Source organism: Glossina fuscipes, unplaced genomic scaffold, assembly GCF_014805625.2.
Source record: "Glossina fuscipes isolate IAEA_lab_2018 unplaced genomic scaffold, Yale_Gfus_2 43, whole genome shotgun sequence".
In the NCBI taxonomy this organism is placed as follows: domain Eukaryota; kingdom Metazoa; phylum Arthropoda; class Insecta; order Diptera; family Glossinidae; genus Glossina; species Glossina fuscipes.
Window position 1 is genome coordinate 2543523 of NW_023998427.1, and position 72089 is coordinate 2615611.

The 72089-nt window shown below is 34.2% G+C and overlaps 2 protein-coding genes across 3 annotated transcripts in view; one reads left to right on the forward strand and one right to left on the reverse strand.

The window, feature by feature from the left end:
• Nucleotides 1–3299, forward strand: part of LOC119637174 (gamma-butyrobetaine dioxygenase) — a 3826-nt gene extending 527 nt beyond the window's left edge. Inside the window, exons 2-5 of the mRNA XM_038033027.1 lie at nucleotides 1–199; nucleotides 804–930; nucleotides 1017–1325; nucleotides 2846–3299. The exon at nucleotides 1–199 is cut by the window's left edge and continues 18 nt beyond it. Coding sequence (XP_037888955.1) covers nucleotides 1–199; nucleotides 804–930; nucleotides 1017–1325; nucleotides 2846–3158 — 948 coding nt within the window. The 3' untranslated portion in view covers nucleotides 3159–3299. The remainder of the gene's footprint in view (nucleotides 200–803; nucleotides 931–1016; nucleotides 1326–2845) is intronic.
• A 14263-nt stretch (nucleotides 3300–17562) lies between these two features.
• LOC119637064 (netrin-B) lies at nucleotides 17563–58869 on the reverse strand. Of its 2 annotated transcripts, XM_038032884.1 has the most exons (8): nucleotides 57954–58869; nucleotides 55779–57878; nucleotides 24561–24749; nucleotides 19043–19192; nucleotides 18624–18713; nucleotides 18401–18466; nucleotides 17985–18216; nucleotides 17701–17842 (listed from the first exon to the last, which is right to left on the reverse strand). In XM_038032884.1, the coding sequence occupies exons 2-8, from the start codon at nucleotides 57418–57420 to the stop codon at nucleotides 17701–17703; spliced, it is 2511 nt and encodes an 836-aa protein (XP_037888812.1). In that variant the 5' UTR covers nucleotides 57421–57878; nucleotides 57954–58869. The 2 variants fall into 2 exon arrangements, with proteins under 2 accessions (XP_037888813.1, XP_037888812.1); XM_038032885.1 differs by having other exon boundaries at nucleotides 17563–17842; nucleotides 55779–58869.
• Between the last annotated feature and the right edge of the window lie 13220 nt (nucleotides 58870–72089).

A 72089-nucleotide genomic window follows, 5' to 3' on the forward strand; every position in this document is an offset into this window, starting at 1 on the left:
CAAATTATTATCGATTGGAGCGATAAACATCATTCGGTCTACGATTTAAAATGGTTAAAAGAACGGGCATTCAATGAAAAATATCGACAAGATTATCTTAAACACTTTTATAGACCAAAGACCCAACATTGGCCAGGAAGCGATTTTAAGAGAGTCGCTCAATTATTTAATTTTAATAGCATTATGAATGACAATAATGGTAAGTTAAATAAAAGTAAATAAAAAATTTTTAGAGTGGACGGCAGCCCACCATTAAATATCTTACACAACTCCGTTTAATACAGTTGTTCATATAATGCCGTTTTAAAATCAAACGTTTTATGAGAAGTGATCGAAAAGGTGGTCCGAGCAAAACCATCTCTAATAATGCACGTTTTTGATCCAAGACACACCGATATAAAAAATTTCAACAAAATATCTCAGAAATTGCAGCCTGTAAATTCAAAAATATACAAGAGGGACAGATGGACAGATAAGCTTCTGTATAATAAAAAGTGGGTCTATCTCAAGTCCTTCTGGTTATTATTTACACCAAAAGTGGTGGTGTGGGATATAAAAAACGAAAAACTAAAAAAAATTGAAACGAAAGTAAAAACACCAAAGATGCACCAAAGATGCTAATAATTGTGCCACAAAGGGAATTTACGAAATTTCATGCATATCAAGCTAAGAAAAATATTGAAAATGCATGTAACATTTGCCAAGGTTGTGTGAGTTAGCGCGCACAATGTCAAGATGTTTATTTAACAGGAGATCAATTTGAAGTGTTTAACTCTTATTTGTTATTATATTTTTTTGATTAGTTCTTAGATTATGGCTGGAATGTTTGGCTACTTACGGTGTGGCCATTATAAAGGAGGCGCCCATTGAAAAGTCAGTGGTAAGACAACTGGGCAATCGTGTTGGCTTCTTAAAAAGCACAACTTATGGGTAAATCAAATTAAGTTAAAAATCGTGACAGATAAAAAAAATCGTGTAATAAAGAGAGAATTTTTTTTATCTGTATTTTATAATAGAGAAGAATTTATTGTACAAGCCAAGGCAGATGCTAAAAACGTAGCTTATCTTTCGGATCCTTTGCCGCCACACACAGATTTACCATATTATGAATACAAGCCTGGTTGCAATCTACTGCACTGTATGGTGCAATCAAAGTCTAAGGGTGGCTATAACTTACTCGTCGATGCCTTTCATATAGCTGATCGTATGAAAGCCGAACATACGAAGGATTATAAGATTTTGCTAAGTACTCTGGTCGATTGGAATGACATTGGTAGCGAAAACGATCGAGTTTTTCATAATATTTGGAGAGCGCCAGTTATAGTGTAAGTGAAAAGCAAACTACAAATATCTCCTAATTGAGCAAATGAAATGAAAGAATAAGATGCATGTAAATACTTGATAGCTTTTAGAAAATGTGAAGCGAAATGTGCGTAGCATAGCGAATTGTATTTCTAGCTTTCGTTCCATCAACCATAAATGAACCTTCAATCTAAATGCGTATTAGAAGAAAACAAAGCCCATATACAGATTGTCAGAGAGTGAGGAATATTAAGTTTGTTTTTGATATTATCGTATTTCGAAAGGGGGGGCTCAAAACCCATATAAAGCATGTGTGGCTTTCAATGATAATGTAATGCAGGTTAAGTCAAAACATTATATGCGGTCATGGCTCACTATTAAATATTATACTTTCCGTACAGTGCCTTATTTTGAAAAGTCGTTATGTAGGAAGCGATTCATTCTGAACCGATTTGACCAGCATTCACCTTTAGGCAAAAAAGCACTAGTATACCAAATTTCATCAAAATACCTCATAAATTGTGATATATAGGTTAAACGCAAGAAAATAAGATGGACAGACAGGCGCACGTGTTTAAATCAAATCAGAAAGTGATTCTGAATCGATCAGTTTAATAAAAAGGGATCCATTTCAAGCCCTTCCACGTGTTAGATACATCCGCAAAACCTAAATGTACCCTTGCACCGCAACGGATGTAGAGTATAAAAATGAGTTGGCCTTTGCGTCTTCTAAAACCAGAAGTATTTTAAATGCAGATGAATTACCCATGAGTAGTCGAATAGGTAAAAATCACGACTACCAAGTCAGTGTTCGTGAGTTCAAGTCTCAAATGCTGCACAGTGAGCGCTTAGTTGGCAAAGGAATAACACTTATCGGTCGTTTCCTTTCCTCATTTATTTCTAACCCCTCGTCCTGGTACACGAATACCGCACGCTCCACAAACGATTCAACGAAAAAGCGAGGACTAAGTTTACAATTTATGCAAAGGAAGCAATTGGAAAGGTGGTTTTTTTAATATTTACCCTTATGGACTAAATCGATAACGAGTCTCGCGCAAAATTATGTTAATATCTCGACATAAAAACTTTCGCTGGACCATCTGATATATCCAAGAATTAATAAGGCATTAAAAGTTTTTAATATCCGTGGAAGGAGGGGGGAGGGGCTTATGAAAAAGACATATGAATTTATTTTGTGATTAATCGCTTCAGATTATTTGGACGGCAATAGTTAGTATTCTAGTATTATAAATATATAGTTTCGTCTCTTGATTTTTTTTTGTTTTTCAAGTTTAATTGTACATCAAAAATGAATAGTGAAAATTTGTTGGTAGTTTTGGAAATCTCACTAAGATTTGAAAGCGCGTTCTATGACGCTGGTCTTGCTCATTACCAAAGAAAGTTATTCATCTGTAAATGGTAGATAACTTGAATTTGTTTTTTCAACAGTTGCTCAGTGTCGTTAAATTAAAAAAAAACTAATTTTTTTTTTTTATTTCCTTATATTTCTCCTGCTACTTATTCTCTTCCTTTATTGCAACAGTTTAGACAACGAAGGAAATTACATGCGTATAAATCACAGTATACCGCAACGCGATAGTCACTTTTCAGTACCAATCGATAAAGTTCTGCCCTGGTATGAGGCATACACAAAGTTTGTACGTCTGGCACGTAACGATGCTATTACATTTAAAACGTCACCCGGCGATGTTTTAACATTTAATAATTTACGTGTGCTGCACGGCCGTACGGGTTACGATGACACAGACGAAAATGTGCGTTACATTGTCGGAGGCTATCTTGACTGGGATATTATTTACTCCAAGCTGAGAGTATTAAAAACCACCACTAGGTAAATGGTAGACTGAAACTCTTTTCATTTTCCTAACATGGATTTTGTCTTTATAAAGAATTCTTTTTTTTTTTTTTTTTTTTTTTTTTAAACAATAAAAGCCACTTTTCTACTTCCTCCGATCAGTGAGGAAGTAAATTATGAATATTATTTTTTAAATTTATTTATGTGATTCTTTTATGCTCACTAGGGGAAATATTGAAATGTATCAGGCAAGTATTGCTGTTCCATTCCTCAATTGTTTCACACATTTATTTATGATATATCTTAATTAATCGTAAGCTGGCAATTTTTTAATTTTCATTATTTTTGATATAGTATTCTGCCTAAACACTTTTTAGTGCCATTTCTAGGCACAGTGTGACTATGGCTTTGATTGGCCAAAGTGCACGGTTTTGAGGAAAAAAGATTTGCTAACGTGAGAAGAGTTTGACCGATTTTTTCCCATGACAAATATAATTTTGCCACTTACTGAAGGATTGCCAATTTTTAAAGTGCAGTTTCGGTTTCAACCGTATCTTGTTACTCAGCAACCACTTACTTGCTTTTCTCCTTTTTTTTTTGTCGTCAAACACATATTAACCATGACTTTTGTAAATTATAATATCAAACGCGAGGGAAATCATTACTTTTTTTCGGCTTATGTTTCATAAATAAATTTCAAAGTTAAAGTGCAGCAGGTTTCAGCAAAAATATATGACAATATTAAAGTAAGACGCTAAGTAAACAGGAGTCTTCTCTACCGTATCTGCAGCAGCATTCCGTATGTATATCTCCGGAAAGCACATATAACTATAACTTTAGATAAGAAAATCTAAACTCCAACCTAAACTGAACTCTTTGCGGAAACATAATCAAACCCAATACGCTAGCTAGCAACACATCCGTTTTCAAACTTTTAGTTCAGTTCTGTGCACTTGACAGCTTTTGTTTAGCATAAGGCATCGCGACAATACAGAATTAATTTAATTTTACCTTAAATTATGACAAATACATATACATTTTTTTTCGTAAAATGTTTATAAAATATTACGCTTAGTTGACCAGGCAAAGCATGACAGTTTATTTTGCTTGTAGAAAAAAAAAGAAGGTAACTCCGCCTTTAGTTACTTCAGGACAACGCATATTGGTTGGACTTGATTTGTTGTTTTAAAAACAAAGACAAGCAAAAACGCTATAATCGGGCAAGACCGACGATTAAATATACTACGTCTCATCGTCTAATCTTCAGTATTTGGTGACAAAAAATCCAAAATTAATGTCTTGTTTCTTTGCAAAAGCAAGCTTCCGATAGGAGCCCTTTAATCACGTGAGATCTAAAAAATAGAATTGCTTGCTTTAGAGGGTAGTTCCTAGGTCCATCTAATTATTATGATTATTATTAAATTAGCCAGAGAAATAAATTACAAGTCCGTAATCTTAATGCACTAGCATCTAAGGCGATCGGCTTTATTGAAAATTCCGCCGCACTTGGATTTGAACACATTATCATTGACTTGTTAGTCCAGATCCTTTGCCTATTCGTACAATCAGGCGCTTACGTAGGACAATTGTTTATATCCTACACTACGTCATTGAGTTTGAAATTATTTTCTGAATCGATCTAAGCCTGTCTGTCTGCCTGTCTCTGTGTCTCTCCGTCCGTCTAATGTCTATCCGCGTACAGTGGTATTTAAGCTGCAAGTCGGAATTTATGAGATATTTCGATGAAATTTGGTACATTGCCATGCTTTGACTCAAGGACGAACGCTATTAAAAATGGTTTAGATCGTACCACATTTCCCATCACCCCCGTGTGACAACCTATTTCGAAAAGTCATAGTATGGAAAAGATTACGATTTTGAAAATTTTTGGACAAAACTCGCTAAGTAATAGTACTTCGACATATTAAATTGGTATGAAAAACTTGGTTCTGTTGGAGGAATTTCTTGAATATCCCTCTATACTACAGTTTCTACTAAAATTGAATTTTTATATGCTAACAATGTCCAAATTTCAATATTTCATGGTGAAAATAGTAAATTGATAAACAAATCAACCTCATCGAATTTGGACCATGTAGGTCCATTTTTTGGATAGGACCGCATATAAGGATTCCCCCAATATGCGGGATTTAATGGAAATTATGCTAATGTATAAAAATAATGTGTAACTTTTGGTGTATTATTATCGATACGAGTTAATAACCGTATTAGGCAAGGTTGTGCAGGGTATTCAGCTGTCGGCCTTGCCCGACTATCACGTCTTTACTTGTTCAATTTCAATTATTACTATATGTTCATCCTACGATATTAAAAATTAAAACTTACGTTTCATAACAATTCGTATATGGAATGGAGTGCAAGAAATTGGTGTACGTAGTCCATAATAATTATGTCCAATTCCTATTATGCAAAAACATTTCTTATGATATTAAAAACGAATTACTTTTGCTCTATAACGGTGCACTTTTCGTAGCAATTATTATATGAGTGATAGTTCGCAAAATTGGCCGATACGATGCAAACTTTTCAGGTCAATTTAGTACGCTGGTGTGCTATCACTCGGCGATTTTTGTCCAACAATTTAGAAAATTGCAATTTTCATTGCAATTGGTATAACGATTTTTTCAAGATAAACCGTTAATTGCGAATTGGTCGGAAAAGTGTTCCAATTCAAAATATGTTCCGAAGGGCTCGTCTTTGGGCCTAAACACGTCAACGTAGCAAATTTCCTTAACATATACACATAAATAGACATCTGACGGACCGTTGAACAAGCTTAGATTAATTTAGAAAATAATTCTGTGTTAAAGTTAGGTTTTTCCTTTTCCTTGGACGTTACATAGAGCTACGTTAATAAAATACACCAAAGTATATTTTTGCCGCTGCCAGCAAAAATGAAGCTATCGAACGCAGGTTGCTATTGAAAATGTACCAAAGCGGTTGAAGGACCCGCCTACAGTACTATGTAAAATGAGAACGTGAAAAAATTGACCTCGCCTACCCAATATTATCGTGTATCAAAACTTAATTTTTCTTTCAATGCCATTATAACGGGCAAAAATAAGCTTCAACAACACCATAAAGTATATACAGTTTTGGCCAGTTTCAAATTTGGAATCTATCGAAACACGCCCGTCTGTCCGTCTGTCCATCTGACCATCTGCCCAGTTGTGCCTCGCCTACAAATTTGCAAAAGAATTTTGCAGTGACTTAATTTTCAAATTTCCAACCCTTAGGAATTTGGGTTTTAACCCGATTGCCTCTCTTCTTCCGTATGAAAATAGGTTGCTTCGGCTATCCTTACCGTCACTTGACAAACATGGATTTGTTCTTGGGGCCCGCATTACTTGGTGAGATAAGCTTTCCTGTCCCTAACCGCTTCTCTAGTCGCTTTGTCTTAATTAAGCTTAGTCAATGTAAACACAATCATAAGCTGTTTAACCCGCTCAGAGTTGTTTGCAGAAACGTAAATGATGTCTATCACTTATTCTCGTTATCGGACTCTTTAAAGTCTATTAAAGCAATTTTGCTTAATATGCGCGATGCTATGTTGTACTTAAACTAACATTTCATTCTTAGTACCTCATTTTTTATTTAAAATAATATTGTGTTGTTAAAGTGTTGGTTGCCAAGTTTATGCATGTTTGCAATGGTTTAGGGGTTCACTTGCAACCTGGATCTGTTCTTGTTGCGGGTGTGCTTCTGTGCTAGCTGGGTACATGTTTTTTTTTTCTCCCTCTCTCTCTCTCTCTCTCTCTCTCTCTCTTTTATTTATTTATACATGAATTATCATTTTTAACTTTTTAATTTATTTTTAACTTAGTTTGTTATTATTATTCTTCCTTTTTTCTTCCTTTTTATTGTGTACTAGTTTTAAAACAATTAGTATAAGATTTTCTACTAAGATGCGCTGAATTTTCTTTAGTTGAATTTCATGTATAAATGTATAAAATAACAATAAATAAATAAATATAAATAAAATGAGACTCCTAAAAAGCTCACACGTCTATGTAAGTAAAACCATAAACACCTTTACTCTCCGTATTTTTGGCTTGTTGCTCGTAAAGTACAACACATACAACATAAAAATTTCCATTTTTAATCTGAAAGTAAAAAAAAACCGAATCCTCCCAATATTTTAGAATATGAAAATTCAGTTCTCTTACTCTTTTTAGGGTCATGGTGATGGGTATAAAAGATTCGTTTACCACCGACTCATGCCATATGGGGTCGAGTGTCTCTAATCAACGCTTGGAGTCTTCCGGCCACACATGCGAATGTAGACCATGTGTTTATACGGCTTTAAGACAAATGCGTTATATTCGCTTGCCCAATAGCTTATAACAATTAGAAAGCTACAGATGCAAGTACATCTTAAAGAGTTTTAATCTTCTAAACGTAACGTTGGCACATAGTGAAAAGAGAAATTGTACAAGGCGTATGAAGTCTTAATGTCAAGAAATGATGCGATACAAAACTTTCTTAGAATAGTAATATGGCTGCGTCTCGGTCTAAAGCCGAACAGAAGCTTGTTTAGTTGTGCAGTATTTAATACGGCGCTTGATTTATATGTATATATGTATGGAGTGCGCGCTCAAAAACCCTAGATAGGTACGGGACGATTTTCTATCATTATAAGCAAATCAATTTTGGTATCTTTACGCATCTTTGGACCCGGCCCTGTTGTCTTCTCTACATCCACTTTTCAAAGTTTAGAGGTTATACTCGTATGCTTCGGAACATAAAAGTTTCAAAGCAAAATCATCTTCGAAATCGACCGATATCCGATTACAGACAACGTCTCTGCTTTTAAATTTAAATGACACATGGGTATCTGATTATATATTAGTTTGGGGAAAAAGAAATCCATTATTTTTTCGGTAGATGGCTGCACTGATAGATTTCTCGTAAAGTATCGATCAAACAATTTCCGATACTGTACACTTACACACTGTACATTTCGCAGTAAAAAAAATTCTTTTGCTGTTTTTTGTTTGGTGCATTCAGTTGTGAGTTACAGCGTGTTAAAAATGGAAGTGAACAAAGAGAAAATTCGGTACATTTTACAGTTTTTCTTTGACAAAGGCGAAAATGCAAGCCAGGCGGCTAAAATTGTGAATGGTGTTTATGGTTCCGATACTGTAACAGCCAATTATGTGCAATTTTGGTTTCGTAGATTCCGTTCAGGAATTTTTGATGTTAAAGATGCACCTCGCACAGGTAGGCCGGTCGTCGAAAATGCCGATAAAATCGGAGAAATGATCGAAGTTGACCGGCATGTTAGCAGTCGTAACATCGCCCAGGAGCTAAAAATCGACCATAAAACAGTTTTAAACCATTTACACAAAGCTGGATTCAAAAAGGAGCTCGATGTTTGGGTGCCACGCCAGTTAACAGAAAAAAACATGATGGATCGAATTTCCATCTGCGAAGCCTTGGCCAAATGGAATGAGATAGACCCATTTCTTAAACGGACGGTGACTGGAGATGAGTAATGGATCACATACGATAACCCTGTGCGAAAACGATCGTGGTCAAAGAGCGGTGAAGCACCTCAAACGGCCAGGAAGGTTTTGCTATGCATTTGGTGGGACTGAAAGGGGATTATTTATTATGAGTTGCTTCCATATGGCCAAACGCTAAATTCTGATCTCTACTATCAACAACTGGACCGTTTGTAGATAGCGATTGACCAGAAACGGCCAGAATTGGCCAACAGGAGAGGTGTCGTGTTCCACCAGGACAACGCTAGGCCACACACATCTACAGTGACTCGCCAGAAACTTCGGGAGCTTGGTTGGGAAGTTTTAATGCATCCGCCATACAGTCCGGACTTGGCACCAAGCGATTATCATCTTTTTCTTGCATTGCAAAATTTCTTTAATGATAAAAAGTTGGAATCTAGGGAGGATTGTGAAAATCGACTAATAGAGTTTTTTGCAAATAGAGACCTGGACTTCTATGAGAGAGGCATTTTGAAGTTACCTTTAAAATGGCAACAAATCGTACAACGAAACCGTGCATATTTGACCCAAATCGGACAATCCGAAGCATGTTAAATAAAGTCCTGAAGTTCATATAAAAATAATGGATTTCTTTTTCCCCAACTTGTATATATTATCGTATACAAACTGTTTAGGTTAAAATTTTGGTCCATTTTTTTTGCTTTAAAACCTAATAAATATTCCTCTATTTAAATGTGAAGATCGTTTCCGACATATTGGCAAGCGTCTCGCTAGTCCTATATAGGGTATAGAGTACAGTATGAAAGACATCAACTTTTGAAGTGGATAAAAAGTTTTCCGATTTATCTCATAAATTCGTTATGCCATATATCTACTCGCCATTCTACAGTCATTTTAATGCTATTTTGTTAAGAAAGCAGCAAAGTCAGAAACAAAAAGAATCATCTTTTCAAAAAATAGAAAAAGTTTAACATTTTCTGCAGAGTGCGTGCAACAATCTCGTTCTCAATGCAGTTACTATTGTCTGTACGCGTAACTACCCTAAGTGCTTTCATAACTTTACCAACTCGAATAGAAAGATGAACGATAATAATATTGTTGCACTTTGGTAGTATACACGTAAATGTATATATATACGCACGTACACAGATATCAGGAATTTATAGCTGGAAGTAGAACACTTCATATCCTTAAACTTGAAATAAAATGTAAATAGTTTTCATTGTCTGGGAAAAGTTGCCCCTCGGCCCCGTCCGTCTGCAGTTTGAATTACTGAGCATCATTAAATTGTATGTTAATTTACAACTTAATTGCCATCCTCGATGACCGACACCGTTTTATTTTCCCTACCCAGTGTTTAAAGTGTGAAAAAGGTGTGAAACTTTGTACAATGTGGTTTGGTTTTGTTGATGTTCGTCAAAAGAAGAAGTTTTACTCAGCTCCGGTTTTTTATTTTTTAATTTCACGTCATGCTATGCCTTAAGTGACGTCCATCTCTTTGTACTTTAATATAAAGGCTGAAAGCAACAACTCCTCAACAATTGAATCCATATACAGTACAAGCACCAATGTCGGTCAAATCCTAGAAATATAAACGCATCAGATTCGGTTTATAAAGTAACCAATTATAAGGCAGCGAAATTGTTTGTATGCCTATTACATACATTCTTAACCAGTACCAGAAAAGTTTTAACTGTGTGTGTGTGTGTGTGTGTGTAGCGTCACAATCGAAAAATCATACGGATTCGTCAATAGTCATTCTACGTCTATATATCTGTACGTCGTCCTACGAAGTTATCAAGCGATGTATTGTATACACATGTGTTTAATTAGCTTAAAATTGCGAATTGATTCGGGCATATCGGCTTGTCTGGCTGTCGTTGCTCTACAGTTGTTGCAATCTAAGGATAGGAAACTAAAAAAAGTAGATACCCTTCAAAATTCGCTTGTACGTTGCAATTTGATGTTTAAAAGCAACTCTTGCAAGTGGGTTGATATTGATTCGCTCAAAGCCGGCGCGTCATGGTGGCGGAACGAATGTAGAGTTAGCGCGACAGCAGTGAGAAGGAAGCGAAGATCGCGATTTCTTTCATCAATTTTCTCTTTAGTTTTTCTCCTAACGTATCTTTTTTTAAGGTCCATCTTCTCGGTCGTGCCGTCCAGAATTAATGATGAGATACAAGTAGATTTAGGTGCCTCTGTAAATGGCAATAGCATTCCTCTCTTTAGTAATGGTATTCTAATTGGGATTTAAAAGATTTCGAATAGATTTTCCAACAGAACAGATTATTTGTGATAATAATCGTTGCGGGTTCGATTTTTCGGTTTATAGCTCTAGATTCGGTTTCAAATGTTGAGCACTTTCGTCCAAGATATGGTTGACCTGGAGATTTGCGCTATAGCATCTACCACTGCATAGACGGGGGAACAAATCGTTATTCTTAGCGCCGTTTGTAAACAACTTTCGGCAAATAAATTTCATCTGTTGATCTCCGATTGTTCACCTACCTAACGTCAGAAATGGCTAGAAGAAATGGTCATCCAACGAATCATATCACGATATGAATCTCAGTCACTTATCTTATTCATGGAACTAATTGAAATGTTATCATTTTTATTTATAATTTAAATCCATTTATTCATCCAAACGAATTTAATACCAACATAAAATATTACGCGCAGCCCATACATTTCTACATCCTTAATCACATGTTGTACATGGTGTATTAAGTTTGTGAGGATTTGTACAACACCCAGGACTTGAGGTAAACCCCTCTTTTATTGTACCCAAACGCTCAGAGTCACTTTCGAAATTAATCTGCTTGTTGCTAAGCTTGTCTGCCCGTCTGCCCATCTGCCTTGTGTTCCACCTACAAGACGGGAGAATTTTCACCAATGTTTTGTAAAATTTGATACATCGACGTGTCTTGGTTTTTTAACCAGGTATATGTGAGGTATAAGACTGCGGTTATTTTTCTAAAATGGTGAGCCCATTTTCTCAACCGACCTTTGTCCCAAATATTCTCCCCGATTGTGTCCTTCATATCCAAGATATGCGATTTTTTTTTTTGACTATATGCCTATGAACATCGTGATAAAATAACAGATTTTGTGAAACTGAGTTAATTTTGATATTCTGAATGACTCCAAAGTTGCAAATACTTTCATTGCTAAGTTAAAGCATAGCCAAAATGGAAATGCAATTATAAGAATGATTAGGTGCGCAATTCAACTGAGCCCCAGAGACACATCATGCTTGAATTAGAGTTAAAAGAAAGCGAGATGCTTTAACGAGCAGAATATACTCACTTGTATATATGAAATTCGTAGCCATTGATCAAACCAATTTTACCAATTAACATATCTCGTTAAATCAAGTCGTGTTTTATATGCCGTTTTAAGTGGGACGATAAAATTATTGCCTCTTAGCCCTTTAATGAAATGAGTACCAGAAAATATAATTCGCCAAATATGTATGTATATATATATATATATATATATATATGCATAAGTACAAACACTATAATGGGCAAAGGAAACCGTCAAATACTCTACTTCACTTTAGAAGTATTCATGCAGCGACTTTTCAAAATAAGGCGTTATGTGGGAAGGGAAATCGAGAAAGAGAATTCTAACCATTTTCAATAGCGATTGTCCTTGAGCTAAAAGCACGTTCGAGTGGATCAAAGCTGATCATAAAATGCCAAAAATTGTAACCTGTAGGTTAAACATAAGATAACAAGACAGGCAGAAGGACGCACGGACAGACAAATTTAAACAGATTTGCATAATGGCTCTCAATCGATGAATATAATAAACGGTTTGCCTTTCTCAAGTCCTTGCGGATGTTCAATAGATCCGCCTAAACTTATTATGTCTCTGTTGGACAAGTGGTGTCGGTGTGTGAAGAAAAAGCAACTTTTTCATCTTTTTCACGCTGATTACTTTATGCGAGAGTAAAACACATTACATCACTTTACATTGCAACGTAATAAAACAATTATTTAATTAATATAAAAAATTAATTAATATTGAATTGATAACCACACAGGCGGCATTAATGCGTGCGCTACATTAATTTCCATAAAAGCATAAAAAAGTTATGTAAAGCTTAGGTCGGATGGTATTGGTAGTCGCAACTTAAATGTGATCGTTTAACGTATGGATATGTTCCCCAATTCGGAAGTGATAATTTATAATTTTTCTTTTATATCGGCTGAGCTTAAGCGATTTCCTTAGCTATTCAACTTAACCGCGATTGATGCAATACCCAGCCAGCATTCCTAGCATTTTTCCATTTACTCTCACGTATTGTCGAATTTACATTAACGCTTGTGGTTGTAATTGTACATACATTAGTATTAAGCATTGTTTTTTTCCTCCAACATTTCACGCGGCTAATGTGTAATAAGAGATAATTTCCTCAAGTGTTTTTGGTTGTTGCAAGCTAGATGACAAAATCAATCGACGCTTTGTTTGTGGCCATAAAAATTTTATCACGTATATATATAGAAAAAAAAACAAGTTGATTACATGAAACATGTTAAAATGTTAACAAGGATACCATCATGTGATTTATGACATGATACGGCCGGTCACAGTCATTCGCAGACACAGTCATTTATGGGCATTTTGCCTGACGTACGTATGACGATATTTTAATTGCATTTATGAATTGGATAGTTTTATATATATAACAGATTTTATATAGATGAAGTGTGTGATAGGCCTATATATTGTAAATATTGACATATTTATGTAAAGGTGTGTATTTCACGTTCAGTCTCTCCTAAATCAACAATAAAACATAATATGAAATTTTTTGTTATGTTTTTTAAATATATATATATATATATATATACATAATGTCGTCATATAGCAATTTTCCGATATAACAATATAACCATCTCCCACATATTTAATAAAATTTATTAATTAAATTTTCAATAAATGTATCATCCGCATAAGATTACATGTAGGGAAGACTGCTTTGCCCTTTCATTTCGTAAAATTAATACGTGCGTAGGCGTCTTAATTGGAAATATATTTCTATAGATATTCATTTTATGAGATATGTGAAAGCAATACATATATATAGATTTCGTTGGTAAATGCATATAAGATTGAAGAAAAAAGAATTTATATTCGTCTTAGGCCGAATTTGTATGAGAATACTTACCGTTATTAGAGTTTGCATGGGAATGAGAAAAGTATTAAATAAATTATGATAGCTATTGAAAATCTCGTAGGATTTTTAAAAGAGAGTTCTGTGCTGGCTTATAGGATATGAGAGCGTTATCGCTTTAGACTGACTTTACGCTACAATGTGTATATATAAACTGGCCGAAATTAATGAAATTAACCTGTATTTCGAATAAATCGAATTTACGGTCAAAAAAACTAAATCGTTTGATATTTTAAGACTGACATTTTAATACGAAAGACAAGGCGTGTATAGGCGCTACAAGAATGTTTAAATAAAAAGCACGTGAATCACATGAATCTATGCGAAAGGCAAAAAAAACACATAAGAAAGTAATTGTAAGTTTTGCAAACATCGACCATTGCATTTAAACTTGAGGAAGTTCTCTAAACTTTTCTTTTCTTCCGCAAATTTTTATTTCAGGCACAAGAAAGATAAGCTTTTTGTACGATATCGTGAGAGAAAGATGACGACAACAGGATACATCACCAGCGACAGGTAACAAAAGCTACAATGATGATAAGCAATAATCCGCAACGATGAAAATCGAAGCGCAGTCGGGGCGAACGATTACCATTTCTGACAAAAACGATCACTCTTGACTTTAATTTCATAACAACCTTCATTTCATACCATATGTGTACTTTATTACGGTTATCTCCAACGGATCATATTAGAGAACTTTAGAAACAATCATTAAAAGCAAAATCGTCACAATGTGTTAAAAGACACGGTAGTTTTCTTTTCAGTAAGACAGAGCTCGGATACATATTTTGAAATGATTCCAAGAAACGTTAAAAATAACCCTAACCAGATATATTATACTTTTTGGTTATCGAATGTTTCAATTAAAGACATGGAGCTGCCCTATTTGAAGAATTCTGTAAGTTCGCTTTCCTGAATGGCTCGACACGAAATTCACGGGAAATAGACGGGAACGTGGCCAACTATGGGCACTATGCCAATATTCCGAAAATCGTAAACGGTTTTCTCACCTAAAATTTGCTTTAAAATTAATATGTTCATCCGATATATTCTGTAATTCTATAACGTATCTTCTTGTACATTATATATACATATACAGATACGCTGCCAAACCTCACATATCCATGAGCGGAATTGCAATTAACAATAAACTCTCTCTGCTCTGTGTTTTGTTTTTTTTTTTTACTGGCAAGAGCTACGTTGCCTTAGTTAGGAAGGGTTTAGAATACCCCATCGACGTGGCAAAAGCTCATTTCCCGTACTTAAGTATTGAAAAATCAACGATGGTACGATGAGGACAGGGGAGGTGATAAATAAGTGGCTTTAGCGAATAAAAATCTCGCAAATATAGGCTTCTGACCTCTTCACCTTCTAGAAAATTCATGAAACTCCGACCGTTAGTTTACACGAGGCAGTTGTTTTAGTGACGGCACATACGAAATTTAGATATTTTTTCACTACAATCTGAAAATCGTAGGGATTCGTCAACAGTGACGGCATCTATATATCATCCTAGGAACTTAGGAAGTGCTATATTATTTCTTACAGCAGCTCGTACGTCGAGCTACAGTCAACACTATGTTATTTGAAATTGCTAAGGAAAGAGTTAATAATTAGCAAAACGGGAAAAATTAGGAAGGCAACCTCTTCTACTTTCCTCTCAACAGAAAAAAGACTTAATTATCAAAAATTGGCATTAAATTTTAAAAAGGGCAACTGCGTGTTCTACTGCTTCGCTGTTAAGTTCGTTTCTGTAAAGCGTTGTATGTATTGTATATATTGCGGCGCTTTACAATTTATACATATTTCGCAATGTTTTGCATTATTTTTTGGTGTTGCTTGATGTAGTTATTATTGTGAGTTACTCGTATACCTATGCAAATATTTGCAAGTTTGAAAAGCTCCACTAATCCAAATCTGTTTCTTTTGGTTGGTTATAAAAAAGAAAATCATAGGTTTATTAAATGAATGCAAAAAAAAAAAAAAAAAAAAAAATTCCATTTTCATGTACAACCCATACGAAAAATCCGAATTCAAAAATACATAATAGCTATTATCGATTCTTGGCATTCTCTTAAATATATTGCATATAATAGTCGTTTCACGATTTTTTAGTTTACACTACTTTCAGAATTTTGTTTAGCGTAGTTTAACGGGCATATTTTTGGTTTTATTATTTATTTATTATCGCCCATCACATTTACTTTTTACTTGGCCACTAAATAGCCTGCAGTACATCGCTTAATTGTTCATTTGTCCGGATAACGACTTTCCACCCTTCGTTGGCCAAAAGACGTAAGTGTATCAAATTTCATCAAAATGTCTGCAAAATTGCAATTGAGCGCAATAAGGCAAGTCGGGCAGACGAAGAGATGAATGGACACGCTTAAATCAAATTAGATAATGATTCTGAATCGGTCGTTATAATATAAGATACGTCTATCTGAAGTCCTTCTGCGTGTTGAATATATTCGCACATATTGAATATTCTCTTGTACCACAAGTGGTGTAGGATACAACCACAATGTTCAGAAAAAAGAAAAAAAAAATTCTAAATGTTGACTGTAACATTAGAGAACTTGGTTCATCCTCGAGCTTTCAAAAGTTTCCTATCTATTTGTCCGTAAAGCCAATTTTAAATATGTTTGACGGAAAATAGCTTACGATATTCAATCTCAATGCGAAGACTTAAACAAAATTAGTATGATATCTATACATCATACTATATAGTGCATATGATCTACGTGGAAACTTGCGGCATTCTTTTTACGTGTAGCTAAGAATGAATTTAAAATGCTCCATAATTGCAGTATTTAATTACATTACATTACATTACATTACATTACATTAAATGTTTTCGCGCACAAGTGTTCGTAGAAACATGCGTCCGCTCTTCACGGTCCACTCTAAAGTTTGTTTTATTAAAAGTAAATTTTCATTAAAAACAAAACTTTATTAAAAATTAAAAAGAGAATAAATAAATAATTTTAGTGCAATTATAAATAAAATTTAATAAAAAATCCTTTTAGCGTATATTCAATTAGCAACCACTTACGCAGGATTTCCAGTTAATCAATTTATATTAATTTTATCTGTTGCTATTATTTATGATTGTTACTGTTGTTTTTGTTGTTGTTTATATGTTATGTATGTATGTTTTGTAGATATATAAATATGCAGGGCCGAACCCAGCCTTTTGTGTGTGGTGTGATGTTACTTATCTGCTTAAACACTGAAGTTTTGTTTCGTGAGCATAAGCCGCTGCCTCTTTCTTGCTAGAGCCTAGCTGCGGCCCTGTAAGCATTATATATTGTGTGATACCTTTAGCTACGGCCCTGTAAGCATTATATGTTGTGTGATACCTTTACGTTTTGCTATTGTTTTACTATATACGTTGTATGAACATAATTAAGTAACTTGGCATGCGTTTTCTTTTTTTTTGTTGTTTTTTTCTTTTTTTTTTTTTTGTTTGCAATTTCATTCGCTTGCATATACATTCATATATATATGTTGCGATAAATATATAAATGCATAATTTTAAATATGTATTGTTATAATGGGTGTATGTATGTCTGTCTATCTCTCTGTCTGTCTGTTTCTCTCTCTCGCTCTCTCTCTCTCTATGTGTGTGCGTGCGTGCGTGTTTGTGTGTGTGTGTGTGTGTGTGTGTGTGTGTGTGTGTGTGTGTGTGTTATGTATGGGTCTATGTATCTATGCATATGTATATATATGTATATATATATATATATGTGTGTGTGTGTGTATGCCATCATCATTATACATATTTATAGCATAATACCAAAGAATGTTAAAAATTTAAACAAACTGTACAATTTATACAAAAATCTATATCGATTCAAGTGTATAAAATCTAAATCAGCTTTGACGTATTCCGTTTCCGGTTCGATTCAACTACATTTACGCGCACGCCGTTGAAAACGTTTCATACGTAAAGACCATTCATCTTTCCATTCCAATACTACCGAACTAGGACCAATTGCCAGATATCCAGGCGCTGCCTCTGAATCGCGTCCTAATATTAAATAAGATCTGAAATGAAATGGATTTCAAACAAGAAATAAATGTAAATAAGTATGACAAGCATTCATGATATCTTTGATAAAACCTATGAGATAATAATGTAAATATTTATTATATTCAATTCTTAATTGTCTCTTAATTAATTGCTTACTTATTTAATTTGATTTTTGGGCATTGACATTCAAGACTTTTGCGCGGCACCAACCACATCATATGACCTCGGCCGAGCATTGAACTAGTTGTACCCGTCATGCCATTACGCTTAAATATTGTTTGTATATTGATTTCGTATTTAAATATTTCATTTTGACGTTCTATTGAAAATTTCTCAATGCTAATATCCTGTGAGGCTCGATCATATCCGATTACTTTAGCCAGAATAGCTGCATCAATGAAAATTTATACATATATATATATAATATATATACATATATATATATAATATATATACATATATATATAAAATATTTATACATAAACATATACATATATGTATGTATATATATATACATGATATATATATATATATAATTAAAAATTTGTTCTATTCAAAAACAAACAACATACCATAATCTTCCATACAAAATTTATTTATATTTAGTTTCTTCGGAGTTGCTTTACATTTACCGCAAACTGTTATTTGTTGTTGTATGCGGAAAGATTAATAAAATAGAAAAGTATATAGAAAATAAATTATAAACACACAGACCTGTACATTTTCTCATCACTTTTGCAAGCAAACTAAAAATATTATGAAATAAGAAAAATATATATATATATATATTCTTACATTTTTTCATTTCCTCTACTTGGGAGGGCTCTCTATATTCACTGACCGGTGCACTTTCAGCTTGTATCGCATTTGGGTTTGTTGGCACTTCTAGTAATCGGGTCGAGCATATCATCATCGTCATCGTCATCGTCATCATCATCACCATCATCATTATCAGCCACCACAACATTCAATATTGCCAATGAAAAGTATGGTTGAAAAAGCAAATATTCAAAAACGATATAAGAAAAAAAAAAAAAAAAAAAAGAAAGAAAAAAAACAAATGAAAAACGAAAGCATTTAAGTATATGTTTAATCTGATTGGTTTAGGGGAGGGAGTGCAGGAGGCAAGAAAGATTTTTTGACGATATGCATGTTTTTACATTACTTGGGCCAGTTTTATGTCATATTTTGTTTTAATACTTTTGTTTACTTACTGATACATGGCGCTACGTGTGAGCGTGTCTGTTGATAGCCTCGAGCGCATCTGTTGCAGGTCAATCCAGTTACCCCTTCTTTGCACGGACATTGACCACTTAAATGGTTACAGGTCTTCCCTGTCGAGCCAACAGGATGACAATCACAGCCTAAAGAATTTTAAAATTTCGATGAAAAAAGCTTTTTCAAACGATTACACAAGCGACATTTCATCGATTCTACGCTTGTATGTCAAACTCAATTTTCTATGCAAAGATGTAAACAATCTAAAAAGTACCAGTTTAGCTCCAGCTTCGGGGCATGTATCGACAATACTATAGAGCGCATCGCGGCCAGTTTAGCGGCCAATGGGTATTTTATTTTTTATAATTAAAGTTTTGCTTCATAGTTTTAATTCAAAAGTTATAGTCGGTTTGAATATTTGTGTTATTATAAGAAAATAAAAGTTGAATAAGAAAAAAAATTACGTTGGACTAAACAGGCCACTAAATTATATTCGGTCGCGGCCGAATCTTTTAGATCCATCACCTTTACCCTAAAAAAAAAATGGAAAAAACTTAATATTCCCACTCTCTAATATTAGGCGAGCGCGGCTAATTTCCTCCATTTCCGGAACTCCGGAAAAGTGGCAATTTATTTAGTGTATGTGTTGTACTATATGGGTGAGAAGAAGAAAACACAGAAAGCAAAGGTGTCCACAGTTGTTTTTTATATGGACAAGTGGGCGTTGCAGGTATTACCTTAGAAAAGTTTATGTTATTTTCAAGTGCTTTTTCAATTTTTTAGTCGATGTTTTCATTTTTACGAGCATGGGAATGCTTACGATAGATACTACGTAGCATGGCAGGCGGACATGTTTCGACGCATTCCGAATTTGAAGCTGGCCAGAAATTTATATACTTTATGGGATTTTTGAAGCTTTCTTCTATGCATTATAAATGTATTGAAAAAAAATTAAATTTTGACGTTGGGTGGACATCACCCATAGAATATATTTCTGTAGATTGATCTGCTGCAATTTATGACTAATGAGCGAAGTACCAACTTTCTTACGAAAAACATAGATGTTTTGAGTTTACGTGTTTGCATGTGTGTATATGTGTGTGTATCTATGTTCAATGCTAATCGGTGTGCAAGAACTAACCCCATATTTCTACTGCATTTGAAACCGATATCTTCATTTTCGCGATTAAGGGAATCTTTACCACAGATATTACACAGACGGGCAGGCGGATTGGCGTGGATTGATTCAAAGTTTGATTGATCAAAAAATTACTCTTTTTTTGGGTGCTGGAAGCGTTTTGGCAAAATCAATATACCGCCGCTCTTCGGTGATGAATATAAAAATTATTGGCATTCTCATCGTCACTAAGGAAATCAATCAGGTAGAAACGACGGTAAACGATGCAGTTCCACCCGTGAAGGCATGGCTAGACTCAGCAGGTCTATGCTTGGCAAAAACCAAAGCGGAAACTCTGCTAAAAAGTAGCGGGAAGGAAGTCGAGAATATGCGAGTGTCCCATCATTTAATTTTCTCCTGTAGTGAAATATCTGCGAGTTATGATCGAGAATCGGCTAAGCTTTCAACAGCATATACAATATGCTGCGGCTAAGGTAGCTGGAATCCAAACGGCTTTGGCAGGAATGGTGTCAAATTTTAAAAGCCTGTGGCTTACATAGCGAAGGTGAAATCCTTGGTAATCATATCGGTCTTGCTGGACGCGAGCCCAGTACGGATCGACGGGCTATCGGTGCGGTCGGGCTATAAGAAAATGGCGACGGTGTTTCGTCTTATCATTTTGACACAGATAAGCGGCTTTCGCACCATGTCGACACCAAAGGGCAGCTCGGGTGATTGTAAGTGCGATCCCGGTCTATTGACGTAGATGATGAGATGAGACGCATCTACGAAAGCCAGCAGAAAGGGTAGGCGTAAAAAACAATCCTCGAGAATATGTGAATAAGTGACAAGCGTAATGAAAGTGGATAGACAGTCGCCAGGGTGTTGTGAGGTACTACCCCAAGCAATTCCTGACCGGTCATGGTTGCTTTCGAAGCAACTGCATACAGACGCGGTCACGACAGCCCATCAGCATGCGCGAACTGCGGAGACACAGTAGAGAATGCTGAGCATGTTTGGTTCAGCTGTCCAAAATTTGAGACATTAGTCAGTCCACGTGGGGATTCCAAGGGACGGGTACGCGAATGACCAACCAAATGACCGGATGAAGAGAGGAAAAATCATCAAAAAACATACATATATACATACTTTCGATTTTTCAAATTTGATCAGATTTATTATTTATATATTAATATAATGGAAGCGATTCGCTAGTCGTATTATGTTTCCTTTATTATGATTATTTTTACCGTTACATTGAATTGAATCTATTTTCAGATCAACTTATTATTTCGAATTCATTTTATTCTATCTAAATGACTTCTTTCACTTAATTATTTCAATTGCTTGTTGTTAATAATATCTTGTTGCCCTAATAGAATCTTTTCAATTATTACACGATTATATTTACAATAAATGAAACCAGTTTTGCTCAAACATTGTCGATTTCGAATTAAAATTTTATACCGTCGTTTAACGCTTTACACTCATATAACCACAAATTGCTCGCAGAGTAGAGAATACGATTCTTGTTTATGCCGGTCGTAAACCGGTCGATCACTTTTTTCTTTACCAGACACCGTCTATTTATATCAATGAAAAAAAGTCACTTGTTTTTCACCAATAAGTGCAACTTTTGTTTTTTAACGCGCGCTACTCATTCATTTATTATAAATACAAACTCGTTCATAACTTTAGATAAAAATATATGTTTATTAATTACATATCAAATTCAATTTAATGCTCAATCAACGAAAAGATGATTTGTTTTTATGTAGCGAAGCAATTGCAAAATAAAATATTAATTCATGCTACGCTCAACTTTTCAAGACTAAAGTTTAGAATGATTCAATGCGTTTTTAAAGCAGACTGAGATGTAGAAATAATGTAAATAAAACCGAAAGACAAATTATACTCGTCTTTGAACGAATTCTTCATTGGGCGACTATTCAATGTATTTATTTTAAAGAAAAGAGGGCACAGACTTCAACTTATTACGATAATGATCATAATGATCGTTTGTTGCTTGCATTATAGTCTACTTTACTTTAGATATATGAGGCATTTACGTATGTATGAATATGCATTTCTTTTATATACATATGAAGTTTGACTGTATTGTATAATACGATATATATGAGATCTAATTTGCATCCAATTTGACAGCATTTACCAGCGTAGAGCAGTGTATTTATTAAAAATATTATTTACATATGGCGCTTGCGTTATATCTTCTCTGATTTGAATATTTGAAAGGAAAAAATTAATTAACAATTTAAATGCACAAGTCAGGCCTTTGAGCCTGTAATTAAAATATAATAACAAAAAATATTACAAAAATTCTATCTTTTTGTTTATACCCACCACTGACGGAAGGGGGGGTATATTCAGGTTGTCATAACGCTTGCAGCACCCAAAACAGGAAGCTTCAGAGACGCTATAAAGTGCATACATTTTCGATCAGCATGAAGTTTTCAACTGATTGAGCCATGTCTGTGTGATGTGCAAATATGAAAATAATAATGATTTCAAATTTGATGGAAACATTGAAAGTAAATGAGCCAAATATCAAGAAATTTGATTTTTCGAAAAAGTGATTCGATTCAAACTGTTTTCAACGGGATTTGTCCTTGGACCAAAAGCGGGTGGCATACCAAATATTATCACAATATCTCAAAAATAGCGATGCACAGGTTGAAAACAACAGTCAGCACAGTCATCGACAGGCGGACAGACGAGTTTCGATGGATTCAGAGAGTGATCCCGAATCGATCTGTATAATAAAACATAGGTCTATCTCAATTCCTGTGGTCTCATCAAACGTTAATAGTTTTTTAAATTTCCTCGCGAGATTGGCTCCGGTGTTGCCACTTTTTTATAGTTTTCCGAAATAGTTTCTTCCGAGTACTTAAAGGTATGCTTCGTAACCTGCCAAAATATGTGTACCCTACTACTTTTCCTTCCATCCAACAAAAAAAATTTCCAAATATATCTTTTTTTTTTAAGCTGTTGCAAAAGACTATCCCATTAAGTCTAAACCTATCGGTTGTAATTGCATATCATTGGGGTAAGATTTTTTTCATTTAAGGATAAAAAGACTTAAATCTAAATTATATAGTTTTTTTTTTTGAATTGTGGCCATATGACCAGAAGGTCACTCTCATATGTTATAGAATTTGCGAAACATGTGACAGAAAAAACAAGCATTGAACTGAGTTCAATCGCGAACACTTTATGAAAAAGAAATTTTTCTCGTTTTTTGATTATTATTTGTAATGCAGTGTAATTGTTTGATATACTTCGTTACGTATGACAAATGGCGCATAACATTTCTTATTAATTCCCTGCTTTTTAGAACATGAATACTCGTTCAGCATCGTTTAACTTACTCTCGCCTATTTTAATGCATTTTTAATTATTCGACAGCATGTTTTTGCTCAATCAATTTTACTCTTTTCTTTTTTTATTATTATTAAATTTATGTAAACAAAATTCCATTAGATAGAACACAACGTCATTGGTCTATTTTGATGAATTCATGAAAGAGCAATTGAGAAAGAAACTGTAAAATTATCTGACGTTATCAAGTGTTCGTCAGACATGCGATGTTTAATTCTGCAGATGGCCTCGCACTTACTTAGGATGCGATGGAACGTTTCACTTGTCGTTCATCTCGACAGAATCGATTTGAGCCGGGACCGGAGATACACATGTTTCCCAAGTAACACTTAAACAATTTTTAGAATATATTTATTTTTTTTAAACCACTGCAGGGTTTGCACCATTTCTCTGTCACGAAAAGAAAAAAAAAAGGAAGATGTTTTTTCGTTGAAGAGCAAAAGAGGACGTCTACCTATTTTCGAACTCAAGTTGTGATTGAAAATGTATTATTTTCTAAAACTTAGAACAATAACAAGTAGAATAAATAAATAGAATGGAATATGACGTAGGCAAGCAGTTAAGAAGAGCGACTATTAAATTGGCATTTCAGAGTTCCCATTCACGAGCACGGTAGACCAAGCTTTAATTACGAATGGTTTGTGGTCACAGCTACGATCAAGTTGGCTTGATTGGATACACACACTGCAGGCTATTGGTTGCTCTCATCTCAGTCTCATCGTTCTCTCCCCCTTCTTCGTCCTAATTACCGGAAGAAATCCCCCTTGAGATTGCTTATATTTGCAAATCCGCAAGAATAATGTAAACGAATTATCAAAACGCAATAACAAGTAGATTGAAGACATTGAATCCCTTACACCAACTTTAAGTTGCAAATTACTATTTTACTAAAGAATATTGATTAAGCTCTGCTTAATGAGGAATATTTTCCAGTCTTTTTTTTTTTTTTTTTTTTTTTTTTAAATTAGCTTTTTTCAATTTACATATTATTTACTTACGTTTGCACACTTTGCGGTGGTTGAGCGGTTTTGTGTTATCACGGTAAAAGCCCTCGCGACAGTAATGACAGTATCGACCAGTAGTATCATGTTGGCAATTGTAACATACACCACCAGAGACGCGTCCCGAAAGTTTATAAAGTTCCAAATTGAAACGACAGCGACGAGCATGACTATTGCATTGACACACTGAAAACATAAATATATATATATGTGTATATATATATGCGATTAACATTTGCAAAAAATTAAAATTGGTTGCGAAAAAAAGAGGCTGTTTTTTCTCATCCCCCCTATTGTGCCGAAATATGAAACATGCATGAGATAAATTTGAAAGCAAAAATGTAACACTTTAAAACAAAATAGTCGAGCATGGTCCATCCGCAAATATCCTACGCTGCTCTTATCTTTATAAAATTCCTAAAAATAGTTCTTATTGCCATATAAATGCCAATAAATAAAGGATCCGGAAAATAACCATATACAGTTACAGCTTAACGCTTTGCGTCCTATGCACCCGGACCTTTTTTTAATATGGGTATTCAGCTACCCGACAGTTGTTTTAATAAAACATTGTAACACATCAAACATACGAATTTTAAACATAAGTAGTTTATTTACATGTTTCATTTTTATTTACATACATACATACAAACATAAAATTTTAATATTAAATTTTATAATTTTCCTCAGTGTGATATTTGAGCAAGCACTCTCCAAGGTGTACCGTAGGTTTTTCAGGACACTAATAAACAGTTTCACGTCTTCCGCTTTTCTTTTCCGCTCGGTCAGAGCACACTCTACAATTTTTTTTTTTTTGTAGATGATGTAGAACCACGGCCAGCTCCACGGTCGATATCTCGATAATCTCCTTTTAGCTGATTCACTAATAATTTTCACAAATTTTAAATGACTGACTGTGTGAGTGTTTTCACTTAACAGAGCATCAAAAATTTTGCTACGATTTTACCAAAAACGCTATAGTGTTCAGACTGAATGACCTAAGTGTCCACGATCCGATGTATACCCGACTAATCTCGCACCAAGTAAAAAAATTTACAACGCGTGCACAATTTAACATACAATATTATCAAAAATAGTAATGGCGCCTCTCGGGCGCCGTTCGGGTGCAAAGGGTTAAGACAGTTAACTAAGTCAGCAATTTATTATTTTGGACAAATATTCGCCATAGAATGAATAAGAAAATGATAATTTGTTACTTACCTTTTCTTCCGAGCCTTTGTATGACAACGGAAGTATCAAAAAATGTTATACATCCATTCTAACAAAATTTTCCCTGTTCGTTTAATACGCCAAAATCTGATTTTTCACCGACCTTTGTAGACAAAAGTTAAGAGTTGCAAAATTTTTCCCACATAAGGGCGCTTTTTCGTATGGGCTTTATATGGGAAAATGTGATCGGATCCAACTCATTTTCAAGAGAGTTCCTTCTTTAACCAAAATCTGTAAGTTTCCCATATTTTATCAATATATTTTAAAAACCGCGACTTGTAGGTTAAAAACGAGAATACATGAACACACAATCATTCTTAATCGATTGGTATAATAATTAATGGGTTTGTACATAGTTCACATGCCCATGCGACAAATGGTGTAAAGTTAAAGTTAAACCAATTTGAAATCAAGATTACGAAAGAAATCAAAAGGAAGATAAACGACTTTATTTACAAAACACATTTGCTCAAAAATTATTTCAATAACTATTATAGATTGGAAAAAAGTAAAAGAAACAATCAACGCACCGAAGCGGAGTGGAAAAGAAAAGCCAATCAAGTCTTCGGGATGATAATACCTTCACTTTACAGAAATATAATAATAATATAAACAGACAAGTTAAAACATTATTGCCGAGTATGGTCGTTCATCAAATCCTCTACGCTGCACTACTACATCCAAACTTTTCACATTCATTTGTAATAATATGCCAAAGTATTATCGTCTACTTACTTTCGTTAAGAAACATTGCAATTTTTCTTTAAAATAGGGCGCTATATAGAGAACTATCGTCACAACGTTCCTTGGATTAAATTAAATTTGTAACCAAATTTTATGAAAATATTTCGAAAATTACGAAATAAGAAAGACAGACGGATAAGAAAATGGACAACGAGACAGGGTTAATTCGATTTAGAACATAATTCTGAATTGACTAACTTCACTTCAACTTATGTCGGGGTTATTGCAAACATCAGCACAAATTTTACGCACCTTTCTCTTAAGTAAGGTAAAGTACAAAAATTCTCAAATCCAAACAATTATTAAGAAATTCCAACAGAAATATAGCAAAATATTTTCTTCAATATTTCTAATGCAGCGACACTAGACCAAATTGATGGTGACAGCTTGAATAGTACAGTGATAAATAACAAAAGAAATTGACACAAGCGAAAAGGCTTCAAAACACATAATCGAATACTTATGGCTTCAAAGAAAAAAAAGAAAAACGAAGACAAGTAAGAAAGTGAAATTCTGTCCGGACCGAACCTTATACACCCATCACCGTTACCACAGAAAAAGACATAAGAAGTAAAAGAACAAAATGTTCATGCTCTATAATATAGAGCGGGCCCAGTTGATCTCTTCTATTTTCAAAATAAGAGCTTTTGTCGTAGAGGCCAATTTCAAATTCTTTTGAAAATATTTAGACAATGTCTTCATTTTCGTTAGCGGGCGAATGCTTACCACAAATACTACAAAGTTGGGCAGACGGATAGATGGACAGACGAACAGGCGGACATATTTAGGTGCATTCAAGTGTTGTAACTGGCCAAGAATTTGTATAACTTGTGCGGTTTTTGAAACTTGCTTCTGCGAGTTATAAACATATTGAAAAGATAATACAATTTTGATATACTATAATATTGGGTAGGCGTTAGTTAATTTTTTCCATTTTTGTGCACAAATGCTACAGCATCGCCCGTAGAATATGAACTCAAATTTTTGCACATTTATTTGCTATAGTTTATAAGAAATGAGTAAAACACCATTTTTTTATTCCTTTTGAAAAACAGAGGTGTTCTCGGTTTACGTGGTGATGTGGGCGACTCCTTTGACCGATTTGGCACATTTTCAACGCCAACTTGCTTGCAGGAACTTCCAATGTTTCTGCCAACTTTGCAGTCAATAGCGTCATTTTTGCGGCCAGAACAATGCTTACAACAGACATTACACAGACGGACAGACGGACATCCTTTGAGAATTTGATGCTAATCAAGAATATACATGCTTTGTGGGGTTTCTGATGCTTTTTTGCGGGCGTTGCAAACGTTTTGACAAAATGTATATACCCCCATCCTTCGGTGACAGGTATAAAAACAAGTAAGAACACTATAGTGAGCCACATTTTACCATTAAATACTCTATAACATTTGGTTTAATACACTTATTCATGTAACGGATTTTCAAAATAAGGCCTAATATGAGAAGCGCTCGATAAATGTTCCAATCCGCACGACTTTTAGTAGTGCTCGTCCTTGGAGTCTGCAGATTGAAAACAAGAAAAACAAGTCAGACAGACGGCCAGACAAGTTTGACTTAGAAATCGATGAGTCCATCTAAAAGTCTTTCTTTGTGTTGCATACATCCACATAAACTTAATACACCTTTGCACATCAAGTGGTGTTAAGTATAAAAGGGGCAATAAAATTCTGTCTCTAAGAATGTTATGATAATATATTGCACTTAATATGTCAAACGAGTAAAGGTTTAATTCCAAATACCCTTAAAATTCACATAAATGTAACGTGAACAATTGACAACATGCTAACAAACACCTGAGCAGAAAAATAAAACACCGAAAATATTTCAATTGAATGTAAGAGAATATATAAAAATATCACCAATCATCAAATCCTCTTCTATATCCTATTGTCAAGTGGACAACTTACTTGAATTGTATTTAAAAGAAGCCTTCTAAGTTTGTTAAGTACCGCGCAACTTGTACAAGTAATCAGTAGGAGGCGTTACAACCTGTGTAAAGGAAATGATATCGCGAAAGCCATATTCGTGCAAATTGGTTCGATATTCAGGCAGCATCTTCAACGTCATAACCGTCACCGTTATCGTCTCTTCTATCCAGACGAAGAAATTTAACTTAAGCAACTTTCCCATTGCATCTGCGGCTTGCCTGGTGAGTAAAAAACACTGTGAATTTTTCAGAAATTTTTTTTATATCCTCCAGCAAACGATGGGGATAAAATGATTTGGCTAAAACGTCACAACATTCAGAAGGATCCTTTAGAGATCTGTCCATCTGTCTGTCAATGCAATGTCTCTCGTAAACATTCTACTGGTCGCAGAAACGAAGACGAAAATCGATTCCAAATCCAATAGGAATAGTTGAAATTCTCGCAGACAGCGGCGGAAGGACACGCCTGAAGAACAGGGTAAGCTTATAACCCCTCCGTTTTCAAAAACAAACAAGTAAGAAAATTATATTCGACTGTGAGGAAATTCTTTATACACGTCACCTTTATATTGAAGTACAATATACAAATATTTATTGCTCCACGTTGTGAATAGCGAACGAAACACACGCATTATTTTAAGAATGTTGTGGAACATTAATTTTGGAATATCGGCTCAAATTTTTACTGCGGCATCTGTCGTAGTTTTTAAGTAATGACCAAAAAATGCAATTTTTCTGTCCTTTGCAAAAACCGAGACGTTCTTACTCTACGTTATATTGTCGCCTCATCCATTAAAAAAGATAAAAACTTACGTTTCGCGTTCGTTACTTATAAACTGCAGCAAACACAGCGATAAATATTTACACGTACAGATAATGGATGATTTCGCAGCATCCGTGTGAAAATGGAAAAAATCAGCGACGGCCACCCAATATTATAGAAATCCGATATTTCATTTTGTGCAAGTCTTTTTTGAGATGATGATGATGATGGTGAGTGTGGAAAATTCAGTCGCAGCCGAAAATAATTTTCTGAGTTCTTTTTAATACCCCACACCACTTGCGGTACAAGAAGGTAAGCAACAGCCGAAAGCAGTTGATGTAGAATCAGGTTTTACTATACCCATTCAAAATCATATTGTGTACCGATTTAAGCCTGTATGTCCCTCTTGTTTTCTTGCGTTCAACCTGCAGCTCGCAACATTCGCAATATTTTGGCGAAATTTTGCACACTGACATGTTTTGGTGCAAGGACGAATGCTATTGATATAAGAGCGATCGGACCGCTTTTGTGACCTCTTCCAATAAGAGGCTTTACTTTGAAAATTCAGTACAATAATTGTAAGGTGGTGTAGGGTATTTAATAGTAGGCCGTGGGGCCGCTATAGTTTGTTTATTTTTATACCTTCACTGATATGTTACTATGAAGCTACCGAAATATGAGCAAAAGTTTATGGCCAGTGAAAACTTGCTACCTGGAATATTGGGTTCTTCCCAAGCACCCCGAAAAGACTAATGGGTACAAAAAAAATATATACTGGGAGTTATAGTCTAATATCTTACCCGTTGTTTTCTCGTTTGCTTCACGAGCTAACTGATCTCTTCGAATATCCTATGAAAGGATATTGGGCTGGGACCAATTCGAAGGATATAGGAAAAAACTGAAAATTTAATATAAAACCATTGAAATTATTTATAAATTCAAGTCTATAATTATACATTTTCTCGCAGTGTTTTCTGTCATGTCCTAACACGTAAAGCATGGAGATGAAGCAAAAGCAACAGGCTTTAGAATACACTCTTCAAAAAGGGAGAAAGAATGAGGAGAAGTATTTAAAAATGAAAGGGTAGTTTTGTGGTCCTGAAGAAAGAATTGCAAACTAACAGAAAAAAAGAGAATAAAACTTGTTTATTATAAAAAAAAAACAAAAGAAAAAACTTTAACCGCGTTAACCGCGTACGAATCATCGTTACAACACTACCACTGCCCTTTTGAGAGTTTTCCCTTTTTGTCAAAACTGAGATCATTGAGTAACGTTAAAACGTTAAACGTGCGCGCGAAAGAGTTTCAATTCAATTTAAATATCACTTAAGGTATAATTTGGAAAAAAATTTCTTATATCTTATTAAATATTCTATATTTGTGTTTATTAGTGTTATGCATGCAATATGTAAGAATATTGTAAAAAATTCTTTATCTGCGCTCCAGTTCACCATAGGAAGGTGTTAAACAACATTAAAAATAACAAAAACAAAAATGCTGCGGAGATTGTATTTTTCTTTAAGCAAATACACTTATACGGATTTCTCTGAATGCGTAATGAACAAGTGCATCAGACAGATGGTCTCTTAACTCTCTTCATCAAATAGTAAGAAAAGAAAGAAGTCTTTTGATGCCCACTAGTTGTTTGTTTTATTTATTTATTTATTTTTTTTCTCTTTGCAACAAAGCTCTGCAGAAGCGTGGGCACCTTTTTCTAAAACTGCAGAATAGAGTTGAACAACGCATATCGCAATATTATCCAGAAACCAATATCTTCTTATATGCAAGTTATATAACGCCACCATAATTAATTTAGAGTATATATATTTAGAACTAATGTGCAATACACATAGACACCTGACATAAAATATCTGACGAATAACAAACTGAAAATAACGTACCTGAGCACTTATAAAAACAACATATTGGAAATATTGTTGCAGTCGAAGCATTAGCAACAGACAGATAGATGGTTGTTGAAATTTTTGCAAATTATTGCCAACCTATAATTTCTGTTATTTTTGCGTTCAAAGCTTAAAATCGCAATTAATGCAATTTCAACAAATGGACTGAATGACAGACAGAGTGAACTAAATCGCTATCTTTTAAGAATTCTTCGATGCGTGTTATATGCTGCAATAAATATTTGACAAATTGAATGCATCCTCTGCGATGGAAGCCTATGAAAGTCTTTTGTTTATTTCTTTTATTTATTTCTTCGGTTTATACTTGATCGTTTGTGTGTAATGTAGCGATCAACCATGGCATGTAAAATATCATCATTTTTAAGCGTGAATGTTGAATATCTACTATCTAGAATCCAAGACTATTATAATAGGTGTATTGCATGTGCTTTTATCAGCAACATCTATCGGTATACAAGGGTTAATTCGATGATTTGGACCTTTTTCTACATGAAATAACCTTTTCCAGTTACTATTACTGAGTTCTTCAGTGTGTACAGACGGTAATCATGGGGTCCTCAAGATTGCATTTTCCACATTCATTACTTTTGTTTCGTGCTTTGAAGAAATCTGCTGCCAAAGTCCATTTAACATTTGTGGAAGCTTATAGTGGTGTTGCTCCATCACATTCCAACAGTCGGTTTTAGTTTCAACGAATTAAAAGTCGAAAGAACAGCCGGAGGAGGACGAAAAAAGTTCGAAGACAATAAATTTGAAAAGATATTGAACGGAAGCCAACTCAAACTCCCATTGAACGTTGTTTTAATCCGGTGTTCATCGATAGTCGTTAAAGCATATTCATTCTCTGCGAGATGTCGTTTGAATAATGTTTGAATAAGTTATATATAAATTCAAAGAGACGGACGTAAACTTGACGCAACTTCTTTACGGGTTTTTTTCAAAATCGAAAAAACCTATCTCATTAATCCCTGGACTTATTGACATGACAAGAAGAAGAGGAAGAAAGAAAGAAAGAAACAATTAAATCAAATTTCGCAGTGACATCTGGCACGCAATGCTTGCAAATTCAAAGCACAATTTCAACATCGTTTGAAAATTTTAATGCAACCGTTGACCGCCTGTTCGTGCTATCATTGCCGTTGCCAGACCTCGTATATGTTACGTATTGTTCAACTAGATCGTCCAAGCGATGAATAAATGTGATTAACTCAACTTGAATATATTAAAAAATGAAATCAAGTTTCATTGATTTCATGAATTTTTTTATTTTTTAAATAAGTCTTCGATACCTAATATGTTTTCTTATCTTAACCTTGAAGCTCTTTTTCCATCACTTGATAATATTTCTGTTTTGTAGATGTGTTTGCGTATGGAATACTTGCATTTTCCAATTTAATTAGTAGTATTCAAGCAAGAATCTGGTCGCCAACTTCCAACTTCCAACTTTCTTACTCTTTTCATGATTTTACGAACTGCAACAAGAGGCAAATGGGCGCATAATGTAATTTACTCGAAGTTTTACTTTAATCAGAGTGCATTTAAAGATTCGCATTACGAATTTATTGCGTCGATTATTTTTTTATTTAAAATTTTTAAGCTAATAAGGAGGTTTGCTTGGTTATCATGTGTACATATATACCTTGTATATGTACTGTGTGTGTATATATATAATACGTATCTATATATATATCGTATTAATGTATATATAGATACGTAGGTGTCATGTTTATACCGTCTTCCACTTGTAATAATGAAGGGTGTACTAAGTTTGTGCGGATGTATGTAACACCCAAAAGCGCTTACAGCAAACCCAGTTTTAAATGCTTAAGCACTTTGTAAATGGATTGAAACTTGTTTGTCCATCTATCATCTAGAGATCAAAAAATTTATCGCACTGACGTATTACGTCACTCCCTTTTGGACCATTTACACGATGTCGTTATATGAAAAAAAATTGCAATTGTCAGAACTTCTTGAAAAAAATCACCGAGGAGTCGCGTGTCAGCAAACTAACTTGATTTGAAAAATTTGAATCGTTTGAGATAATTTTGCACAATTTATCTTTTTCTTAACGATCAACCTATCAGATATTTAAATTTATAAAATCGGAATGTACTGACCGATAAGCCTAACTGTCGTGTAGGGGATATACATGGCTGACGTTGTTCATTTTTCTTATATATGAGACATCTAGCAACAATAACTAGTCGTAATTTCAGCATGTATCACAGTCCAAAGATACTTTTTCTAACAACAAACGATTGAGGTTTCGTGTCAAATGAAGGACATTCGACGACCGTCTTTTTTCCATTGTATCTTAGAATTCGAAACGCAAAAATTCATGGGTAGATGCGAACGTATCGACCACATCGACAGCAAGACTGAATCACTTTGGCAAGAAGACGTTATTTTGTGTTTGGGGAGATAGAAGAGTAAGATCTGTTTTTATTGATGAAAACGTAACATAATAAATGCTGCTAACAACAATTGATTTATTTCAACGGTTCCCAATGCAAAAACAAAAACGGCCAGGATATCAAAAAAAGCATCTCAAGGTAATTTGTTAAATGTCACCCGACTGAAAAATGTTGGCCCATGTGGCTTACGGACTGAACTTAACTCATTTCGATTACGACTTACTTGCAACGATGGGACATACAATTGCTGAACAGCTTTCACTTTTCAAGAAAAAGTTCCAAAGTGGGCCGTTAACGAGTTTGCCCCAACAAAGCAAGTTTTTTGGCCCGGCAATCTACAAACTGCCAGATAAGCTGACCGTTCTCACCGGCCTGGAGCGTCGATTGACATAGTTCTCGCACAGCTTAGTTGCTACATGGCATTTGCATGGAATGATTTCTCACTTTTGGGGCGAAGATTTGTTATACGCCCTTTTGGAATCGAAACGGAAAACGAAAATAAGTCGCCTAAAAAAATTTGTTCGAAATATTCATTAACTGTTTCAAGGAAAGAGTAACGATACCTCGTGGCTGGCAACTTACAGATCATTTTGTCAAATTCGCATACATCGGATAAATAATAAAATAATTTCACACCTTTTTTAAAATTTTCTGCTAATACCATGCAAATGTATACAGCACCCAGAAGAACTTGAGGTGGATTCATCTTTTATTAAGCCGATCGATTCAGAATGACTTTCTGCATGGATCTGAGTTGCACGGTCCGCCTGTTTGCCTTGGGGTCTTGTGATCACCCTACTGGTCGCAGCTTTTGAGATATTTCAATGATGTTTTAATTCAAGGACAAACGCTATTGGAAATGTTTCGGAACAGATCACTTTTTCGTACATTTCCCGCATAATGCCCTTTTATGAGAAATCCTTATATGAATAATTGTATTAAGTGAGGTGTGTAGGGTACTTAATAGTCATACGTGGTCCGGTACAGTGCTTTTACCTTTTAAATGTAATAAAATTTGTTCGCATAGTCTGGAGAACACATGTCGTTTCATTTCTTTTACATTTGCAAGTAATAGTAAAATAATTGCAAGTAATCCGTAAAAATAACAAGGCGCTTAAATATTTTTGACTGCGCTTTTCGTTTCCTTTTTTGTTTTCCTTTTCATCTGCTAACGTTACGTGTATTTTATTATTACTAAAGTATCCGCTGCTTCTTAAAGTTTGTCCACTGAAGCCAAGAAGTTCATAATTATGACCCACAACAAGTCACACCAACATTCGTTGAGATGCGCTGGTTTATGATTGTATCAATATTGAAAATTGAACATTAAAATCAACCGGCATTCATTCATTCTCTCTTCTTCTTACGTTTACTCAAGACTACATACACAAACACATGCACATAGATAATCATTGTACATTAAGAATAAGAATAACAGAGATACGAGAAAATGTAAATACACGACAATCATACTTAAACCTACACCGTCTTCACATAAGTAAAGTTGTACAACTAGTCGGTTATCAAATAACGTGAAATCGTATCTGAGAAGTGCCAATCAATTGAAATTTCAAATTGCCAGATGGCATGGAGTATGCACATAAGGTTGATGATAATATGTTCATGTTTAATAAAGTTTCCCCATAAATATTAAAAATGCAACACTGAAACGCGAAGTACCTTTGTATTCATCTGTACATACACACTATGCCATAGCCTCAATAAAATTGAAAAAAAAGCTTTATATATATAATTGCGTATATTTGCGTATAATAACACTAATACTTACACCAATTTACGGTATAATGATTGTAAAAAAGCTGACAAAATGAATGAAAGAAAATTCTCGGGTGCAAACCACTGCAACCGATTAGATAGACTAATGAATAAAATAGTTTATATAGCAAGCTATGAAAGAGGACACTTCTGAAGGGCCTAAAAAGTACATTCTCAAGACTGCCACTATCCGGTTAGCGTTGGATGTAAATTCTTTTTCAGTGACAATTGCTTCGAGAAACTACAGAAATACACGGATGCACATCTAATCAATTTTTTTATAATTTTGATCATTTAGTCCTTTTATCGACAGAGCAGTACAGTCGTGGACAGTTGCCATCTCCTGAATTTGTAAATTAAGGCTGTTCTTACAAATGTTTATATCGGTGTTAAGTCTCCATGTACTTTTTACTATTGGGATCCCAAATGCCAATCATCTACGGAGATGTTCTGCACTTTTTTATGTCATCGTTGTTAGTCATCATATCGGTTCAGGAAAATGATGTGCGATACACAGCTAACGTTTGCCGACCTTAAATAAGTATCTCAAATTCAATGCCAAATATCGCAATAATTTCGATATCTCATTACCTTATTATATATAAAGAAAATCTTGTATGTAAAGTAGCAAAAAATATTTAAGAAGCAATGGCAAAGCAAGCTTTATATATGTCAAACGTTGATAAGTTGAAAAAAGTTTAAATAACTTTAAAAATGTTAGCTGTAGATTTTAAGTGTTTTGTACCCTACACCACCTTTAGTACAAGGGTATATTGAGTTTGTGCCGATACATATAACAACCAGAAGGACTTAGGATAGATCCGCCTTTTTGATACCGATCGATGCAGAATCACTCTCTCAATCCATCTAAGCTTGTCTGTCCATCTATCAATACGGGTTTTTTTATTATATCCTACATCATTAGCAATGCAAGAGTATATTAAGTTCGTGCGGATGTATGCAGCACTCAGAAAGACTTCAGAAAGAACCGATCATTTTCTGTATGATTCTATTCTTGTTTGTCCGTCAGTCCGTCTTGCATTCTCTTGTTCAACCTACCGGCCATAATTTATGAAATATTTTTGTGATCATTGGTGCACTGGCATGTTTCAGCACAAAGACGAGCGCTGAAGAAAATGACTCCGGATCAGACTGCTTCTTCGACTAATTGCCATATAACGTCCATATAAAGTCGTTACATTTCCAAAACTGTATTAAGGCAAGTGTTGTAGCGTATCTAATGGTGGACCTTATACCACTACAATGCTTTTGGTTAATAACTTTGCTTCTTACTGGTTTTCTGATAGCATTCAACGATTCGTCTTTTGTAATTTGTTTGTGAAATATTTGTAATGCGTCGTGAAATAAGCATTAATATATAATGTATATATATATATATACATATATCTATATATATTCTTGCAAAAATAATAAAGAAAGTGTAAATGTATCATTTGCCAAAGAAAATCTTAAAGTCTTTGTTCAATGAGATCTAAACGGAAGTCCAAATGATGCATGTACAACAGGACAGAAGAGACACCCACACGCCAACACACAATATGTAAACAAAACAAAAAAAAAAAAAAAACTAATAAAAAAATAAATATTTAATATAAACCAGTTTTAAATAATTTTTAGTGCTTACATATCATAGGAGTAGTAAATTAATTTGATGTGTTTGTTCGTGTTAGGTGATTTTTGAGTGGTCTGAAAGGTCGAATGCCTGGAATAAGTAGAGACTGAATAGAGTGCCAAATAGATATGGTTTTCTTCCTTCGTTAATATTGCCCTTATGTTATATTTTTATTGTCAGGACGAAAATGTATATACTAAACACAAATATCGGATTAAGGAGCCACTGTTGGAAAGTCGTGTCGCATATACTTATGATACACATTGCCAGGTCAATATTTGAACCAGTTAAGATATCGGCTATTTTGCTGCATTAAGAACAAGCTGGAAAGCCTAATGTTCGTGCACTTATAGTCAAGAAGAGATTATTTGATTTGTAATTGGCTGAAAAGCGGGGCCTTTTTCTAAAATCTCTGTGTCGTGGTCAGTTTATTCTTACGTCTCGTGCGCAATTGGAAATTAGGTGAAAATATAGATGCCAGAGAGTGGTTTTGCCAAACATTATTATTATGTCCTCACCTAAATTAGAAATATTATTAAAATATTACATCATCATATTAAGTAAATAACATAACACTAAGTTCAACAAGTGAAAAGCTTATAGTTGGGCAAGGCCCACTATCAAACCCACTACCCACTTACAGAACATTGTTTAACACAGTTATTGTTTTTGACACAGAATACAAAAACGATGCCCTCTTTTTATATGAACTTTCCATTGTGGAAATTAATCATTAGACCTTTTCGCAAATAAAGGCATACTTCTCGTAAGAAGGTTTATGACCGAGAGGTTCAACAATTCAGTATAGTTAATTTTTATATCAAACTAGTACTATGCCATCATGAAATATTAAAACTTAAAATTTTTGCTACCCTAAAAACCAAAAATTTGTGTACAAATCCTTATATAGGCATGAATGGTCTAAATTTGATGCAGTGCTTTTTTTTATATTAAATTACCACTATGACCTGATTTGCACCATATAGCATTTATACCTCTTCGTCATATGAACTACAATTTTTGTGATATGAGAGGGGATTCAGAAAATTGTCTCAGCCGGTCCAAAGTCTCCATACTAATTTCGAATGCCGAAATACCATTACTTATCCACTTTTGTAGAGAAGTTTTGAACATTGCAATTTTTCTCCATATAACGACTTTTCAAAATAGGGCGTTATATGGGGAATGGTCGAGAACATGAATCTATCCAAATCATCCATCAAAATATATCAATAATTCGAATTTACATGGACAGACATCGAACGAATAGACGGACGGACAGGCTAACATTGATTCTGAAGCGCTCCATGTAATAAGAGCTGGGTCTGCCTTAAGCTCTTCTGCGTGCTACGTACGTCCACAAAAACTTACTGCTCCCTGTATCACAACTTGTGCAAGGTATAAAAACTGTACTCGACTGCTACAGCAATTAATGTAAAATACTTTATTACAAGGCATCTAAAATGTCCGTTATGTAGATCTGTAAATGTAATCAACTTTTTCATACATTCGACATACATATTCAAACATGCATATATCCAGGCGTATTAGTTTAAGCGTAGTCTTTGCCACACTGATTGTAACAAAGCCATGATAATCGACTGCGTTGGCGCCGATTATTAGCACCAACAGCATCAACTCTAAATACGTTTTGATTGATATGCTGACAGCTGAAAGCAGATGTCGCAATACATCATTTACATGAGATCTCGTGTGCAGCACAAACACCTTCACTCTCTCCTTCAGAATCCTCTTAACGTTACGCCGTCGAACGTCTGTACAATCTCAAGTCGTGTAAATGTAAAAAAATGGATTAAGGTGCAATTGGGAAAAAAACGCACATATTGTCTGAAAATGAAGGGATTACGTTTTCCTTAAATTTAGTTATCTGTAGTTGCGAATACTCGTTGAAATAAACAAATTCAGTTACGTTATGCAGTGACAAGATCCGGCAGCTCTCTCTCCTCTACTCTGCTGCAATAGATTTTGAATAAATCATTATTAGAAGAAGAGATTAAAATTTCTCTAATAGATATAACGGTTATTTTTTACCTCTTGTTTAAAATTTAACATAAGGAAGAGGTGAGACAATTTCACATATTCCTTTATTCGCTGAGGGAGAGACGGGCTTATTTTGAAAATTGAAAATGAAAATTGGAAAGTGGAAAATTGAAAATGGGCTCTGAGCAGCTATTATTTTAAACTAAATAATTGTTCTGTTAGCGGAATCCATCTAATGAGAGAATCTGCTCTGCTTCTAATGTACAAAAATTTGTGAATTTAATCGAACAACAAGTAAATTTGTAAATACGCATACAAAAAATAAAATAATATGGGGAAACGTAATGAATCGGTTCATCAATACTTCGGCAAGTGCTTTAATTAAAATTCAAGAGCCCCAGGGTTACATCGAATTAAATGAAAGTTGGTAGGGTTTAATATTTCAATGAATTCTATTGTATCGATGTCCGCGAACATATTAGGGAAGAAAGGGATAGGATACCACGGCATCTTATAAAAAAAAAATTACTTATCCGCAGACAAGGGGAGGTAACTACATATCAATTATCAATTTTACTGTCTTGTTATGCTTTCATCCGTGCTCAAAATCGCGGAAACAGCGCTACCTGGAACGACCGAGTATTTATATTGTTTTATAGCTAACAGTGTGTGCTTTAGTTTGCTTTAAATTTAACTTATGTTTGGAACCCAAATTTAATTTAATAAATATTTCGGTTCATAGCGAAAAGGTGGAGGAGGGAAGGGGGCGGCTTTTTTGCTCTCGAATGTATAAGATATACAATGAATGCCATAACATCCGCGACGATATTAGGCTTATTATGAGGCTTTAAAATTTGAATGCTATAGCATTCATGTCATATCACATCACAATGAGCATGTTGTAGCGTTCACGTACATCCGTGAACGTGTTAATAAAGAAACGGAATCGTCAAGTGTTATATACAGTTAAAATAATAATGGAGCAATAAAAGAAGGCAAGATTGCTTCTTGCATAGAAGCATCAAATCATGTAGAATTGTCGACTAGCAAAAATTTCAGCCTCAGGAATTTAACTAACTATTAATCAGTTACGTTTCATACTTTTATAAGCGTCAAGCAAGGAGCATATGTAATATGAAATTAATTTGCAATGAAACGACTTGACAAAGTGAGAAAAGTATTTTCTAAAATATATTATTATGCCAAATACACACCCAAACGATATATAACTTTGTGAGGAAATCCAACAAAGACGGATCGACGGATCGACGGATCATAACGTATGGGGTCGTCATACATAGTAGTTAACTGTTTAATGAACAATATATTGCATTACTATCAGAGTTTTCCAAGAGCTTCTGGACACTGAAATAATGACTCGCGCTCCAAACAAAATTTCCTTGAGCTAAAGCTACTAATTAAAGCGCGAAAAATCCTACCCAAACACAATGAAAAGAATAAAAGCCTTCTGAGGTAACAATGATGAATCCACTCAGAGTCTTTATCATCATTTAACGTCAAGTTTTGAAATTAATTCGGGAATATTTTACTCATTGCTTGTATTGTGCGTGCGGTATTTCACACTCCTCGATAAATGAGGTGATCTAAGATGCAATAAAGTCGAAGAAAAACGAGATTATCTAACCATGCTGCATAAAGCAAAAATATTTTAAATATGATGCATGAGCTATTTTACGTATTGAAGTCGAATTTTTAGAACTCAAACGAGTCGAGCAAAGAGTCCAGATTTTGCCATTCCTGATCACAGCCGACAGAATACAAATGGCATTACGACCCATATCGATCACATGCATCTTATCATCCGAACAGGTCAAGTCAAATAAATCCTTCGCTAAACGGATAAACAGAAAGCAATAGCAAAGCATAGCCTATAATGTAAGTAATGAGGAACAGCGATGTTAGTGATAAAGAGTGTATTCTACTGATATTTTCAATTAATATAAGATGATCAAGCAAAGGCTTTTGTTTTTTTTATTTGAAATAAAAGCAAAAAATAAAGATATGTATAGAAAAAACAATACTGAACACAAATATCACTGAACAAAAACCTAGACGTTATATCCGGTTCAAAAGAAAAAAAGTCTTATTTGATAATCCTTCGTAAGTAATACGAAATGGATTTTAAGAAACTCACGGAAAGAGTTGGCACTATAACGCTATGGGACCTTTTATTATTATTTCAGTTTTGTACCTTTTTTCCAAATTTGAATCACGTCGATACCGAAAAACCGGTGTACAGAGAGACGAATGGACGGGCAAACTCGGTACTTCCATCTTCTACTCACATTATGTCACCATATTACATTATATCGTTCAGAAAATATTTTGAGATATCGATCGACGAAAATCCCCGTAAAATGAATGTAAAAATGTTATAGTTTTGATCCCTAGATCAGTATACCCCAAATATTTTATTCATAATATTTGATTAGTTTCGAAAAGTACTACCGCACGGTGACTGACTAATGCAGAGCGTAATTAACGCCAAACAATCAACTATCATCACATTTTATTTCTAAAACGATCGGGATGAAGGACGAAAAATTATATTGAAGAGTCCTTTTAAAAGCTATCTATTAATTAAATCCTTATCTTTTTCATTTCAAAGAGCAGCGCGTCCTGCGTGAAGAAGAAAGCAATTAACGAAGCAACAAGTTTTCGACTTCGAAAAATTATTTCGAATAAAAAACAGAACGAATGTTCGAACGAATGAATGGGCTCAAGAGATTTTTTACCGGGGCAGAATATGATGTGAAAACCTCTTAAGAGCCTCACTCTAGGAGAACTCCAGACGATCAATACTTGATAAGGAGTAAGCTCTTCAACCTAACATTTGGAAAGCAATGTAAATAAAACCAGTGAAACTGCGGCCTCATTGTGTTGTGCAACCTTATTGTGTGTTTTGGAACCGCCGATCTAAGCTCTAATAATGAAGTTGACATAAGAGCATATCAACAGCACCGAAATGCGTTACCCTACCGGCCTTGCGCAAATTATATATCGTGATATTGTTATGTTTGCAGAAAATTGTAAAGCGGACGAACCAGGCTTTCTAGTATCTGTGGAAGGTGTCACAAAGGGGAAAATTTTTTCAACAATTCCGGAAGAATCATGAATCTATTCGTCAATCTACTTAAGGTCATGTGAGGCGCTGTAAGCGCTAATGAAATGTTAGATGAGTTGCCACCTCGCGTAAACGTAATGATAGACATTGCATTGGGAAAAACTCTTCTGATATCCCTCTATTTGCTTCGAATAAAAAATCTACATTATTATTTGTCTGCAAACACACGCCAGGTCCCACCCGAGCTACAGATCATATCAACAATTTTATTTCTTCATTCATATAAAAATTTCCTTTCAGAGACATTTATTTAATCAGTTAGAGCCATTGTCCATCGCTGCCTATTCTTTTTTCCACCTCTCAGAAAAGTTTCGAATTCCATCTCGAAAAGATATCTCGAATACACATTTGAATGAAAGCGCGGTCGGATAAATTATAAGTCGTCTATGAAAACCCTTGCTAATCGAAGGGAATAGTGTCTATTGATAACAGAGCGAAGAGGAGAATATTCCCAGTTAAGTTAGCAAACACTTCCTACTACTTATATGGGACCAAATTCCTGCCTACCGAAAATCTATTGAGGTTTAGAGATCGTGACTCAGCATCCACTGTTAATTATTCGTAAGGATTTGACAGCATTATCCTTCGAATATAAACTATTATATAAAGAAAAATAAAGTTTGCTGCAATTGGCGTTTTTTTTTTTTTTTTTTTTTGGCATAGTACACTTATTAAAAGCTCCAAAAAAGTGTGTGCTGTGACAATCTGTACAGTTGCGCGTAGCGTGAAGACATTACTTTCAAATGAAGAAGGCTTTAATTTATATTACATACGCTCTCTCTCTTAGATAACGGACCGAATTAATTTGTACTCCCACTATACTAGCTATACTAACTTTCAAAACCGTATCTAGCGGAGAGCGCAAATGAGAAATTTTTAACCAAGTTTGTTACACTAGAGAAAACCTTCAAGTCTTAAATGCATAATTGTGATTGCAACGTACATAAATAGACAAACAGACAAACAGATATGAGTCAATGGATATAATTCTTCGCACCGATTGAGATTTCAAATGCAACCTTCCGTGACGAATGTGGTGTTGCCCTTGTACTTGATATGATAGAGCATATGAAATAAAAAATGAAAATAAAACAAAATTTAAAATGAAAGAGCGAAGAAAACCTTTTGTCTATGAACGTTTCAACTATAATCAATTGTATATACGTTAAAGCATTATTTCAAAAGCCATTATATATATGATTACTGTAATGTATTATTTTCGATATTTGTGTGATAGCAGGCAGTAGTGGTAAGAAGTTTAGCTTGTTTTCGCACGATAACCGAAAGATAGAATGGAAATTAGGCAAAATTGTTGCCACTGATTGAAACACTGCTACTTACTGCCATGGTTGTCATCAACATGTCTTCAAATTGTTACAAAAAAATTGTGAATAAATGTTCGAAAGTAAGGTCTGTCCATCCATCCATTTCATTCGTCACAAACTAGCCCTTGCAGAAAAACATCCGATTCGATTTAATCTGAATTCCTTCTCCTTCTCCTTCATTTGACGCCATTCCTGCTTTACTATATCCCATGATCGAGAAACTCTCTCATCCAATTATGTATGCTCTTCAACTTCATCAGACTTTCGAACTTTTAAACTCCCTATATTCGTCGCGACAATTATCGAAAGGTGCAAAGTTATGTTTAAATTAAATAAGCAAAGGCTCTGTTAAACAAAGTCTCGGAGGGATTTAAATCAAAATATAAATAAAATAAAACTTTTCGAGAATTTCTTTTAAAATTATTATAAACCCAACATGTCTTTACGTCAGTTACTTAAAAGGTGGTATGAAAAAGATTTTACACTAAATCAAATACGGGACTGAAAAAATAAAAATTTACTTAACCAAGTGCAGCGAAAAATTGAAACTAAGATCACGTGAATCCTTCGTCGTTAACCTTTGCAACGGTATATCATAGTTTTATTTTAACTATATTTTAATTTAAATCCATCCGAGACTACTTTTAATAGAACTCTGTAAAAATGTTTGGTTTGTACCAGTTATGCCAGTTATGTTGAAATATAACTTCAAATCCTTCAATTATTCTTTTCTCTTCCTTGTTTACACGGTTATCATTCGATTCTAAGAATCAAGTTTAAAAATGGTTTCAATAATTTCCCTCCTCTCTTTCTTCGGTGAGAAGCAGCGCATCGGTATATATGAAAAATGTACCGAACTTATATGCTTGAAGTGATTGGTATACAAGATTCGCCTCGAGGCAAAGTTACAATTTTGTTGTGTTTTTTATCCAAATTAAGCTTTACATTACTTATGTTGTGTTAGCAAATAAGTAAATATGCTTGGCTTTATAAGGAGCATACATGCAACTTCGTTTTAACTTTTGCCCGTATACATACATTTGGAACATTGTTGGATGTCGACAAAATTATTTTGATGCTCGTCGTTGTTGCTGTTGTTGGTGTAGTAGATGTTTAAGTGCGCTCATGAGCGTCGCAAATTTTCTAAAATGTATGCAAGCAAACATATATATAGATATATATATATATATATATATATAAATGTGAGAACAAACATATTCGCAGCAAGTAAGCCATTATTCTGTGGTTATTATGCTTACAATTTATTAATTCGAGTTTATTAATTCTATCATTTTGTTTGTAACGAGCAGAGGTATATTCTATGCACTAAAAATCTCGTAACATTTATATAAAAATTTTAACCGCCCAAGCTGACGTTTTTTATTAATGCTTAGCGGCCTCTTTGATACTCACTGTGAATTTTCTCATTAGCAAGGTCAAAAAAAGTAAGTAGAAATTAGATCAAATCGATCAAATGAAATGATCAAAGGATCGCATTTTTGATATGCCACAAAACCCATAAAACTCGAATCAAAGTTGTGAGTATCCAAAATTCGCGTCTTATTATTATTATCATCATTATTATTATTATATATATATTTTTTTTTTTTTTTGTACATTTATTAGAAGACTATCTCGAGATGTTTTTATGTAATATATGCAGAATACAAATGTATTTATATACAAATCATTAGCAATGTGTATTTCGATATATTTTATTGTTATATTTCTCTTCATCACTCTTTTCCCGTTCTACTCTTAATGCGGACTTCGTTGATTTGTTGCCCTAAAGGCTTCATTTCTTTTGCCATATCGTGTTCGTTCACAACATGAAAAAGGCAACAAACATGTAGCAGGAGTACTCTGTAGAAAACTCAAGAAAAAAGGAATTTCGACTATTACTCAATTCAAAAAGTACCCGGAATTCATTCATTTTAAGGATGCACATAGATATAGAAGAAAATTTTTTGATTTTTTGATCACTTAGTATGCTTTTATTATTTATGCATTTGAATACAATCCCACATGTACAATGGAGAGGAAAAAACGTGAACAAAGAGGAACTCCTGTTTTTTTTTTTTTTTTTTTTTTGTACCAAAACAAAATTTCGTATTTGGATAGATTGAAAATTTTGCAGAATGTTGCTTGAACGAGTCGTGGCAATCAGGAACGGAGATTTATGTATGGTAAAATGATAGATTCGCTTGGTTCTGGTCGGTCTGCAACAATACTAAATTATGAAGATATAAAAGGTGAGAATATATTCACAATTCATTCATAACATTTTCTGATGGATACTTCGTGTAAAACGAGAATCCAATAACGTGCAATTGTATCATTATCCAAGAGTCCTGAGCCAAAAAATTCAAGCAAAGTAATCGAATAAGCGTCATAAACGTGCGACTCCGAGAAAATTTTTCAGTTACACTTGAAAGCTTTACCTTCAATTAGTGTATCAAAAGGAAACGGCCAAATGCAGACTTGGTTACATTATAAACAAAGGGACCTACGCTCAACTTGAAAAATTATATTTTGATTCATAAAGTGTGTGTATGTGTATGTTTATTTGTGTTTGTGTTTGTGTTTGTGTCAGCGTGTGTCAAGCGTTCTCAACGGGGCTATTTCGTCGTTCCACCAGGAATACGGTGTTCCTTTCCTGCATATACCTCTTCTTCGCATAGTCGCATCCCGTACCCCCGTAAGACGGCATTTCCAACTTCTGCAACAGTTGACTGGCTGTGCCCTCTCTCATTACGTGAGAGCCGATAACAGTGTTGAAGGCGTGCTCGTCACAGGATGCGTCTCCCCATTTTGAACTGGCAGATTGTGGATGAGTACACAATATATAGCTTCTCTGACTTCACTAGCAAAGATCGTAGTCGGGTAATCACTGTTTGCATTATGCTCACTCAACGATCATTTCGATCTGACCACGAGGCCATCACTGACGAAGTTTATATCTGTTTTTGACCCCTTTCCCTGCTTTCCGCAACCGTCCGTCCATTATTGAGATGTGTCAACAGGCTGCGTTCCTCGTATGTATGTGTGCCTGTTTTTTCAATTATTTCGATTATTTTTTACACAGAATGTGCACATGCTATATTACATACAAGTTGCACTCCTCTACTCACTCTTCACTATTATTTGCTGAGCGTTCTCAAAAAAATGACGCTGTGATTATTTGTTTAATCACTAGGAAGACTTTACCTAAACAGTTAGTTAATGTTTTTGTCACTTTAGAATTTCGACTTAATTACCAAAACGTTCTTTAAAACTCACATTTAAAGCGTGATAATAGCATGACTATAGTTTCTAACTATAAATTAATTTCAAAAACTAAAGAAACTTAGGGAAAAAATTGGTAAAGGACAGCGTCGCAAATAAAATGATATTCAATTTCCATACCGCAATTGCATTCGTACTCTTGAGTTTATTAAAAAAAATTTTGGCAATGAGATGAGTTTCATTGGCGAACATTTTATATATTATTTAATAATATGTATAGATATGTTAAGAAAAAAATATGAATAAATGCGTATGTCTACATGTATGTACTCACATCAGTTAGCGTCGTGTGTAAGGGGTGTAGCTCAATGAGTTTTGAAATTTTCCGTTTCAGCTTCTATTCAGACATTCAAATGCAATAATCAAATGAACAATTTTTGGTTGGTCTCTCGGAGTACAACACGTAACGTTGACTTTTATGACAAATTAGTCGGGAACAGAATTAATCAGCAATGCTTACAAGTCAAAAATAATGCATATATATATACTTATATATATATATATACGTTCTTAAATGGGTAGATCCCTGAAAATTCTTCGAAAAATCGATATTTGTTTTTTTTTGGTTTTTTGCTTAATAGATGTTTTGCACCGTCTCGAGTACATGGAAACAATTCCATTCCAGTGCTTAAAAAGGGTGTCTGCTGAGAAATTATAGCTTAATGTCTTACCTACTAATTGTTAGTTCATTTCATACACTAACAGATGCCTGCAAAACATGTTTAAATTAATTTAAAAGACATTCCGAGCAAAAATACGTTAACTGAGCTGCACAACTTGTATAAAAGGACAACATTTTCTCACTTAAATCACGATTTTTGTTTGTAGTGTGAACTTCTAGTAAGTTATTTCCAATCGCAATTTTAATGATGGTACGACTAATATTTTAACAGTCATTAAAGAATTGGAGATGAATGTTGTGGTAACCAATCATACAATTTCTGCATTAAGGCCGATGACGGATCAAGAAAGCTGAGAACGGTCTATGACAAATATTGTAAAATAGCCATGTTATACCCTAAAGTCTTCGAGAAAACGGCAAGAGCATGACTCTATAATTGCCGACTAATAGGAAAAAATAAATTATTTATTTATTTATTGTGATAAATATAATGTGCGTATAAGACATATAATAAAACTAAAAATGTGTTTATCTCGAAACCCAATTCTTGAACTGTGCAAGCAGCATAACTCCAGCCACTCCACTTATCATACAGAGTACATTAGGTTTGTGCGCACGGCGACCACAACATCCCGAAGGATTTTAAGTAGACCCACCGTTTATTATACCGATCCCTCCGGAATCACGTTTGTCTACGTATTTTTGCGTTCAACCCACAGGCAGCAGTGCATGATATGTTTTTATGAAATGTGATACGCCGACGTTTTTTCACCCACAGACAAACCCTATTGAGCATGGCTCGGATTGAACCACTTTTTCCCTGCTTACCCTGCTTACTTTGATCAGGTGTTATAAGAAAACATATTGTAATATTATATATACTTATATTATATTTAAGGATTATTTGACCGCTCGCTACATCTACGATTTATTGGCCTCTAATGCGGTATCCATTAAGTCTGTATTAATTTTGGGTAATGTGGTGAACTTACATTTCTAATTAAATAGATCTCAATCTCGAACTGAATGGTTTGTTACTCTTACATATTCTATCTGTCAGATTGGAATACTTATTTATTTATGGTCTACATTCGATCGGATTTAAAGACCGCCAGATGACTTAGGTCATACGCTCGCCCGTCCGTGTTGAAAGCTCTGCCTCAATGGAAGTTTGAATCCGCGGATAAATTAGATTGGAATACATACATCTCCAAATGAATCTAACGGAAAATGGATTAAATGCCTAAAAACGTCTACTATTGACGAAAAATAGGAAAGAGTTTCATATTACCTCACGTTAATATCTACGAATATTAATAATAATGTAATTGCTCGATTTCGGAATGTTTTATGATTGCCATTAAGACGACCTTAAAATGCAATTTCACACTTGTCACGCTTTAAAGGAGGACGCGAGGCTCAAAAATTATTTTTTTTGATCAGGGATTGCTGCTGCATCAATCAAGTTACTATATGTCCTTAATTAATGAGCAATCTAACGGAGAACAAACCGGACTCGGATCCAAGCAACGCAGCTTATGAAATTTACCAAAATCGCATCCTATACGGTACGTGCTTTTCTTTTGTTTTTTTTTTTTTTTTTTTAAGTCTAATAATTATAAAGCCGATAATGAATAATAATATACAACAGCATGTGTTTGAAGCAAGACTGCAGTCAGATTTGTAATCCATTTACGTACATTATATGCACGTGCATATGTACAGAGTTGCCCAGCAACAACCCTTTAGTTTGTTACAGACAAGTTAAATATCCTTACGTACCTGTTTTTCTTTTTCTTTTCCTTTTTCTTTTTTCATATTTAAATTTTCTTTATTTAGAATAGGGATTTGTTAAGCTTTTCTCGGTTTTCTATTTTTTTCCGCTTTGGGAAATACTAAGCATCGCATGGTTGTTGATAACTTATAGCTGCTGATATATAATATGTTGTTGTTTTATTCAAAGGAAAGATATCGCAGAGCATTCTGCCATACTGTGTTTATATTTGTTCTATTCATCGCCGAAGAAGAGAGATACACTATTCTTACTATTCCGCTTGCGGTATTCAAAATAAAATATATATATATATATAACAAATCTTATTTGCGTGTATACAATCCTTCATTCCCTCAATCTAAAATTGTAATTTAATTTTGCTGCGTTCGTTTCTCCATCCATAGCCATAAGTTGTAATTATGAACGTTTTAGGTATTGGAACGCGCGCGGCGGACGCATATATTTCCTGGGACACGTCCAAGTGTCCCATGATTATGATTTGCCTATAATTGTTAAACACTTTTTTCAATCAGCGAAAATTTAAAATTACTTTTAACAAATTGGGTGTAACGTGTTAACGATGTTAAAATTTAATGAATGAATGAATGAATGAATGAATGAATGTATCAAAGTTCGGTAAAAGCTCGTTATAAAGATACGCTCGATCCCCAAATTGATTAACAAATGCTCCCACAAGTAACGGAGGGTATGCAAGATTCGCCTCAAGACTAGCATTACTTTTATTTTTTTGCGTATTTTGTTTTATTTGTATGTGCATACAGGCAAATGGATTTACGTTGACTTTATTTATATCATTGCATTTTAAATTTTGCTTGTGTGCAGGCTCATGATTCTTTAAAATTTATTTCATTTTTCCATATTTCTCCATAGAAACCATACATGTATTTAAACGCATGTGCGAAGCAGGTAAGATTGTTCTGCATCATCAAGATTTTCTCTTTACGTATTGCTGCTTAGCATTTGCATCGTCCTTTCTTCAATGCGTAATATTTAAAAATAAGCTTCAGAAACTATGCAAAGTACAAAAAGTGTCTATTATTTGTTACGACGATTTAAACATGCCTGTCTGCCCATCAAGTCCATTGATGCGAGCGTTGGAAGTGAGAAAATTACTTCACATATCACATCACTCAATAAGTCCCTGATCTACCAAATATATGCTCACAGTTATGATTTCTGGATACTGGCACTCTTCAAACGACACATGTCAAAATTTCGTGACATTTCAAGCATTAGTTTACAACTTACATCTGTTTTAGTCACGTTACATTTTTGGTTGCCTTGGGCGGCTTTCGCCCGTTGCTGTCCATTTGGCTCTCTACCCTCTGTCGATTTGACTTTGGAGTGCAGTAATGAATCCATCGTCCGTCGATTGTCAAAATATTTTTTTTTATATCGGTAAAAATCGCGGCCTATCGAGTCAGTAATCGCGAGTTCAAATTTCATTTCGGTAGAGTTCCTATTGGTCTTAGCTGTAGTCATTGCTCAATCGGCAAAGGAATGACACTTACCAGTTTGTGACCACATTCCATTAGGTTGCGGCTACTGCCTAACTTCTCCTCTTTCTTCATTCTGTGGTCGTCAATCGTATTACGCATATAGAGGATATCTTCTGCGTGGATCATATTAAGGAAAAAAGAAAAAAAACACCGTACGTCTGGCTATTCTCGGAACTCCCGAAAAATCGCTAAAGAGACATTGTTTTGCCACGATTATAGCTACGCAAGGAATATTAAAGGAAATTTCTGAAAATCATATTTACTCATTGTTTTGAAGTCTGCAAAATAATGGAACGCAACGCATTACATTTAAAGGGTTGCAATAAATTTAGAAATGTAATAAATCGTTTAAGTTTTACCTTAATAATTATGCTAGCTTTTGGCTGATTGTTTTTTTCTTATATTACAATCTGTGTGTCTGGATTATCAATGACGTGCACATAAGCTTTGAAACATGCGTTGAACTGTGAACTTATACAGCGAATTTAGTTAATTAAAAATTCTTGTAAGCGGAATGTTCAACACCCACTTTAAAATATAATTCATTGATTGTAATTCGTGTAAATTGCCTTAACTCACCTTTACAGAATGGAGGGCAAAATAAGAATATCAAAGGGAAGAATTACAATCCCCTTTATTGCGGCTCATATAATAGCTTTTAGATAGATTCCAAGGCAACTTTTTCCTTAGGGTAGCTTTAGTGTACACAGAGACGAGTTTCTTGTAATTAAATCTTAATATAGGTTCATGAAATTAATACCACATACCATACCGTTCAAATTTTACTTTTCTTTCTCAGATTTACACTCAAATTAATTAAATAATTTACGTTTAGAAATCTTTGTGAAAAGATATTATTATTATTATTATTATTATTATTATTATTATCATAAATTTAGCCAGAGAATAAATTCTGAGACTAAAGTCTTAAAGCACTAGCACGACCATTGCGAGTTGCTAGTCGAGACTCTTGTCTACTCGGCCACTCAGGCGGATTTATAATCATTTTAATCAGAGAAATAAATTCAAAGACTAAAGTCTTAAATCACTAGCAGCATCTATGGCAATTAATTTTGCTGAACACTCACGGCCCTTGACTTTTCATCCCACGATCATTGATTTGTTAGTCGAGATTCTTTGCCTACTCGACCGCTCAGCTGGATTAGGGAAAGGCACAAAATTATATAGCGTATAAAAATTATTAAAATTTATGATGACAATAATAACAACAATTTGGGATGAAGCTCGTATTCGATTTACGAAAAAGAGGAACATTGCCCGCTTGGAGTAAAGATAGTAACAGATATTGGTGTTCCTCAACGATCTTTACGTGCGTATAAATCAACCTTTAAGTGTCATTTGTGGACTGAAAATCTCAATATATTTTACACTACATGTAGTACATGAGACATTAAGCTTTTGCGGATTTACACAACGTCCAAAGACATTTGAAATAGACTCAATTTTTTTAAATTATATTGATCGATTTAAAATCACTTGCGAAATCGATCTAGGTTTGGCTAATGTTTAATTTATTGGAACCAATATATGAGGTATTTGGATAAGATTTAGTACACTGACATGTTTTGGCTCAAGACTGTGCGTTATTGCAAATGGTTCGGATCGGATCACTTTTTCGACCATTTTCCATACAACGCTTTATTTTGGAAAAGTTTTTCTTCCATTAATACAGTTATTAAGCGCAGTTTTGTCAGCAGCTTAATGATGGGACGTGTTTTTGAACGTGAAAATCGCATCTCCGTCACCGTCAAAGAAGGGCGCTGCAGGAATATGATTACTGATTTTCTGTGGTCAACTTAATCAATTAAAAGAGGACGAGAACAAGCAATTAGAAAGCTTTTTCAAGGACTTGAATCTACTTATGTGGCATCACATCGTTTTTCATGGCATGACTTCACTGACCTCGACATGGGGTTACGCCGTTTCAATAAGATGGTCCAACATGCTATGCAATTCGCGACAAAATCAATTATTGGAGGAAAAATTATAAATATATATAGCACCTCGTACAAAAATTCATAGGATAATCTTTAAATGGCACTAACTTTTGACAAATTCAAACGGTTTTTAGATAACACTAACCTTCAAAAGAAATTTGTCAAAGTTTTATGCACTTTCGGCAATTAATTTATAACTTGCAATCGATTTAGTCGTCTTGCACATGAATTTCAAATTTTTGCATTGTTTTCAAAAAACAAAGGTAGCATCACGAAAACTACCATCACTTGTAAACTAATCGTCGCAATATCATTCTACGAAATTTATTGAGTGATGTGTTCAACACCTTTAACTTGATTCCACTTGACATTTTCTTGTACCCTTTGCCACCTAGAAATATCTGGAAGAACTTGAAATAGACCCATCTTTTATCATATCAATCGATTCAAATTCGCTTTCTAGACCGATCTGCGCTTGCCCGTACGTACGTATTTTTGTTTGTCCGTCTATCGGTCTGCCTTGCCTTCCCTCTTGGTTGCTGGTGTTCGACTTACAGGTAGCAAGTTTCGAGATATTTTGATAAAATTTGATACATCGACATATTTTGACCAAAGGACAGACACCGTTGGAAATGGAACGGCTCGGATCGGACCACTTCCAATATAAGGTCTTATTTTCAAAATTCGTCATATGAATAACTGCATTAAACGAAGTGGTATAAAGTATTTAAAGGTAGACCATGTGCCACTATAATGTTTTTACTTATTGACCCTGTGCTTTACTATTTTCCTGATAGCATTCAACGATTCGTATTATATATATTAAATAAGTATTAAAATATATATAAATATGTATATCTATTTTTGAAGGCGCACGAAATTCTTTTAGCGCTAGGTATCTGCATGACGATTGAAAAGATGGCTACGATTACGATTACAAAACTTTGTATAGCGAAACAACCTGTTCATGGGGCCGATGTCAGGTTAACTGCCAAAAGGCCGAATAGTTTTCCTCTTTTTTTCAATATACTAGATTACAGTCTGAAAACTTTGTTGTTTTAGAGCATCCTTTAAAATTTGTTTATCCACTTTATTCATTGGCGAAAAGCTAAAGCACTTGACGACTAACAGCAATAACAACAAAAGTAAACAAAACCAAACGAGCATATGAATATGACACACATCAAAGTATAATAGAATTTGAAAGAAAGAAAGAAAGAAAGAAAGAAAGAAAAGGGTTTTAAATTTACTTTTACTATTTGCCGGGAGGGTAGCAAATAATCACTAATTATGACATGGCAACAGAAGAAAAGACCATATCATGTAAATATATAATTTCATGGCATGTTAACGGATCAACAAGTCAACTTTAATTTTGTTCATTCAATCAGGAGTACAATCTACGCGTCAATCTTTTTTATGAATGTTGCAAGAAATTCATTAAATTTTTCTTCTAAGATATTATTCTAATATAATCCAATCTAACAACAAGTTTAACACCCAAGCTTGATAGCTTAGTTTTGAAATGGTATTGGGCTACTCTGGCTTCTTAACTAATATAGTTACGAGTTTCAAGTTAATGTTTATTACCGTCTTAAAATTAATAAGCCAGAACAGCCTTTTCCGATCAACACTTTTTGAAATTTTATTAAAAATTTTTAATTTAATAAATACACCTAAACACTTTATTTATTTTTTTTCTTATTGACTATCCTTATTGACTATCTCACCTTTGCTATTGGATTGTGCTTTTGGCGGTGAAAAAGTGTTGTTTGTTTATTTCAATGTACAAAAGTTTTTCCTTTTTATTTATATTTCTGACTTTTTTTCCTCTTTAGGGACGCGCCATTCTTTTTAACGATAAGGTAACATTTATAATAAAGAGGTTTACCTGATTTTAGTTAATACATGAAATCCAGTCTGAAAATTTATTACGCTTGCTGAGTAGATTTTCTTTCATTTGCACAACATACGAACAAGTTTCAGATTCTAAGAATGTTACGGATCGAACACGATCGGTTCGGGATTTCCACCCCTTAAATTTGTATTTCATAATAACTTCGGTACGATGTTCCCCTTCGGAGTGATAAAATTGATGTACAATAAATATGAAACGGACTTTACATGCGTTCCTTTACATTATCCTAATCGAGTACTTATTTAAGTCGAAACCAGAATTAATTCAATTTCAATTGAAACGGTGCATTAAAATCTTTATGGTGTAGTGAATGAGGCAATAAAGGCCGCTACTCAAAAGATATATAGTTTCCAAGACAGTCAAACATACATTTGGACTTTGTAAGATGTACATGTTTTCGATAACCAGAATTGGAATAAATCAACCACTTCGATACTCTCATAGACAGAAAAAGCGAATTAGAGAGCAAATATTTTGCGTAGATGTGTTTTTAAGCTCTAAGGCACTATATGGAACAAAATGCCAAAGAAGGTGATAAGTCTGTTATAGGCATGTCCCTAATTTCAAAAAATTATATATGCATATATATGAACATATATACGTATTTGTAGTTGGAAATGTAATTAGATATGAATCAAGAAGCATTTGTTAATATTTGCTATAAAAAATAAGACTTATTTAAATGTTTTATTTGTAGGCAGTAAGTTCCCAAGCCCTGTCACAATTCAATCATATTAACTCCTTTATTTAATGAATGTGTAAGATTTGTACATAGATATATATAGATATATATGTATAGATGTATATAGATATATATATGTATATATATATATATGTACAAAAAAATTTTAACTGAGATGACTTCTATACATATAAGTGGCTTATCTTTATACAAAGCCACTGCATATATGAAACACACACGTAAATGCAACTATCGGAAGGCATCTCATAAATTTTGCAAAATTCCATTGACTGACTATTCGCTAAGCATTCCCAACCGAAAAGCAAACAAAACAATAAGTGAACAGATATACGAGCACAAACCGCAGCAACAATCAAAACACATCCAGAAGTTTGATCAAAGAAAAGCAAAAACCAGTCTTTAAAAAGAACAAAATATTAAATGGAATTTTTCATGCTAGATAACTTCATATGTTGATTAAGATTGCCATTAAATTTACGAGAATACGCCTAAATATACGGGAGAATATGTATTTTTGATACTTACTTTTGCATTCGTTGGCATCAGTGTCTGTCGCTCGTCCCCATGGCCGATCAAAATAAAAGGGTTTACATCTTTCACATTCCGGGCCAGCTGTATTGTGCTTACATGCGCACGTCATTGTCAGTTTGCCATGTATAGAAATGTCTGCCTTAGTAGCTGTAGAACGACCAAGATTAGCTCCATCATCACCCGTGTCGCTTATACCGCCATCCCCATAATCAGATTGCAAAGCATCATTAGAACTAACAAAAGCTATACATTCGGAGGCATGGCCATTGCATTTACAACGACCGCCGACCGCAAAATCGGAAACGGCGTAATGTTGCGACATAGCGAACAAATCTTCAACACTAGGGATTGATGTGCGCTTATCAAAGTCTATGGATGAAGTTTTTTGCTGATATTTTTGGCGTTTCACATCCACAATACTTTTAAGGGTCGTCGAAATCGTAGATGTCATAGGTGCCGCTATAGTTGTAGTGGTTAAAGTTGTTAGAGCCGAAGGTTTACTTTTGTACAGATTTTCATAGGTTAGAGGTTTATGTTTATAGTTGGAACGTTTAGGCTTATCTAACAGGGTACCATCATTGGCATAATCTAAATCGATATCGTCGTCCAATTCAAGGTGCTTCTTTGGTTCAATATAATCATCCAAGCCATCATCGTACGCTACACTGTCATTATCATTAGCTTTATAATCATATTCTTCATTTTCTTCTTCTTCATCATTCTCCTCTTCTTGACTGCTGGTCAACTCGTCATCAAAACTACTATCATCCGCTTTGCCCTCATTATAAGCAGCACGAATTAATGTTTGCTTAGGTGGCTCTAGACGATGGAATATTACTCGAATGTCGGTAGCAGTGACCCAATCTTGCAAGACTAACGAAGCATCCAAATCATTAGCCGAAGGTCGACCTTCCAATGTATTGAAAGCAAAACGGTTTCCGTTGCTGTTTTGATTGGAATTCATGCAACGAGCTTCTTGTTCATTAAACTTGCTAATTTTAGCTCGATCAGGTCTGCCGTAAAACTTTTGACACTGCGAACTGTAGAATTGAAACGGTTGCCAAGTTTGACCGAAATCGGAACTTTTATAAATGGCCAAGGAATCAGGCTTAGGTGATTTGGGACAAAACGATAAGCTAACATAGGTTATCTCGTACTTTTTACCCAATGATAAAGTTAAAGTTATATTATCGGGTGGTGCGTTATCCAAGTCATTAGGTACAGGAACTGCTGCGGAACGCCAGCAAGTCACATTATTCGGATTGTTCAAATCTGTGAGAGCGCTGGACAAAAAGCGCATATCAATATGCGAACTATCGCACATGCGACACTCGTCGACTGAACCATCGCGTTTCAATTCACAATAGCGTTCGGGTTGATAAGCACCGCAAGTACTTGATGCGACAACTGGATTACCATAGGCAGCGTTAACAAAACTAGGTAAACATTTACGTGATTTGCCCTCATAATAACAAGGATCATTGGAATTCGAGTTAGATGACTTAGTTAAAGTGACATTAACCAAACCCAAAAGCAGCCAGCAAAAGAACAATAGCTTCTTTTTAAATTTCATAGCGGAACCCAAAATTCTTAATACAATTGGAATTAAACTAGAGGAGCGATTTGTTAGCGCCATTACCGCTAAATACTTTTCACTACGGCCTCAAAATTCTTGCATGAATAAAGTCATCGATAGAGTACACATATTCCAATCTTTTACGACTAAGCCGATTTCATGCAGTGACGACGGACTTTATATTAAATGACAACAGTGTACAAATTTCTATCACACGCCTAAGTCTGTCTGCTAACGATATTCTGCACGCGACAATTGACTTGGAATTCCCTTATTTATTAATATAGATTTATATGCATATTTATATTTATACCATTTGCGATCTCCCGGTTAATACTGATTAGGATAATTACGAGTTGGTTTCACCAGTGACGGTGAACTAATGGAATGTTGAACTAGTCTTCAGGTTAACATGTTGCTTTAGAAGCTTGATTGCATTAAAATATCCAAATGAGACGTCCGGGCAAATTCCGATTATGTATTCCGAATATGTATACTTGCGAATGAGTTCCGTTTTTCTGAAAACGCGTTTATTTGTTCATATTAATTTGCTGAAAGCAAAAAACAAAAAAGTAGCCTTTAAATCGACTCACAATTTATGAACTCAAACACAAAACAAAAGCAGTCATCTAAATTCTTCCCGCTGTCTCCACGGTGCAAACTAGTCTTACTGTCTTAATGTTAAGTGCAACAATCGTACCCGGCAGATTCACAAGCTTCTTCTCTCAATTCACATATTAAAGCACGGCAAGCACGGTGTGTTAAAATATCACCAAAGTTTAAAATTTCTTTCTTGCTTTTGCACTTTTAACAATAACGGCAACTCTTTAATTATGCATTGTAATTTCATTTAACATCTTTCATATTCACACTTATTTTTTCAAAAATAGAAATTCATATTTGTTGATGCTTTTTTGCATTAGCTAGCGACACTTATAATCTTCTTTGCTATTCCTAAGTATGATGGGAAAATTCGAAATGCAAGAAAACATAGACATTTGTTCGTTTGTTTGTTGTTTGTTTGTTTGTTTGTTTGGTTTGTTTTTTTCCTTTTTTCTTTTTTTTTTTTTTTTTAATTTTTTTTATTTATGGACTCTTAAATACAGCCAGCGACACTTTCGTGAAAGGTCCGCTAATATCAGCTGTTGCAGCTAACCTGTCGTGTTTAACACATACTGTTTGTAATTCAAGCATCAATAATTATTTTAGGTTATATTACATATTATGCGCTAACATTGTTATCGCAACTCTGCGGCTCTGCATTGTTTTCCAAGTATAATCTCGTGGTGAACTCATGTCATTAATACACCACACTTCCGTATTCCGTTTAATTTAGGTTGCTGTGTTTTTACTTTTGCAAATAAACAATGGAAAAACAATAGACACACAACACACTCACGCATTCGTTTCATAAAATCGAGCGGGTGCGTGTGAGTACGCGGAACGAAAAAACACTTAAAATATACGGCAGTTCCAGTTCCACATTCATCGAGAGTTCAATTAGTACTGAGATGCGCTTCATCTTCAACATTTTATTGGTTTTATTGTGCACACATTTCGGTAATCTCTCCCTGTTCTCTACGTCTCTCTATTTTTCGTACATGCTATCAACCGTGGCACGTCTAACCCTCCTATAACACAGTATGCGTTTACATTTTTTAGCGATGAGAAGTTTAGGGATGTTATGGTACCTGATACGAATAATATTACACGACAAAAACCGGGAAATAATCAGGTCGCTGAAAGTCAGCTTCCACTTTTATTTTCCGCCGTTTTTCCTAAAAAGCTGAATACAAACTTAAAGAAGAATTTGATCATACGTCATTACACCTTAGGGCATGTGAAAATGAGGACCAATGAAATGCGTATACACGACCATACGCTTAATGAAAGCGATATGAAAGAACACCAAATAGTTTCGAAGATTTAATTAATCCTAGGAGGAAATTTGTATCAAAACCCAGTGCATTTTTACAGTATAAAATATTACATAATTATTAGATCATATATTAGATCGTACCTCATCTAAAACGAAGTCTACCTTGTTGTACAAGGGGTAGATGTATATACGCCAATTGATTGGGATGCCAGCCATATGTACACAGGCATAATTTCTTCTCATCACAATTTATTGCTTGAGAAAGCTGCTATTACACTCTCTCTCTTTAAATTTCGTCTGTTTTGTACTCATTAACACTTCTGTGGATTGCATGTTAATAACAGTAACATTAAGCGAATGGAAGAATCTTTTTTTGATACCTAAAAATAACTTGGTGTAGTAAAGCTGATTATGCCAAACAATTTATATGTATAACTAAAGAATCAAACCGAGTTTAAAACTCGCGTTGTATCCCTGGATGTTACAAATAAGAATGCAAATGTAGTAAAAGCAATGTCCTCTACCCGAACGAATAATCATCAGTTCTCGTACGAAAATCACTTAACATTATTATTATTATTTTTCATTACGATAATTAATGATAAATAAATAAATTAATTAATTAGTTAACTAATTGAGATCCTTTTTTTCCAACAATTACAAAAATCGTATTATCTTTAAGCCGAATCTTTAACGAACAACAGCGCAAAACTTTTTATAAACTGTAAATTACTTAAATTATGTAAGGTGGGCGTGTCGATCTTTTAAAATTTAAAGTAAGATAAAAGATGGGTATTTTTTTTATTTAAATGCATACGTGAATGTGAAATTTTTAACTAATTTATGATCAGATTTGCCGTCGCTGCAAATAATGCCGGCATATTGTATTTCAAAGTAGATGATGCGGCAAAATAAATGCTTTAAACGATCAAGTGAAACAGACTTATGTTTTGAATAATTTTTTTAATAATTTCGATCAACCGATTCAACCGATGGCTGAAAAGTTGCAGGCTTGCTTTGTTCGCCATATGAACAAAACCAGCGCAGTGTAGGGCAAAAACTTTTTCATTTGTGTTTTTTATTTGAAAGTTTACCTTTGAATTGAAATAATTAGATGATCACTAAAAATTTGGTTCGCCTCAAAACAAATACCGTACGGAAATTTTTTAAGGCCAGAAGTTTGCTTCCGAAAAATTTAATTTACTTTCTACATACATGAGAAATGAACTTATAAGAAGAAGTGGTAAGTAATTTTCTTTTAGGGGGACTAAAGAGCACGCGTGGACGAAGTGTAACTAAAATTTATTACATTGGAAGAAAGATAAGAGCAGATTTTTCAAAAGCTCCTCGCACATAAGAATTCGCATCAAGTGCTCTACGATGCACATTTTTAATCAGTTCCGATCGAAACGACTCTTCGATGGGCATTTTTTTTTTTTTTTTTTTTATAAATTATCTTCTAAAACTGTACAACCCGTCAAATTTGATCTTCAATTTACTTTTTTATTAACAAGTTAAAGTAATTCACAAATCTGTGCGCAATCAATAAATCTGTAACGGTTAGAAAACTTTCCCTTAATGTATGCTGTGGTTATTTTATTTCATCGTTATTCCCCTGTTGTGATAAGTTCGACCTGCTCTCTCCTCTAAGCATTTGTAACTACCAGCGATATGTATCAATTGTGCATCACGGAGAGAAAGAAGAATATAGAAAGAGAGAAATGTCTTTGTGACCAACGTGTTGCACGCGCTCTTCTCATGTGTTATTTATTTTACTCTTTCAATATATTCGGCTATGTCATGTTAATTGTTTTTTTTTATGGTATGTTATATTATAAGTAACCATAATGAATAGGTGCAATTAAGTCGCTCAGCACTTTCGCTCGCCACAATGGGAAGATCAGTATGCTCAGTATGCTAATGAAATTACCATAGGACATAGAGCGCTTTCTATTATTCAAACAGTTGGCTAAGGCAGCCATAAATATAACGTATATTATGAAAACTCTTGCTTTCATTGCTCTAAATGGTAAGATATGTCCATTATTTGTTGCTATATATTATTAGTTGGAGGAAAAGGTTTTTATCTACGAGCCATTACTACTGGAAAGAATTTTTAAGTAAATCCTCTCTCATAAAAAAAATTAATAAATCTGCAATGGATTAGTTTGTTCTTCGTTATAATTAGGTAATGCCATAAAAAATATTTGGCATAAATCTATGAAAAGGAAAATTTTCAATAGGAGAAAGAAAGTTTTCAGAATTTTTTCTTTAAGGATAAGAGCAAAAACATGTGAAGAAATCAAATGTTAGAGTCCAGTGTGCTGCGCCTCTCATTTTATTGCATCCTAGGGCTAGATAATCAAACATCAAGAAGAAGAGCGGTCGTCATAGCATATAAATGCAAAGAAAGCATATTTGGATTTTTCGACGAGTATATAAAGCATCCGCATGTAAATATATCAGGATACTTTACTTTAAAGTCAACGAACGTTCATAGGGTTCTTATTTAATAGCAGACTAAATCCCCAAAAGGTTACTAACTCGGAAAAGAGAAGAAATAAGAAAAAACAATTTTTGTTTAGACGAAAATAATTGAAAAGATATAAAAAAGCTTAGGAAACGCTTAAGTTATTCCGGAGGAATATAAGTTCGTCGACAGTAAACAATAGTTCATGTAAAAGAAACTCAAAGGGAACTCAAAATTAACTGAGATGCAAGACTCGAAAACTATTTGCAACGCTTGGTAATAATATATTTACATAAATAACAATAATATAAAGTTTCACGGAGAAGTCTTATCGATGGATTTCGCCGGCATTATTAGAGACAGGTTAAAGCCTATAAATAAAAAAGCATTGAATAACTGTTGGTTAATAGGTAAATTGAGAATGAGGTGATGGCATGAAATGAACGAAATCCGGTTAATTGAAGAGTAGCAAAACCATCAGAGAATCCTAAGGATTGAAATGTGAAAAGAGCAAGTTAATGGTCCCTTTCTCAATCACTAATAAATACGAAGAAGCGTTTTTTATTCTCCCGAATTCAGAAGAAAGCAGTTTTTCAGAAGATATCGGCTGCAAGTAAAGTGAAAGGTGAGAAATAATTTTTACTTGATTTTATTTTCTCCTTTGTAGTTCACTTAACTAAAAGTCTATTTGAAAAAAAAAAACATTTTTCTGCATAATTTACTTTTTAACTATTACAAGTCACGTTCTATTCTCTAAGCCCCTTTATATATTTGGGACAAAAAATAAGGTTAAAATGTGCGCTAGCATTTCATTCTTGAAGAGATGAAAATATTTTTTGATAAGAAAATTTTGCTCAATCGTTGTATATCCTCGAGAATTGAACAAACAAATTATTTGAAAAAAAAAAAAAAAAAACAAGTAAAACCACAATAGTGAGAGGTACTGCCCACCATGAAATACAATACTACATCGCTTCACTTAGTACTCTTCTTTATGCAATGGCTTTTTGCAAAGGTAGTCAAAAAAGTGATCTGATCGGACCCATTTTCAATAGCGTTCGGTTTTCGGCAAAAACATGTCCGTGTACAAAATTTCATCAAACTATCGCAAGAATTGCGACCAGTAAGTTGGACACAAAAAACAAGACGGACGGACGGACAGACAAACTCTGTGTAATAAAAGTTAGATCTATTGCAAGTCATTTTATTTTTTTGCTAAAAACGTCTTTGCCAACCTACGGTTTATCGCAGGGTGAAAAAAAACAAATAAAATAAGCAATAAAATTAAAAAATATTATTAAACGAATACAATATACGAATCGACTTATGACAATTTTCAGGGACATTTCGTAACTTCACATTGTATATACGTCTTGAAATATGCTGAGACCTATCAGAAAAACCAAGCTTCATTATTAAATCCATTTTTGTCACCGCCAAATATATCGTCCCCACATATACATAAGACATAAAACATAAGACACTAAATTAATAATATAAAATTTTGGCGATGATGAAAACGGAATTTAGTGTTAAAGTAAGGCTTTTCTGATAGTCCTTAGAGTTCTTTAAAACGTATCAAAAATTCGCACTTGAGTAAATTCGTTAAAATTTTTTATAACACACTTTGCATATTGTAAATTTTCGCCAAAAGTAAACTATACACTGTATGGTAAGTAGTAATAATAAATTTCTTTTTTAATATATTATAACATCAGATAGGATTCTGCACGTACAGGTTATGCTTGGATATCCTATTTCTGTTTGGCAAAGATATAAATGTGGGTAACATGCAGCGGGCTAACTTCACGCTCGTGAAATTTTTTGTTATATTGTCTGCTATTTTTTGCTAAGAAGCATGAGCAGACAACCGATCTTTTCTGCTTTCGTAACCAGACGTGCACTGAAGCATGTTCTCTTATCGATTTCGTGATTTTTCAATGTTAATTTGTTGCAACAACTTGTAACGCTATTGCCAAAATTATAATATGAAATCTCGACTCTCGTGACCAGAAGATGTTTCGAGTTGGCAACAAAACAAACAGACAAACCGAGGAACAGACGGACGGAAAAGCATATCTAAATAAATTTTGAATTTGATACCGAGCAAAAAGACTCAAATCTTAACTCTTGTGTGTGTGACCAGAAGTATGTTTACTGCACTCAAATAATAATACACGGATAGAGGGGCAGGTAAGCATATCTGGATTATTAATTCGGAATCTGTTACTGACTAACAAGGCTCAAGTCTTAATTCCTGCGACTTGAATAGGCAGACAGACGGGCGGATAGGCGTATGTACATCAAGTCAGAATATGCTCCTTATCTGTGACGAGTCCCCCTATACGTTGCAGAAGTTCGGGAAACTCGCCACCCCTCGATGCTAAGTATAAAAATATGTAGTTATTTTTCAACGTAACTTAAGTTAACATATACATGCATACTACTAGCAAGGGAAAGCAATTTTATAGCATTCAATTCCATGGGCGATTCCAATGATTTCACGAAATGATTTCCCTTGAAAACACATACGCGTTGACGTACCATTCAGAAAACCATTAATTTTGAAGGCTTTTTTTCGTTTAAATATTTGGCGGATATTTTATTGCGAATTGACGCAAAAAGAGATGTAAGCTTGAGCACTTAAATGATATGAACGCATTTTGTAATGCAAGACAGAAGCAGGCATCTTCAACGAAAACCTCTAATAAAGTGTCTACTGACACCTCACGACTATTAGGCCTTATATGATTATTAATTGAGAGAAAATACTCGTAACAAAAAATGTGTGCCGGACATTGACTCACACTTTAACTGTGAATTTCGATTTTTCAATGATTTCATATTGCATTTCCAATAAGTAAGTGGTCAATGTATAATATTTTTATGTTTGTATACACAATTTTTGGATGTAAAAATAAATTTAAACTATAATCGTTTCAAATCGTGGTACGATTCGTTAGAAAAATACGTGACACGCTTACGGTTAAGGATGTTGATATATATTGAGAACATTGGTCACTATTAATTATTACTTACAGCTTAGGACTTATAGTCCGTTAATGATTAGTGGTTGAATGAGAGATTGATCAATATTGAAAGCGAATAGAATTTTGGCGAATTTTATTCATATATAAAACCTAAGGTATATACTCCCTCTAAATTTACCTCGCATTAACTTATCAAGCGATGGGTAACTTGTGATATGTACCCACTTAAATGAGCAGCACTGTAAAATGAAATAGCGGCGAAATATAATTAGAGAGAGCATTTTCAGTCAAGGCTAGAAGTATGCATTAACGATAAGCAGATCACTTTAACAAGTTAAGAATGAAAATGAAATGCTTCTAAATGCAAGGAGATCGAATTGTTGCGACGTCCAGTGTTCGAAGAAGGGTTATAAGATTAACTTTGAGAAGAAGATTAAAGAGAAATGTATACATACATGTGTATTAGAGAAAGCATGAAGATGTAAAGAAGACAATTACTACGCGATATAAATACTTTTAGCGCTAAAAAGTGGCATGAGAGTTATATCAAACATCCTCCATAACATTGCGAAGCTATGAAATATCTTCAACTTCCTTAGGATATAAAACTTAAAATATACTTTTTTTTCTACCAATAAGCATACTTTTTACACGAACATTTCGCCATTAAACGAAAAAGCATTTTTTTCAAAAAAATGAGGAAAAAATGTGTATTCAGTTTGAAGTTTTTCTTACTTATAAACGGTATATCAGCTTCTAAAAGAGAAGTCTTGTTAAATCAGTCATGGAGCGGTTGTTTCCCGAACTATGTAGCAGATGGCATCAACGTGGACAAAGTAAACGTCATCCATATCCGTAGCATCAATTTCAGGCCAAAAAAAAAAAGAAAATCAAAAAGCACAATGAGTCAAGAAGTCGTTGGGTAACACAACGCGCTTGTTGTAATGCTCGAATTAGCAGCACTTTTTTTTTTAAAGCATGACTCCATTACACGGTCAACGTAAAATTCAACCGTCAATCAAAATGGCATCCGTCGTGGTTGGAAAGGCTACTTGACTCTTACTCTTGGATTCTCCATGGCCGATATACAAAAATTTGATGAAAATGAGCTTCATCATCGCTCAGAAGAAATTTGCTTAAAAAATAATAAACTTCTTCATGCGTCTCCGGCATTAAATCAATGAATGTGAAGCGAATATATCTGAAAAAGTGCAAGTTTTTGCATCTCAAATGTGATTGAATTAAAATATGTAATAGTTATTCGATTCGTTAGGTTACGAACTAAATTTTCCATTGAAAATGTGCTTTATTTTTTTCCTTTTCTGCTTGTTTTGAGATCTCAACTTTATTAGCCAATTTTACAATTTTTCGGTGTAGATGCAAACTCCTGCACGTTTCACGCTTACCTTCACTTTTTATTTTTGTAGTATCAGATAATTGAATTACTTCGATCGTTTTTCTGCATTTATTTCAGAATAAAATGAATAATCAAATGAATGAAAGTATTGTCCATCGTTGCCTATTACTTCTTTCCACCTCTTAAGAAATTTTCAAATTCCAATTTGAGAAATCGTGTTTTGAGGAAATCGCTAAAAGAACCTATACTCGGGTAATGTTAGAACAATCAAAACACCACTCGAGTGAACAGTAAGTCAGTGTTAATCTTAAGAAAAACAGCGGGCTGCGTACCGGCTTAGAACTGTAAACATTTCCTGAGTAAGTTTTGCTATATGGGGCCGGACTTTTTAACATTGTAAACCGGTGATGTCATGACTTTTGGCATATGGCGCTTAATTTTGTAATAATTACGTCATTTGTTGCTGGTAGCGTTCTTCATGGATCTTTCCATGTGGCTAGAACAAACCGTAACACACCACACCCCATTAACCTCTCAAAATGTTGTCGCCATGGACATTCCGCTTTATCGTTGAATATAATGGTTCGCTTGCTCTGCATCATTATTAGTTCGGCTTTGGATACCGCAACGAATCCATTGTTCATTACTCGTAAGGATTTAGTAGTGCTATCTTCGGACTTATTAGGAAAGTTGATCTTCCCGCAATAGGACTTAGTTTGCACCTTATTACAATCTATTCAAAGCTGCAAGAAACTATACTCTGTTGTGATTATTCATACAGTTAGGTATAGCCGTGTCACAGTTCTATTTACCGCTTTAAAGAATTACTTACGTTCACTCTTGGAAAGTGGACCGAACGCCCAGTTATTGAAAATCTTGTAATTTAGGATTACCTACTACCCCTTAACAATAGTATAGCCCGGCATAAAATTTAACCCATGCGCCTTATTTGCCGAAGCAATCTGGAAGCAATGGCTACTGCTTATTACCAACAGCTTAATAATAATCTGCGTAAGCATGCTGTTGTAGGTGGATGATTACGATCATACGATTTTTTGGAGATAGTTTAACAAGCGGAAATTTTACTTGTCGAGGAAGAAAAATTTTAAGAAAACATGGACTAAGGAAGAAATATGGTCTCTGAGTTCGAGACTTCGAATTGAGTTTCGATTAATATTGTCTTTTAGAAGAAGACGTTTTATGTACCCGCCCTTACAGTCCAATATACTATGAATATGAATTGTATTTTTGCTTGAAGATACCAGAGGTTTTTTTAATTGTAATCTTCTTATATGCAAATACAAACAATTTATTTGCTTCTAAGGTATTTCTCTTCGAAACAACAAAATTACTTTTAAAATAAGTAAGAGAAACTAGGGGGTCAGGGCCCACCATTAAATACTCTACGTCAACCTACCATTATTCATATAACGACTTTCAAGCAGTCGGATTCTAACCATTTTGCATGGCATTCGTTCCTGAGTCGAAACAAGTCCGCGTACCAAATTTCATCAATATATCTCAAAAAATGCTGCCTGTAGGTTAAACATAAGAAAAGAAGATAAGCAGACGGACAAACAAGATTAAATCGATTTGAAAGGTGACTCGGAAAGCGATTCTGAATTGATAGGTATATAAAAAGATTGATTATTGATTTATCTCGAACCCGTTCCTCTGCGCGTTGCATACGTTGCAATCGTGTAAACTTAATATACCCTTGTACCACAAGTGATGTAGGGTATAATTATTCGAAATATTTACAAAAATTGGTATTGAAAAGACTAAAACTTAGCAAAGAAGACTTTTAAGCATTTTCCCTAGCAGCTAAAAAATGATAAAAAATATTCACCTGACACTTGGTACAGACGCTATCATCGAATAACTTTCACGCTTGTGCATAAGTATAACAAAGATTTTTGAAATAATTTGAATTGTTTTTCTTCTTTTTTTTTTACACGAGTGCAAGTAGTGTGTGCGTTTAAACATTTACATATCTAGTTGAAATTCTCATTTTCAAAATCAAAGCATTTAACCCACTTCTGCAGCAGGTCAAGTGTAGGAATTTATTTATCTTCCCGTCGTAGGCACATATAAAATATATTAAAAAGCGAAACGGAACGGCAAAGTCAGTATAATGCATGTTCGTGGATGGGAAAAGATGTCATTGACAATTATTTTACGAGAGCGCAATTTTTCTACACATGACTTTTGATTGAATGCAAAAAAAGTAGAATAGAAATATTCAAATGTAACTATGCATAACAAGTGTGCATGGGTGTGCGTAAACTTATCTAAAACATATATTTCATCCTTATACGTGTGGTTAGCTTAATGACTTGCATGCTTTTAAATTTGTTGGCTTTTTATTTATTTATTTTTTAAGCTTGTGGGTAAAATTTGCTTTATCAACCGTCAGCATAAGCTGCAAATACGACGCAAATTTGTTGCGAGCATAAACGCTGTTACTATAAGATTTTGTATGTGCAAAAGACTTTATAAGTAAGAAGAAACTAGAATTAAAGCCTTCGGCTTTGATGGCGAAGTTAACGTTGTTGTTCTTGTTGATCTCTCTTTCTCTCTTTCTCCCTCTGTCTTAGCCGCTGACGGCAGTACGCTTTGGAGTTTTGCTGTTTTATTTTCATTTTCTTTCGATTTTTTTCTTCTTACATGCATTCTTCTGATTGTCCTCTCAGCAATCTGTGGTTAATGTAGTAGCAAGCATTTTCACTGCAAATGATGCTTCCCGTTAACACTTTCAGGTTCATTTTTTAAGAGCTACTGCATTCACGTAGTTAGAAGGTATGGGATATTTTAAAACAATTTTTTTTTGTAATCGATGAAAATATATTACATCCATTACTTTATTTGCAACGCCCAAAACTGCTCATAAGCAAAACCCCTTAAAGCATAACTGTGAGATAATTTAGTTTTACTTTTTCATTTATATTTCACTTTTTTTTTCGTACATTTTCGCCCCATAGATATGTTGCTTCTTTTTCGTGAATTAACGACATACTTGAAAAATGTGTAAGTTAGGTAGGTAGCTTACAAGTTGGGGCCTTAAAAACTTTCATTTCTGAATTTTTCAAACGATTCGTCCACCCTTCGAACAAAGCCATCCATAATTGTTGAAAATGCCAAAACCCATACACTTTTATGAGTAATTCGCTACTTACGATATTAAGTCAATCTTAATATGTATTAGGTGGTTCCTTTCTTTAATCGATTCGAGACCGATTGTACATCGTGTGTGCCATGATAATGATAAACAATTCTACTAATCAGTTATGCTAAGTAAAACAGTGGTCAAGATAAGATTTCCTTCAAATTAAAATGTACCTGTAAAGTATAGAAAAATAAGGTTTGGCATTGGTTTTAACTTAGCCCCTAAAATAAACGAATCCCAAGCGAGGAGCATCAGAAATCAATTAGGAAGCAACCAATGATAATGGAAGTGATAAGCGTCTGCAAACATGCAGGCAATAGAAAGCAGAATTGAAACATTGTTATTATGGAGAGTCATAATGATTTGGAAAATTTTGAAAACATCGATACGAGGATTGTACTCCCAGATGATACACAAAACGAGATTATGAGGAAGTGATTGTAGTGAAAATGACATTGAAAGTGAAATTGAAAAATGTCAAAGTGAATTGACATTGTTTGACACGGCCTTTCAACAACTTCTTTTATTCCAAAACTATCGACCTTTTTCACCTTTTGCTTAACAATATATTATTTATTTTTTTTTTTTTTTTACTTTACACTACACAGATGATCTTCAATCGGCTTCTCACCATAAAAATTTTCCGCGGAGCAACCTGCATACATTGTGTGCATCATCTTATTTGTGCGAATTGCCGATTTTCATGGTAAACATGTTTTTCTAGTAAAAATGCACCATAGAAAAAGAAAAAAAAGGCATTTTGCTCCTGCGGATCGCTTTTGAAAAAATTCGCCGTCTCGAATTGGTTAAGCACGCGTACAGTAGACAGCGTCGCGGTTAGTCTTAAAAAAAAGAACTCTTTTTCAAATAGTGAACATCCACGATTCGAATACAGTGTACTGGGTTCCCTTATTGTTCTAAATATCAATATTATAAAATGTAATCACTCTAGAGCTTAGATGTAAGAAAATGATTGTGATGGAAGCATACATATACAAGTTGTAGTCGTGCGGAATGATTTTCATAAAAGCTTTCGTTGTTGCTCTGTGATTATCGTAAAATGCATATATGTATCTCACTATTAAACATTAAACTTTTTTTTCGTCAAAATGTTTAAATGAGTTTATTACTCAATAACGAAATTTTAAAATTTTCTATAAATTCTCTTAGCGACTGCATTCATGAAAAAAAAAAAAAAAAAACAAAAAAAAAAATGAATAAATAGATAAATGCAGTATATCGTGGATCCGTTGTCATTTCAATATGATTCATGTACTAAATAAATAAGACTCGTTTATTTAAAGACGTGAAGTAAATTGAAACCGATCAAGACTTTAGTATGTAATTGATATCCAAACGTTAGGCCAAAAATCTTGGCGATATGTGGTTCTATTATTTGTTATTTATTTATTGGCATACATTACAAAATGGTTTATGAAAAATACATTTTTTGGAAAGATAGTCAAGCGAAAAGTTTATGAAAAATAATATCGGCCCCAACATGTTAAACGTAGCATTGCGCATTCGCCCCTTACGGCGCATGTTGACTATTGTATTGAGATCTTTTCTGGATGCCCGAGGTTTGAATTGAAAATCAAATTTCATATAAAAATTCTTCAAATTTACTGAGAGTGCTGGTTCGAAAACTACTCGCATTGTGTATTATATTTTAATTACGTAAAATGAAAAAAATCTTTTTCGTTTTTACCATAGTTTGAGAGCAGAATTATTAGCAAATGCTTGTCTTTTCTTTAACTTTAAACGGATAAAGAGAAATTGCTACCAAAGCAAACGCACGCCGTATAGTCTAGACCGTGAATTCAACTTTATTCTAACACGTCTTGCATTGCTTCTTGAACCTGATTAATAATGTTCCGCGAAAGTATGTTTTTTTTTTTTTAATTTATTTAAACTAACGTGCAAATTATTTTATAATTAAGCGACAGTGATGATTAAGAAAATTGAATAAAAATTGCTTATGAAAATCGAAACGTTAATCTTCATAATTTTTCCGCAAAATTGCGATTTTCGCTAAGAAATAACATATATCGGAAGTTCCTCATGATAAGGTTATTGTCCATCGAGAGCGATTTTTCCTTCACAATGCGACAACAGTACTTCGAACTGTGATTTGTTGTGACGTAATTTGTTTAAGTCGGATAGAAGATTGGCAAAATGGAGTAAGGGAAAGCCTACAAAAACGGGCTAAAAATGGCTTGTGAGCTTATATTCATTGGAAACGGATTACCTACTAAATGATCGGAATGTCAATACTGATAGTTATGTTATATAGAAGAAAACCACATAATGACATCGGATGCGATAATGAAACGGTTACATCTGAAATAATTGCAACGAAGCAAGAGAAAAAACAGATGGAACGATGAAAAAAAGATATGCAAACATCGTGAAAGAAAACGTAATGTATCCAAAAATGTTTAGTATTAATGACCGAAAGAGCCTTTAGTTTAAGGATTGTGTCCAAAAGCTACACCGAGATGTACAAAGCAAAGTGTAACAAAAACAAACGTAAGTATCGGCCCAATAAAATAGTGGACGTAACGCAGACAGTAAATGCAACGAATGTATTCGTGACCAGACTTTACATTAAGAGTTTGATTACAAAGAATATTGGAAATTCTTGGCTCAAAAGATATATAGAAAATAAACCAGATCGTTGGGATTAAGGACAATTCTCTAATATTTCCAGTATACATTTCTTTATTTATGCATAATAACTATATCATAATTATTGCGTGAACTGTCTCGCCATACCCGTCACAGAAAGGTGGGGGTATATTCATGTTGTTGGAACATTAGCAAACAACCCTACAGAGAAATCATAATGCATATGTATCCTTAACTAG

What these genes read in the sequence shown, in the direction of transcription:
- LOC119637064 (XM_038032885.1), bottom strand. Translation starts at nt 57,420, where the DNA reads ATGGCGCTAACAAATCGCTCCTCTAGTTTAATTCCAATTGTATTAAGA. An exon ending in CCACCGCAAAGTGTGCAAAC is followed by an intron (nt 19,193 to 24,560) that starts GTAAGTAAATAA and finishes AAAATTCTTTAG; the next exon opens with GCTGTGATTGTCATCCTGTT. An exon ending in CCAAAAATCAAATTAAATAA is followed by an intron (nt 17,843 to 17,984) that starts GTAAGCAATTAA and finishes ATTTCATTTCAG; the next exon opens with ATCTTATTTAATATTAGGAC.